This window comes from Ranitomeya variabilis, chromosome 2, assembly GCF_051348905.1.
Source record: "Ranitomeya variabilis isolate aRanVar5 chromosome 2, aRanVar5.hap1, whole genome shotgun sequence".
Lineage (NCBI taxonomy): Eukaryota > Metazoa > Chordata > Amphibia > Anura > Dendrobatidae > Ranitomeya > Ranitomeya variabilis.
Genome location: NC_135233.1, coordinates 568,934,337 through 569,006,425, shown reverse-complemented (window position 1 = coordinate 569,006,425; position 72,089 = coordinate 568,934,337). Strand labels below are relative to the sequence as shown.

Sequence of the window (72,089 nt, the reverse complement as noted above, 5' to 3'; positions counted from 1 at the left end):
CCAAACCTTACCTGAGCCCCAGGAGAGAGTGCTGACACCAATGGAGGTGAGTATAAGTGCTTTTATTTTAATGGGAGCAAGCACTCACATTGAGAAGAGGTTGTATGAGAAGTGGACAACCTCTTCAAGTTCACAATTTCTTGGGGCTTGGAGGGGAAATGAAAAACTTTCAGTCTTCCTATTTTACTTTTGTAAGTTCCTGACTAGTGATGAGCGAACGTACTCATATAACGTCTTATCCGAGCATCTGGGTGTGCTCGTATATTATGTTCTAGCCTTTGCGGCTGCATGATTTACGTCTGTTAGACAGCCTGAATACATGTGAGGATTGTGTAACAGCCGCAAATCATGCAGCCGTGGAGACTGGAACATAATATACGAGCATGCCCAAGATACTCGGATAACACCCAAGTATGCTCAGATAAGACGTTATCCCAGCACGTTCTCTCATCTATATACCAGACTAGTTGTAGCCTTGAAGGTTTTAGTTTCACAAATAATATTTCCACATCCTGTTACTTTATATATAAATTTTGAGGCGTATTAAATATGCAAGAGCTTATCTGGAGATACTTAAATACGAGTAATATACACTTGCAATTATCACAGGCACTTTAGTAAGTGCAAAAAATTCTATCGCTTTTTGTTGTTGCATTTTAAGCAGCCGCAATAAATTCTGTTGTTCTCTCAATGTCACCACATTGTTAGCTTATTCACGATACATAGGTAATATTGATGCGGCTAAGCCATTAGAGCACAAGGTAAAACACACCATGTTTCGAAAGAGGAATAATATCTTGTATTCATCTATCACACAGCGGGTGACAGAGCCTAATTTGTGCTCAGAGCTCACAGCTACGAACTATTAAGCAGAGAAGGATGCAGGTTCTAACACTTAAATTGCCTTTAAATCCAAAACTCTAATGTACATTAGCTGTAAACACAAGGTTAAATGAAAGCAAGCTAAACAGTCACACTTTTCTTAAGTCTATGGCTGTGAAGATGCCAACAACATCTCCTGCAAAAATTACAAAGTCATATTCTAAAAAGAGAAATACTTATAAAATGGTTAAAAAGAACCTTCCTACTGATTAAGTATGGCTATTTAACTCTTATTTTATTCTCACTGCTCCACTGAGTATTGTGTGTTTCTTTATTTGTTTTAATCCACCATAAGGTTTTGAAGTTATGTTTTTTTTTAATTCAGTGATAATTTGTATGGTCTGCACAAAGGGGGCGTTGCTGACATGGTAATGTAGAGCTGCCTAAAGACACGCCCCAGGAGGATCCTATGAGCCATGGATTATTGTAAGGACCATACAAATAAGCACTAAAGAAAAGCTAATATCTCTAGTGCATTAAAAAAAAAAAGTGGAGTTGTCAGGGGGGCAATAAGAATAAAGTAAGAACCAAAATGTATCCTTTTTGACCTGATGACAGGTCCTCTTTAATTTCTGCACCATGTTAAAAAAAAAAAAAAATAGAAGTGTACTGAAGGACTCCAAGATAAGAAAAGAAGAACTTTCTCTCATTAAAGGGGTTGTCTCCTTTCAGATAATGTTGGTCACTAGCAACAGTGTATTAAAACATGCCAACCACGCTGTACTCACATTCCCTGGGTCCATTGGTGAGTTTTCACATCTGATGCCGGTGTCTGGCATTGCCGGCCATGCTAACGTCATGTTGAACTTACGGCAGTAAGCTCAGCGACTCTAAAAGTGTCATTCCATGGAAAATCAGTTTATTTTCACTGAAGCAGCTAGACTGTCTGAGCTTATTTTATCATGGACTTGCAACAATGTATCAGTTAAATCAGATAAAACTAGGATGTAGCTAAAGTGCAAAAGTTTGACTTCCTAGTTTCACTATATTTCATGGATCTCCATAGACTTGAGTCGCCCTCCAGGTCAGTGAAGTACTCTGTACCGGGTCCGGTCCTAAAGGGGAATGTCACAGTGCCTACAACCCGGTCTGTGGCCCTTGGCGCCCAATTAAAGGGAAAGGTCGTTTAAAGAGGTTTTAGTATTGAGTCTTTCATGACGCCACCTGTGGTTCTCGGTCAGTAGGTACCAACGCCGCTTAAAGGGGTCCTCTGGGGTCATGGTATGGCGGCTGGATGGTGACGCTTCCCACAGGTGAAACAGGGTCCAAAGGTGTGTGGTAAGGATGCTGTATGCTGACGAATAAATGAAGGACACAAGTTGTAAAGTCCTGGTTTACTTGTGGTAGTAGTCCACAATCCAGGATACCAGGCACAGGTGGTGATGTGGCCGGCTGGCTTGGAGGCAAAGGTGACCCCTCTCCCAGGTGAAATCCATAAGCCTTTCTGACAAGATGGCGCGGCCTCTGCTTCTTGTAGCTTACTGGCAAGGTATCCTCTCTCCTGTCTTGGAACAGCTGCCTGCAAGGTAGGCAGTTTGAGCCTTTTTATAGGTCTCTACCATGGCCCGGGCTCCTCGAGTATTGCTGCACCTCAGGCTTGGTGTGGGCAGTTAACGTGTTGTTTGGTGACCTCCGGTTCTGCTATGTGTCTTAGAGTCCCACTAAAGCCTCGGGATCCTGGTGCCTGGTTTTTGCACTTCGGCTCTGAGGGTGCCTGGTCACAGCTCCCCTCTGAGCCCTTTTTCCACTCCTGTGCTCCTTTCCTCAATGCTCCACTGCATACAACAACCCTTCAGGTTTTCTTCTTTCCCAGGAGCCGCAGCTCAGTCATGGCTGCACGACTCCACTCTCTGCCTTCTGTCTCAGTGTCTCTCTCAGACTGCTCTCCTTGGTCTCCCTGGACCAACTAACCAACTCCTCCTCCAGACCAGGATACTTAAAGCTGGGGAAGCTCTCCTAAATCCAGGTCCTGAGCTCCCCCTCCTGGCCTGGATTCAGAATGTGTTGCATGTGTGTGCTTACCTGGTAAAGAGAATCCCCTTTGCCTCCACGCATGATATCACCCTCCCTAAAAGGAAGGTAACATCACATTAACAACTGGTTACCTGGGGTGTTACAGACTTTAACCCCAAACCAACATTCGAAATACATGTACTGCTCTGTGGGAGCTGCTTTCCAGCAAACAGCAATATATGTACAGTTGCGCGGCCTCACGCTCAGCCTCGTGGCTAGCACTGATTGAGGGCATTTAACCCCTCTGATGCTGATGTTAGTAGTGAGTGACAGAGGAGCATCGCACAGGGAATGAGTTCCCTGTTCGTTTCCATCAGGACAACGCGATGCAATAGTTTTGTCCTGATGGTCTCCATGGTGACCCCTGTCAGCAAGATGGCAGCAGGGTCCTGCAGAGAAGGTGGCTTGTGAGCACCTGCTGAAAGCAGGCACTGACATGCATCCTTCCCTGCCTATCAGATGTTGCTCCGATGCTTTGATGTGCAGAAGCATTGCAGAGTAGTAGAGCAGCCATCTGATGCTACACAGTGATGTTCCAGGATGGGACAAAGTAAAAAAAAAAAATATATAAAATAATTAAAAATCCCCAAATAAGAAATATTTTTCCAACAAAAACATGTAAATATTAAAAAAAACAAAAAAAACAATAAAAGTACAAATATTTGGTATCACTGCGTCCGTAACAACCCAACTTATAAAACTGTCCCACTAGTTAGACCCTACAGAGAACACTAAAAATAAAACAAACAAAAAAGCAATGCTTTAACATGCCAAAAAACAAACAAAAAAAAAGCAATAAAATGCGACAAGTGCAAATAAAAATAGTACTGCTAAAAATTTCATCTTGTCCCTAGTGTTGAGCATTCCGATACCGCAAGTATCGGCCGATATTTGCGGTATCAGAATTCCGATAACGAGTTCGATACTTTCAGTATATCGGATACCGGAATCGCAAGTTCCCATAATTCAAAGAGCCAGAATTCAGCCAATGAGGAATGATTAGAAGTGTGGGCACATCCTGCTCTGCATGGTGGGCATGTAACTACTGGCATGGCTGTGATTGGCTGCTGAAAAGATGTCATGATGCACTATAAAAGTCGCCGCCGCCATTTTGGGCTCACTCTGCTGTGAATTCAGTTAGGGACAGGACGCTGTGTTCTGACTGAGGGCCAGTTTAGAGATACCGATTTGCTTCATTGTGCTTTACCCAGGCTAATTTAGCAACTGCTGTGTGAGAACCTTGCTTTTGTCTTGCAGTGCCGTTTACGGCTGTCTGCACGGTCTCTGTGCGAGGCCAGTCTCACACGTCCAGATAATTCCGGTACTGGAAAAATCTGTACCGGAGTTATCCGTGTCCGTGTGCTCACGTGGCACATCAGTGCGGCAGCTGTGTGCTGACTGGGTACCACACGGACCGTGCAGGAGACAGCGCTACAGTAAGCGCTGTCCCCCCAGCTTGTGGTGCTGAAGCTGCCATTCATTTCTCCTCTCCAGCAGCTTTCGCTGGAGAGAAGGAATGAAAAATCATTGTTTTATTTTTTTTGCGGTTGAAATAAAGTTCCCGGTAACCAACCCCCTCCCATCCCCTCCCAACCCCTGTGCGCCCGGCCGCTGGAAATAAAATTCTCACCCAGCTCTCTTGATGCTTCCTCTCAGCGCCGCAGCTTGTCCTGTATGAGCAGTCACATGGTGCCGCTCATTACAGTGATGAATATGCGGCTCCACCACCCCTATGCGGCTGGGCGCACAGGGGTTGGGAGGGGGTTGGTTACCGGGAACTTTATTTCAACTGCAAAAAAAATAAAACAATGATTTTTCATTCCTTCTCTCCAGCGAAAGCTGCTGGAGAGGAGAAATGAGTGGCAGCTTCAGCACCACAAGCTGGGGGCACAGCGCTTACTGTAGTGCTGTCTCCTGCATGGCACACGGACTGCATACGGACAGCATCCTTGTGCGGTACGTGTTTTATACGGACCCATTGACTTTAATGGGTCCGTGTGATCCGTACACTATTATTCATATCTTCTATGCAGCAAACGCTGCTGCACAGAAGATATGAATGGCGGCTTCAGCACCATGTGGGGGGGACAGCGCTTACTGTAGCACTGTCTCCTGCACGGCACAGGGACTGCACACGGAGAACTTCCGTGTGCGATACGTGTTTTACACGGACCCATTGACTTTAATGGGTCCGTGTGATCTGTGCGCTCCCACGAACACTGACATGTCTCCGTGTTTTTCAAACGGACACACGGTCCGTGAAAACACGCTGACATGTGCAGAGACACATTGATTTTAATGTGTCTACGTGAGTCAGTGTCTCCAGTATGTGAGAAAACTGTCACCACACATACTGGAGCCACTGACGTGTGAAACAGGCCTGAGTGCAGCTCACTCTGTAGTCTGTCCGCAGTCACAGCCGGTTGTAGCCAGCTCAGGGTGCGTCACTGCCTCATAGTGTTCAATCCATTGTCCTTTTTTTTGCAATTAGTGCAGCCTGCTGCACATTTTTTAAAATGTAACCATTTAGTGGCATTCCATCCGTATCCAGCTAGATTGTCGAAAAACACTACATAGGATTACATAGAGGAGCTTTTTTGGGGCTTACAGTGCCGTTTACGGCTGTCTGCACGGTCTATGTGTGAGTGCAGATCAAAACAAAAAGTTTATAAAGTTCACCAAACACTCCACTTTAGAGTTGTGTAGGCCACAGTAGCTCATATTAAAGTCTAGTCCACACTTGATAAAATTAGTGTTCCTTATACCTGTTAGCAGCTGTTCAGGAATAAGCACACTAAGCCCTTAGTACTTTTCTGCCTATCTTTATCAGTCTACCAAGATGAAGAAGGCAGGGAGTAAGGCACATGGGCGTGGAGCAGGGAAAGGACGTGGGGATTCTGTGCCTGCTGCTGGCATGGTGACTCATCATCACCCAGTTTCAGCAGGGAACAGTCCTTCATGCACAGCTTTGTTGGAGCTCGCCGTACCCCCCTGCAGCGGGACGAACAAATTGAAGCCTTTGTTGGATGGATGGCAGCTAACGCATCGACTTAAATTAGTGTCACATCCTCTCAGGCACAGAGCACTGAAGAGCACCCATCTGTCTCTTCACGCATGCCAAATTGCCCAGGCAGTCAGAGAGCCCAGGACAAGAGCCATCTCAAATTCTTTTCTCTGAATCTCTTGGCTTGGAAAGAGGGGGCCAGCCAAGCAGCATTGGAGAAATGGAAGAAGAGGCAGTATGCAGTGATGCCCAACAGCTTTGTCTCTCTGACTCTGAAGAGACAGGTGGGCCAGTGCCTCCGGTCAGCACACCTCAGTATGCATCTGATGAGACTCAGGTGCCACTTCCTGGTGCGTACTGTGCTGCCAAGACTACACCGGAGAAGCAGTTGGTGGAAGAGGGTAGTGTAGATGATGAGGTCCTTGACCCATCATGGCGTGAGGTACAGGAAGGTGGTGGGAGCAGCTCTGAGGAAGAGATTCCCCGAACGGCCCAAAGAGGGAGAGGGAGGGGGAAGACTGCGGTGCCTGTAGCCTCCACTTCGTCACCCATTAGGAGCATGCCTCTTCCAAAAGCCAAAACGGGTACTCCCAAGACTTGCAGTGCCTGGTCCTTTTTTGACACGGTTGCAGATGACATTTGCTTTGTCAAATGCAAGGTGTGTCATCAGAAAGTCAAAAGAGGGAAAAGTGTCAGCAACCTCAACACCAGAAATATGTGGAAACATGTGCGGACCAAGCACACGGTGGAGTTACAAAAACACACTGAAGACCTAGGCCAACCTACAGCGGCACCTACCACCTCTTCAGCTTGTGTTGTTGCCTCTTCCTCCAGCTCACACACAGATGGTTCAGCTTCCTCACAGGATCGCCATGGAAGAACCTCTGGCACTGTTGTCCAGAGACCCAGTGTATTTCCACCCACAGCACCACATTCCCAGTCATCCTCACACTCCCAGCCCAGTCTACAGCCATCGGTAGCACAGGCATGGGAGAAAAGGTGGCCATTCTCGGCAAACCACCCCCGAGCACAGGCTCTGAATGCTGGCAATGCAAAACTACTGTCCCTTGAAATGCTGTCATTCAGGCTGGTGGAGAATGACAGCTTCCATAACTTGATGGCATTGGCAGTCCCACAATACAATGTGCCCAGCCGCTTTTATTTCAGCAGGCAACCCGTCCCTGCCCTGCACAAGCATGTGGAGGGACACATAAAACACGCGCTACTGAACGCCGTCAGTAGCAAGGTCCATCTCATCACCGATGCGTGGACCAGTCACTATGGACAGGGTTGATACCTTTCCCTCACTGCCCATTGGGTTAATGTTGTGGAGCTGGGTACAGATCGTGCGAGTGGCGCAGGACATGTTCTGCCAACTCCAAGGATTGCAGGAATCCAGTCTGTACACATTGACTCCTCCTCATACTCAAGTTCCTCAGAATTATCGCTGCTGGAGCCGTCACAGTCCACCTCCACATAGACCCGTGAACATTTACCTGTTACGACCGATATGAGCACAGCCATGGCCAAACGTCAACAGGCCGTATTGAAATTAATTTCTTTGGGGAATCGAAGCCACACAGCGCAGGAGCTCTGGAATGCCATCAAGCAGGAGAGCAACGTGTGGTTTGTGCCAGCGAATCTCCAGCCAGGCATGGTAGTGTGTGACAATGGCCGAAATCTGGTGGCAGCTCTGGGCCTAGGCAACCTCACTCACATCCTATGTCTGGCACATGTTCTCAACTTGGTCGTGCAGAGTTTTTTGAGGGACTATCCGGATCTTGATGCACTGCTGCACAAGGTCCGCCTAGAGTGTGCTCACTTGCGGCGTTCCAGCATGCCAAGATCGCGCATTGCAGCTCTGCAGCGCCGATTCCGCCTTCCGGAACATCGCATCATATGTGACCTACCCACCAGGTGGAATTTCACATTACATATGTTGGAGCAGTTGTGTGAGCAGCAGCAAGCAGTAATGGAGTACCAGCTGCGTCATTCAGACTTCACAACCACTGAGTGGGCCACTATGCAGGACGTCTGCCAGGTTTTGCATGCCTTCGATGATTCCACATGGGTGGCGAGTGCAGATGATGCACTAGCTAGCATGACTGTCCCCCTTATCTGCCTGCTTCAACAAACACTGCAAGCGCCAAGGGATGATGTGGAGGATGAGGAGTCACCAATTCCATCAGCTTCTGGACAGTCAACGCAACGTGGTTCCTCACAAAGGCCTAGGCAGGGGACACTTTGTGAGGAGGATGAGGAGGAGTCAATGGAGGAAGACATCGGTCCAGAGGAGGGAGCTACACAATTCTCCAGTAGTCGGTGTGTAGAGCAAGGGTGGGGTGATGTAGAGCAGGCAGAGATCACGCCTCAAACAGGGGACAGCGTTTCTTGGCCAGTTGGCAGTCTGCAGCACATGGTTGATTACATGCTGCAGTGCCTGAGAAATGACCGCCGCATCGCCCACATTCTCAACACGGCTGATTATTGCGTGTACACCCTCCTAGATCCTCGCTACTGGGACAACTTACAAAGCCTCATAACACCGTTGAACCGGGAGCGTAAAATGCAGGAGTACCAAGACACACTGGTGAATTCCATCATCTTCTCCAGTCCAACTGAGAGCAGTGCTGCTAGTGCTTTACAAAGCAGCTCAGTGTGTTGAGGCAGTGGAGGAAGCTCTGCACAAAGAGGGAGCAGAAGCAGTGCCTCAGCACAAGGCCCAACTGTGGCACAGTTTTGTGTGCCTGCCACAAATGTCTACACCATCAAAGGCGGCTCCAGTCAGCAGGAGGCAACGTTTCCATCAGATGGTGATAGACTACATTTCTTGCCCTCTTACTGTACTCCCAGATGGCTCTTCCCCCTTCAAAGTTTTGGGTCTCTTAGGCTGCTTTCACACTAGCGTCAGTACGGGGCCGTCGCGCTCCGTCGGCCCGACGTAGGCAGCAGAAGCTGTCTTACGACGCTTCCGCTGCCCCACTGCAAGGTCCGGGGAGGAGAGGGCGGAGTTTCGGTCACGCATGCGCGGTCAAAAATGGTGGACTCGATGCACAAAAAAAGTTACATGTAACTTTTTTGTGGTGGCGGTGCGCCAAAACACGGCGCAACCTTCGCACGACGGTTGCGATGTGTGGCACTGCGTCGCAATGCGTCGCTAATAAAAGTCTATGGAGAAAAAATGCATCCTGCGGGCAACTTTGCAGGATGCGTTTTTTATCCACAACGACGCATTGCGACATGCAGTGCACGACGCTAGTGTGAAAGTAGCCTAAGCTGGATACATGGCTAGAGCTTAGCCAGTATGCATTGGAGGTGCTGGATTGCCCTGCTGCTAGTGTATTATCGGAACGCGTCTTAAGTGCCACAGGTGGTGTACTAACAGACCGTCGCATGCGACTATCCTCCGATAACGTTGACGGGCTTACTTTTCTGAAAATGAACAAGGCCTGAATCTCGCAGGAATTTGCCACTCCTCTTCCAGATTAAATAATTGCTTGGCAACAGTATCCAGGTCTCTTGTTGCGTTCATGTTTCTACCACCTGAACTGCAATCCCTGGGCTCCAACACCGCCAGTTGCTGCTCAGAAGTGCCGTCTGCACAGTCAACACTTGCTGCCGTATTATTCGAGTTCAGTAACGTCAGCTGATCCCCTACTGTGTATCCGGCAATGTGTCCTGCTACCTCCATGCTGACATTACAACAGAAATTTAAGGGAACCTGTCCCCCCTCAGGCGTTTGTTACTGAAAGAGCCATCTTGTGCAGCAGTAATGCTGCACAAGGAAAAGGTGGCTCTTTTAGTTATGCTCCTTGCACACGCTGAAATTAACACTTATAAAATGTGTCCCCTCATACCGAGAAACCATGCTTGAGGTGGGACTTTCCTTCATAATGACACGCAACACAGCCGTCATTCCTACCCCCTTGGTGCCGTGCGCTTCCTCCTCAGCGTTGTTTGAATCTGTCCCAGAGCCTGTGCTGTTATGTTCAACCTTGGGCATGCGCAGTTAGCGCTGCCCATCTTCTGACATCATTTGGTGCCAGGATGACTGCGCCTGTGCGGCCGCGCTGCCAGAGATCCGGCCTCGCAGTGTCTTCTGATTTAATCACACTGTGGGCCTGGGATTCATAGCCTTGCACAGTGCATACCTTCGCCTCTCACTCATCTCCTTCCGCTTTCTTCAGACTGTGCGGCATCAGCTGATCCCTAATCACATGCCACGGCTGTGACGCCGCACAGTCTGAAGAAGGCGGAAGGAGATGAGTGAGAGGCGAAGATATGCACTGCGCATGGCCATGAATCCCAGGCCCGCAGTGTGATTAAATCAGAAGACAATGCGAGGCGGGATCTCGGGCAGTGCGACTGCACAGGCACAGTCAGCCTGACAACAAATGATGTCAGAAGACGGGCAGCGCTAACTGCGCATGGCCAAGGTTGAACATAACAGCGCAGGCTCCAGGACAGATTCAAACAACGCTGAGGAGGTGGCGCATGGTGCCAAGGGGGTACAAATAACGGCTGTGTTGCATCTCATTACAAAGGAAAGTCCCACCTCTGGGACAGTTTCACGGTATCAGGGGACACATTTTATAAGTGTTTAGTTCAGCTTTTCCAAGGAGCATAATTAAAAGAGCCACCTTTTCCTTGTGCAGCATTAGTGCTGCACAAGTTGGCTCTTTCAGTTACTAACGCCTGGGGGGATTAAAGGTTCCCTTTGAATTTGCTCCAATTAGGCCTCAGCCTACACTCTGCTATGCCTGCATTCCCTGGGCTCCAACACCACCAGTTGCTGCTTGGAAGTGCTGTCTGCACAGTCAACAGTTGCTCCTCTGTTATTGGGGTTCAGTAACGCCAGCTGCTCCCCTGGTGTGTGTGCGGCAATACCTCCAGTCTGCTCCTCCTGCATTCCCTTGGCTCCAACACCGCCAGTTGCTGCTTGGAAGTGCTGTTTGCACAGTCAACACTTGCTGCCATGTTATTGGGTTTCAGTAACGTCAGCTGATCCCCAGCTGTGTATCCGGCAATGTGTCCTGCGACCGCCACAACAACAGATATTAAACTGCCTCGAGTGCAGGCTTCGGCCTACACTCTGCTCCTCCTGCTGTCCCTGGGCTCCAACACCGCTAGTTGCTGCTCATAAGTGTCTTTGGCATGGGTAATCCCTCCTGCCCAGCCTGGTTACAGCACGCCAGCTGTTTACAGGTAGTGTCAAGGTCACTTGGCCTCCAATACGTTGTCCTGTCGGTTTGAGGTCGGGTTAGCTGACTATGGCGTTTGCAGTTTAGGTGCTTCCTATGTGGGCTGCGGAAACTGGCAATCAAGGCTGGTTCCATAATGCCAATAGGGCAAGCTCCCCCTGTAGGACTGTAGATTTTTGGTAATCATGGCCGGCTCGCGGCCTAGCAACTTTTGTTTTTCCTGTTGACCTTCTGCTGCCTATCTGAGTTCCAGCACCATTAGCTGGTTCTTAGGAAGACAATCTTGAATAGGTTCCCCTGGTTCCAGTACCATCAGCTGGTTCCGGGCAGAGCCTTTGGCTTAGGTGCCTCCTTCTGGGTATCCGAGTTCCATCAACGTCAGATGGTCCTTGGTAGTGCTTTCTGGCATGGGTACCTCCTGCTTAGTAACCGGGTTCCAGTAACGTCAGCTGGTCCTCGTTAGTTCCATTGGCTCTTTTACCTTCTGCTCCCCATCCGGGTTCCAGTACCGTCAGTTGGTTCTTTCTCGGCAGTGTCTTTGGCTCTTATACCTTCTGCTCCCCATCCTGATTCCAGTACCATCAGCTAGTTCCGGGCAGAGCCTTTGGCTTAGGTGCCTCCTACTGGGTATCCTAGTTCCACCAACGTCAGGTGGTCCTTGGTAGTGCTTTCTGGCACGGGTACCTCCTGCTTTGTAACCAGGTTCCAGTACCGTCAGCTGGTCCTCGGTAGTTCCATTGGCTCTTGGACCTTCGGGTAGCCATCCGGGTTCCAGTACCGTCAGCTGGTTCTCGGCATTTCCTCAGCCTTCTTGTACCTTCTGCTACATTTCCAAGTTCAAGACCCTAAAGACGACGACCCTGAAGACCACCCCTAAGATGACGACGACCCCAGAGACGACGACCCTGGAGACGGAGAAGCAGAAGAACAAGAAGCTGCAGAACAAAGAGCAGAAGAACATTAAGCATAAGACTAAACATCAGAGCAAAAGATATCTAAATTATAAGCAGAAGAAGTCTAAGCAGTGTATGGGGGTGAGTCCATTCCTCCTCGTGGTGCCCCTGGAAAAAGCCTGCTGCTGCAGGCCTAACTGAACACGGACAAATCCTGTTGTAACTTCTTTGTGACAGGCAGAACGGAAGGTGTAATCTTCAAACTTTTATAGATAACTACAGGAATGCCTGTCACAAATAAGAATATGATGAAGAAGTAGAATATGACGAAGATTAATAGTTGAATAAAAAGAATATGAAGAATGTAACAAAAAAGAATAATAGGTAGAAGATGAAGAAGAAGATGAAGAAGAAGATGAATAATTGAAGAAGTTGATGTAAAAGATGCTGATGCTGAGGATGATGAAGAAGAAAGTGTCGGAGAAGTAAAAAAGAAGGTGAAGAGCATGGAATTAGTGAAACATCAATATCTGACAAAATATAAAAAATCTTAACAGTCAATATCTTTATAACTCCGAACGTCTTTTAAAAAAATAAAATTAATTAATTCCTGCCATTTCATTTGATTGGGCTAAACCTCTATGCCTTTCATGTCTCCTCCACCTCCCCCAATACATCCTACATTATTCTTAGTTGTTTTCCTTCAAGTAGAATGAACCTACAAGGAAAGAAAGGGTTTATTTTAATTCCGATATTTTGGTCCCATTGACTTGCATTGGTATCAGGTACCGGTGATATCCGATATTTTTCGAATATCGGCCGATCCAATCCGATACCAATACTTTTCAATATAGGAAGGTATCGCTCAACACTACTTGGCCGCCATACAGCTCCATCGCAAGAAAATTGAAAGTTATAGCTCTCAGAATAAAGCGATGCAAGAATAATTATTTATTCTATAAAATAGTTTTTATTGTGTAAAAGCTCCAAAACATTAATATATATATATATATATATATATATATATATATATATATATATATATATATATAGTATCACTGTAGTCATACTGACCCGAAGAATAACGCTGCATTATCAATTTTAGCACACGCAGAATGATACAGATATATATATAAAAAAAAAAGCAATTCCTGAATTGCTGGGTTTATTTAATTCGGTCTTCCAAAAATCAGAATAGTAAGGGTATGTGCACACGTTGCAGATTTCCTGCAGATCTGCAGTGTTTTTTTCCATGCAGAAATGCTGCAGATCTGTAAATAGTACAATGTAAATCAATGGGAAAAACAAACAAGCAAAAAAAAAAAAAACACGGGTATTACATACCTGGTAATGTGTTTTTTCATGAGACATGATGGCACCACGAGAGAGGGGATCCGCCCATCAAGGACAGGAAACCTTCAAGATAAAAGGGGCGGCTCCTCTCTCCACATCAGTTGTTTTACAGAGTACGAGAGGAACTCCGCTGGTTAGTGTACACATAAATAATACATCCTATACGGATGAGAGTAGAATACAAATAATGCTAATAATGCACCCAACTAATGACGTGATCAAAAGGGTGGGAATATAAGGGTGCCGTCATGTCTCATGAAAAAACACAAAAACACATTACCAGGTATGTAATACCCGTGTTTTTCCATCATACATGACGTGAGAGTTACAGAGATTTGTATTCTCTTTTAGGGAGGGATCACTGCTTGTAACACTCTTCTCCCAAATGTGAGATCAGAGGTAGCAGATAGGTCTAGCCTATAATGTTTAAAAAATGTAGACGGGGAGGACCAAGTGGCCGCCTTACAGATTTGGTCGATGGTAGCATCTGCTCTCTCTGCCCACGACGTCGCCATGGCCCTCGTGGAATGGGCTTTCAGACCCTGTGGAATAACCATGCCTGCACTACTATACGCTAGAATAATGGCCTCTCTCACCCATCTAGCTATATTCTGTTTTGAGGCTTTAAGGCCCTTGCTTGACTCCTGGAATGAAACAAATAAAGCCCTCCGTTTCCTCCAGGATTTTGTACTCTCTAAATTCTGTAGGATACATCTCCTGACATCTAGGCAATGGAGTCTCTCCTCTTTCTTGTTTCTAGGATTGGGACAGAGAGGGTAGGGTTATATCCTGAGCCCTACGGAATCTCAATACCACTTTGGGGAGATATGCTGGATGTTTATTTTAATACAACCCTATAGTCCATAATTTGTGTGTAAGGGGTGTCAGCTGACAACACATATAAATCCCCAACCCTACGGGCTGATGTAAGAGCCACTAACAAAGCTGTTTTTAATGTTAGTACTTTATCTGAAGTTGTATTTAACGGCTCAAAGGGGCTTTCTGTCAGAGCTGTCAACACTAAATTCAGATCCCATGGTGGAGGAGTAGGGCATGGAACAGAGTCAGCTCTACTACAGGCTCGGATAAACCTCACCACCCACCTATTGCTTGCTAGGTCACAGTTGAATAAAGCTGCTAAGGCTGAAATGTGTACTTTGAAGGTACTAACAGCTAACCCCAGATCTAAGCCCTTTTGCAGGAACTCCAGTATTGCCACTAATCGGGACCTCCCCTTCCCGTACTGGCCCTGAGCTGGAGAGGAATTTCTTCCATATTCTCCCATAGATCTTGGTCATTACTGGTTTTCTGCTGCTGAGCAAGGTGGATATTAACCCAGCTGAGAACCCTTCTTTCTCTAGTAATGACCGCTCAAATGCCAGGCTGTCAAATGAAGCCCGGAGTTCTGCGAGTGGTTGAAGAGACCCTGCATTAGAAGGTCCTGGTCTTCCGGACGAACCCACGGGTCCATCACTGACATCACTCTCAGCCAGTAAAACCATGGTCTTTTCAGCCAGAAGGGAGCTATCACAATTACCCTGGCCTTGTTCCTCCCTGATCTTCCTCAGAACTGCTGGGATTAGACATATCGGTGGGAAGGCATACAGGAGTCCTGACGTCCATTCTATGCTGAAGGCATCTACTGCCAACAGCCTGTCTGCTGGGTTCAGGGAGCAGAACTTTTGAACCTTCTTGTTGGCCTTTGAGGCAAAGAGGTCTTCCCTGGATCTTCCCCACATGGGTACTATCTGTTGAAAAACTGACTTTTTTTTTTTAGGGACCATTCCCCTTGCCTCAAGTGGTTCCTGCTTAAAAAGTCTGCCTTTATATTGTCCACACCTCGAATATGCAGGGCCAATAATGAAAGGAAATGCCTTTCGGCTAGAGTCATGAGTCTTGTGGTTATGTGCATCAGTGACCGAGAACGGGTGCCCCCCTGGTGGTTCACGTATGCGACCACTGTTTGGTTGTCCGATAGGACTCTCACATGATGCCCTGCCAAGTGTGGAAGCGCCTTTTCTATTGCTAGGAGTTCCTGTCATGTCGGACGCTGTTCAGACCAGGTTGTCCGACAGACAGCGGTAATTCCGCTTTTGACCACTATTTACTCATTGGCGTCTGCTAGATTTTGTCTAGCTGTTCCGGGGTTAATTTACCTGATCCTCGGATTAGAAGCTGGACCATTTCCATGGCCTTTAAATAGTTCTCCTGATCATTGGGCGTTGCCGATTATAGCTTCTGTCTTGCGTTGTTATCTCGGTCTGGTGTGGAGAGCCGGTGGTTGGAGATTCGTTGCTGGTGGTGTATATTCCTTCGTCTTATTTACTCCTTCCTATATTTGCATTTATTTTGCCCTGCACATTTATAGTGTATTCCTGAGTGTCTGCGGTGTGGTGTATATTTTCCTTTACCCTTGTCTGTGCTAACTGTGGGTATTTAAGTATTACCTCTTCACTGGGTGGTGGGTGGAGGTTTCAGCCTAAGGCTGAGCTCAGGAGTTAGGGTGAGGTTCGAGGCCTGAACATGCACACCATCAGCGTAAACTTCAGGTAGAGGGTCAGTCAGGATTTCCCTAGTCTTAGGGAAATTGCAGGAGCCCGGGTTATTAGCTCTCGCTCACCAAGTCTCTCCCTGACATTATAATCGGCCCAACAACAACAAAAAAAAAAGGGGTTTCTTTTTTTTTTTTGTCATGGATCCCATGACTTCCATAACTTGCCAGTTGGAGGCGCTGTCCCTACAGGTCACTGAGTTGAGGGGGGCAGTGCAGCAACAAGGACTAGCAGTGTCCATTGTGCAAGCTGGAGCGACAGGAAGAGTTACGGAGCCTAAATTTCCGTTGCCTGAAAAATTTGCTGGGGAACGCAGTAAATTTGTTTTTTTTCGTGAAGCTTGCAAACTATATTTCCGTATGCTCCCGATATCTTCGGGTAATAAGGCTCAGCGTGTGGGCCTGGTGTTGTCATTGTTAAGTGGGGATCCCCAAGCATGGGCGTTTTCTTTGCCATCTGATTCTGCGGCATTTGACTCTGTGGAGAGTTTTTTTTCTTCTCTTGGGAAAATCTACGATGAACCTGACAGAATGGCTCTGGCAGAATCTAAGATACGCTCTATTCACTAGGGGGAGCGAGTTGCCGAGGATTACTGTTCTGAATTTCGTCGCTGGACGATCCATACCCAATGGAATGATGCAGCATTACGGAGTCAGTTTATACATGGGAATTCTGGAAGGGTTAAAAAAGCCATTCTGATGTACGAGACTCCTACTTCTCTAGATTCCGCTATGAGTCTGGTTGTCCACATTGATCGCCGTTTGCGTCAGGGGGAGCATGAGACACCGACTATGGGAGATGGTTTAGGTTCACGTGAGGTTGCTGCAGGTGAGCCCATGGAGCCTATGCAAATCGCAGGGGTGTCACATGTCAAGCATCGAGCCCCTGAGCTCAGGAAGAGGGAGCCTGTTTTTACTGTGGTAAAACTGGTCATTTTATTAACATCTGTCCTCTGCTGCCTAAGAAAAACGCAATGAGCTCAGAGGGTGTGGAGGAGACCAGTCTGAGCTTATGTATATCCTCCATGGTGGTTTCTCAGTGCATGCTCCCTGCTAAGGTTTTTGTTGCTGGCAGTGAGCTGCCAATTACTGTTTTTGTGGATAGTGGTTCAGCCACAAATCTCATTGATGAGGGGTTTGCGCGCACAGCAGATTTTAGGATTGAAAAACTGTCTCATCCTATCCGCGTGGTCACCATCAATGCTGCTCCTCTCTCTCAGGGGGAGATTACTGAATTTGTGGCTGAGGTGAAACTCAAAATTGGAGTTCTACATTCTGAGCGGGTTACATGTAAGGTGCTCAGGAATCTTCCTGCTCAGGTGGTTTTGGGTTTTCCTTGGTTGTCTATGCACAACCCGGTAATTGACTGGAAAACTCAGGACATAATTCGGTGGAGCGAGTTCTGCCAGGAGAATTGCCTGGCCACATGTGTGGCTGCGGTGACTTCAAGCGTTCCGGAGTCGCTTCAGGATTTTGTGGATGTGTTCTCTGAGAAGGGTTGTTCAGAGTTGCTGCCACATCGTCCTTATGACTGTTCTATCAGGTTTAAACCAGGGGCCAAATTACCTAAAGGAAGGATGTTTAACATCTCCGGTCCGGAGAGACAAGCGTTAAAATATTACATTGCGGAAAGCTTGAGCAAAGGGCACATCAGGCAGTCATCCTCGCCGGCGGCAGCAGGGTTCTTCTTTGTGAAGAAGAAAGATGGCGGATTACGCCCGTGTTTGGATTTCAGGGAGTTGAACCAGATTACGGTTCGTGATCCATACCCTATGCCTCTGATACCAGATATGTTCAACCAGGTGGCAGGTGTAAAGTGGTTTACCAAGCTTGACCTCAGGGGGGCGTACAACCTCATAAGAGTCCATCAAGGTGATGAGTGGAAGACGGCTTTTAATACCCCTGAGGGTCATTTTGAAAATTTGGCGATGCCATTTGGGTTGACTAACGCACCTGCAGTGTTCCAACATTTCATCAATGATGTGGTCTCGCATGTTTTGGGGAAATTCGTTATCGTGTACCTAGATGACATTCTCATATATTCTTGCGACCGTGAGGCTCATTTAGATCATGTCAGGCAGGTGTTACAGCTTCTCAGAGAGAAAAAGCTGTATGCTAAACCTGAGAAATGTGTATTTTCTGTTCAAGAGTTGCCTTTCTTGGGTTATATTGTGTCTGCTTCTGGTTTTAAAATGGACGCCGCTAAGGTGCAGGCGGTGCTGCATTGGGAACGTCCTGATAACCTGAAAGCACTTCAGCGGTTCCTTGGGTTTTCTAACTACTATAGGAAATTTATCAAGGATTTTTCCATCATTGCTAAACCGCTAACTGACATGACTAAAAAGGGTACCAATTTCTCTGTTTGGCCTGAGGCTGCTGTGCGCGCATTTGAAGAAACTGTCGTCTGCCGAACGTAACTACGATATCGGCAACAGGGAGTTGTTGGCAATTAAGTTGGCCTTTGAGGAATGGCGTCACTTCTTGGAGGGGTCGGTCCATCAGGTAACTGTTATTACCGATCATAAGAATCTGCTGTATTTGGAGTCAGCCAAGCGTCTGTCCCCCTGGCAGGCTCGCTGGGCATTGTTTTTCACGCTGTTCAATTTTGTGGTCACTTACAGACCGGGGTCTAAAAACACTAAGGCGGATGCTCTGTCCAGGTGTTTTCCGGGGGGAGAACCTCGGGAGGATCCAGTACCCATCCTCCAAAAGGGTGTTGTGGTTTCGGCTCTCACTACCGAGGCTGAGGCTGAGATTGCTGAGGCTCAGGAGGAGGTACCATCTGAGCTTCCCATCAACAAATCTTTTGTTCCGCTTCATCTCCGCCTAAAGGTTTTGGCGGAGCATCATGATGCCGTCCTGGCTGGTCACCCAGGGGTTAGAGGTACCTTGGAGTTGGTGTCACGTCGGTTTTGGTGGCTCAAGATCCGACAGGACGTGGTCTCATATGTGTCAGCTTGTACCACGTGCGCTAGGGCTAAGACGCCCCGCTCCCGTCCTGTTGGCACACTACATCCTCTTGAGGTACCTAGTAAGCCATGGACAGAAACCTCCATGGATTTCATCACTGATTTGCCCTCATCAGCTGGAAACACGGTCATCTTGGTGATTGTTGATCATTTTTCTAAAATGTTGCACTTTGTGTCTTTGCCTAACACTAAGACTCTGGCTCAGGTATTTGTGCAGGAGGTGGTCAGACTTCATGGGGTTCCGTCTGACATCGTGTCTGATAGGGGTCTCAGTTTGTGGCAAAATTTTGGAGAGCGTTTTGCTCACGGCTGGGAATCAAGTTGTCTCATTCTTCGGCGTTTCATCCTCAGTCAAATGGTCAGACTGAGCGTATGAACCAAAATTTGGAACAGTACTTATGCTGCTTTGTCTCTGATAACCAGGAGGAGTGGTCTACCTTTCTTCATTTGGCTGAGTTTGCCATCAATAATCACCACCAGGAGTCGTCTGGGGAGTCTCCGTTTTTTTGTGTTTACGGGCTACATCCTCAATTTTGTACCTTGAGTCAGAGGGGCTCTTCCGGCGTTCCAGAGGAGGACCAGTTAGGAACACAATTGTCATCAGTCTGGAGGAGAGTTAAACAGCGCCTGTTGAGTGTGGGTGCTAGGTACAAACGTGTGGCTGACAGTAGGCGTGTGCCAGGTCCGGACCTGAGTGTGGATGACTGGGTGTGGTTATCCACAAAAAACATAAGACTCGAGATACCGTCCCTTAAATTGCGTCCACGGTTTATTGGTCCATTTAGGGTCACCGCCGTCATTAACCCAGTTGCGTACCGATTGGTGCTCCCTACGGTGTATAAGATACACAACGTGTTCCACAGGTCTCTTCTAAAGAAGGTGGTGGGTTCTGTGGACACAGCGCCTATGCCACCTCCAGTCTTGGTGGATGGTAATTTGGAGTTTGAAGTCTCCAAGGTGGTTGACTCTCGTGTAGTGCGTCACACTTTACAGTACTTGGTACACTGGCGTGGTTATGGGCCTGAGGAGAGGTCCTGGGTACCAGCCTCGGACGTTCATGCTGACCGGCTGGTCAGGTTGTTTCACCGCCGTCATCCCGACAAGCTGGGTCCTATAAGCCGTGAGGGCCCTGGGGTCCCTCGTAGAAGGCGGGGTACTGTCATGTCGGACGCTGTTCAGACCAGGTCGTCCGACAGACAGCGGTAATTCCGCTTTTGACCACTATTTACTCATTGGCGTCTGCTAGATTTTGTCTAGCTGTTCCGGGGTTAATTTACCTGATCCTCGGATTGGAAGCTGGGCCATTTCCATGGCCTTTAAATGGTTCTCCTGATCATTGGGCGTCGCCGATTATAGCTTCTGTCTTGCGTTATCTCGGTCTGGTGTGGAGAGCTGGTGGTTGGAGATTCGTTGCTGGTGGTGTATATTCCTTTGTCTTATTTATTCCTTCATATATTTGTGTTTATTTTGCCCTGCACATTTATAGTGTATTCCTGAGTGACTGCGGCGTGATGTATATTTTCCTTTATCCTTGTCTGTGCTAACTGTGGGTATTGGTGTATTACATTCACTGGGTGGTGGGTGAAGGTTTCAGCCTAGGGCTGAGCTCAGGAGTTAGGGTGAGGTTCAAGGCCTGAACATGCACACCATCAGTGTAAACTTCAGGTAGAGGGTCAGTCAGGATTTCCCTAGTCTTAGGGAAATTGCAGGAGCCCGGGTTATTAGCTCTCGCTCACCAAGTCTCTCCCTGACAGTTCCCACTTGTTTGAGGATAGATTTTTATCCTCTTGAGCCCAGGGATCTTGGACCCACAGTGTGTCCGAGTGAGCTCCCCACCCCCATGGACTGGCGTCCGTTGTGATTACTTTGGAGGCTGTGTATGTCCAGGGAACTCCTCATCTGCTTCATTTTTTCCTCTTTTTCTTCTGGGAGGCGACATTCCTGCGCCACGGAGTCTACCATTATCCCCAGGAAATTCTGGACCATTGCTGGTTCTAGTTTGGATTTCTTGAGGTTTAGTTGCCATCCGAGTGTCTGTAGAGTGTCCATCACTATCCTGACCTGCTCCTGACAGTGAGAAAAGTTCTTCCCTACAATAAGGAAGTCATCCAGGTAGGGTATTATCATAGTGTCCTTTTCTCTGAGATGTGCTGTGACCTCTGCAATCAGCTTTGTAAATACCCATGGGGCTGTTGCTATCCCAAAGGGCAGAGCCCTGTACTGAAAGTGATGCAACTGGGACCCCATCTGAACTGCCACTCTGAGAAACTGACGATCTTGTTGTCCGATTGGGACGTGATAAGCGTCCTTGAGGTCGAGGACGGACATGTAACACTGGGGATATAGAAGCTTCACCGCTGATTTTATGGTTTCCATCTTGAATATTGGTATTACAAGAAATTTGTTGAGGCCTTTTAAATTTATTATTGTCCTCCAGGAATTGTCTGTTTTTTTTATGAGAAAAAGAGGGAAATAAAATCCTTCCCTCCTTTCCTCTATAGGAACCTCTTCCAAGACGTGCTTGTCTAGGAGTGATGTTACTTCCCCCTCCAGACTGTCTTGTTTCTCTTGGGAGGACTGTACCGGAGTCTGCATATATCTCTTTGGAGGCCAGTGGTGGAGTTTTAGTTTTAGGCCTGATCCTACGATCTGCCGGATCCATATGCTGGATGAGATCCTCTCCCAGGCTGGAAGAAAGTGAGAGAGCCTCCTTCCCACCTGAGCAGGACCGTCACTGGGAGGGTTTCTTGGTGTCTCTGGGGGACTTGCCAAAATAGAAGCCCTTTGCTCCCCTGGGTTGCTTGTCCAGGTTGCTCCTGTCTCGGTCTCTATACTGCTGTCTTTGGAATTTTTGGCCTTTCCGAAAGGAGCGACGAAAGGGCTGAAATGGCTGTTTCGGAAAGTTTTTCTTTTTGTCCCCGGCTTTCTCTAATACCTCGTCTAATGCCGGTCCGAACAGGAAGTTCGCCTCACAAGGCAAAGAGCAAAGCTTCATCTTCGCCTGAGTATCTCCTAGCCAGCATTTAAGCCATACGGCACGGCATCCTGTGTTGGTTAAAGCTGCTGATTTGGCTGCCAGTCTAGCTGAGTCTGCTGATGCTTCAGCTAGAAACACTGCTGCTGCTCTCATGGTTGGTATTGCCTGTAGGATAGTCTCTCTGGGAACTTTTGCTCTACCTGTTCATCCAGGTTGTCTATCCAGACTTTTAAAGGATCTGGCTACACAAGTGGCCGCGATAGCTGGCCTTAGTGCACCTGCCGAGGCTTCCCATGCCGTTTTTAGGGAACTATCCACCTTCCTGTCCAGAGGTTCTTTTAGAGAACCTAGGTCCTCGAATGGCAGGGAGGATTTCCTGGCAACTTTTTAGACTGCCACATCAATCTTTGGGGTTCTATCCCAAGATGAGGACGCCTCTTCCTCAAACGGATACCTTCTCTTTAGAGAGGTGGTTACTTGGGACCTCTCTTCCGGTTTTTGCCATTCCCTTTTAATCAGTTCTTGTAATTGTTCATTAATAGGGAATGACCTCCGTTTTCTCTTCTGTAGGCCACTGAACATAAGTTCCTGGGCTGTCTTTTTAGCCTTCTCATCTACCAGCCCCATGGTAGAGCGAACAGCTTTTATAAGCCTATCCGTAGCCTCTGCTGGAAATGTATCCTCCTCCTCTGAGCTACTATCTGAGTAGTGAGCTGTATCCAAGTCCCCCTCTGACTCCGAGGAATCCCTCTAGGATGCTACTGAGGGGCTGGATCTGTCCCTAGTAGTGTTGAGCATTCCGATAGCGCAAGTATCGGGTATCGGCCGATACTTGCGGTATCGGAATTCCGATACTGAGTTCCGATACTTTTGTGATATCGGGAATCGGTATCGGAACCATATTCATGTGTAAAATAAAGAATTAAAATAAAAAATATGGATATACTCACCTCTCCGGCGGCCCCTGGATCTTACCGCTGTAACCGGCAGCCTCCGTTCCTAAGAATGAGCGCGTGAAGGACCTGCGATGACGTTGCGGCTTGTGATTGGTCGCGTGAGCGGTCACATGAGCGCTCACGCGACCAATCAGAAGCCGCGACGTCATCGAAGGCCCTTCACGCGCTCATTCTTAGGAACGGAGACTCCCGGTTACATCGGTAAAGTCCAGGGGCCGCCGGAGAGGTGAGTATATCCATATTTTTTATTTTAATTCTTTATTTTACACATGAATATGGATCCCAGGGCCTGAAGGAGAGTTTCCTCTCCTTCAGACCCTGGGAACCATTCCGATACTTTGCGTCCCATTGAAATGCATTGGTATCGGTATCAGCGAGATCCGATATTTTGCCGGTATCGGCCGATACTATCCGATACCAATGCATATCGGAAGGTATCGCTCAACTCTAGTCCCTAGATCGGGCATCCGTGTCAGCTGTCTGTAATGCTTTTACGGACCTAGAGACTTCGGACTGGATCAGAGATCTTAGGCTGTCAGTAAAGGAGGGTGTTTCCTCCGCCACAGTCTTGTTGATACACTCCTGACACAGTCTTTTATCCCAAGATAACTTTAGAGGCTTTTTACATAAGGGACATTCCTTATTTTTAGTCTTTCCCTTATACTTTTTGGGGACCTCCTATACTCCACCCCGCAATGTATGTAAGAAAAGAGGGGAGAGACGGAGCTAAGAGAAGAGAAAAGAACAGACATTAGCGTGCTGGACTTTCTTGCAGTTCACTCACCACTCGGACGCTTTCAAAGTACGGGTACCGGATCCGGAGGTTGGCTGGTTTTCTCCGTGTCTCCCACTGAGACTAGGGACCCCTCCTTGGTATGGCGATCCATCCGTACGCTGTCCAAGCGGCTTCTGCTGCTGCCACGGCGGGACTGGCTCTTTTCACTTGAGTGAGACCGCCTTTCCTGCATCTCTTGCTGTGGCATCAAATGCTCTGGTGAAAAGCTCTCCATCTTACACACCACCACGTAAGAAGATTAGTCACCTTCAACCTGACCTGGTTTAGTGAAACAGGGCAGACCTTCTGGCTCTTTAAAAAAAAAAAAAAAAAGGTAGTGAATCTATTTAATGGATCACCTGGTTGATCCTGCCATTACTGGTTGCTTCAGAAGTCAGGTGCATGTGCGCACCTGTCATAATTCAATTACCTGGCTGATCGTGCCTGCACCACTTCCGGTTCTCCTATATGCAATCAATCACCTGGTTGATCCTGCCTCTGCCACCGCAACGCCTGCGCTGTGTAAATATGCCAGAGCGCGCACCCGGCAACCACTTCCGGTGCACGCTATTAGATCCACCATATACCTGGTTGATCCGGCCTTCGGGTCCTGAGCGCGCACCCGGTCCTTACTTCCGGTGCGCGCTCCTTAATCAACTACTCCACCTGGTTGATCCTGCTCCCAGCGCCAGCATCTGCGCATCCTCCTTGCGTGCACCCGGCCACTACTTCCGGTGCGTGCACGAATTCTTGGTCCCCCGGTCCCTTTGCACTGCATACAGGGTTTCGAGTGCCACCGCATCCCGGATGTCATGCGCGCGCGCACACACATACACACACACACACACACACACTCTTCCGGCTGCGCGATACACGTGCCGAGATCAGCGCTGGATCACAGTATGGACTGCACTTACCCCTCGCTTGTCCCATGCACCGCTCCCCTGCTGTGATCATCTTACAGGCACTCCATGCCAGGGAGGAAGGAGGGGAGGTGAGGGGGGGGGGAACCATCTGCAGTGCTCAACAGGGATGGCATAATACCACCGAGGAGCCTTACCTAGCCTGGGCACCGATGTGCCTCACAGGCTGCATGGCCACCATAGTCAACAGGGAGGGAGCACCATTGTGACCTCCGAGGACAATAGGCGGGTGGATTTTTTTTTTTTTTTTTTTCAACAGGGATGGCCTCCAAGGCTCCAATCTTCACCCGGGCATTCGCCTCATGGGCTGTGGCCATGCTTCGCTCAGGGGGGGCATGGTATACATTGACCCCTGAGGCGACTACCGGTACCTGGTGACGGGTGCAGCAGACCAGCGCCTGCCCAAATCCACCCGACCCAGGCCCTGGCATCCTCTTCTGTCTTCATCAGAAGTCTTCCATTTTGAGGGTTCCCCGTCAAGGACAGGAAACCAACTGATGTGGAGAGAGGAGCCGCCCCTTTTATCTTGAAGGTTTCCTGTCCTTGATAGGCAGATCCCCTCTCTCGTGGTGCCGTCATGTATGATGGAAAAAAAACGCTGTGCTAATGGTGCAGAAAAATCTGCACGGAAAATGCAGCAGATTCAAAAAAGTACCATGTCAATTTACAGATCTGCTGCGTTTCTGCACCCATTCCATAATAGACCTCTGCAGGGGTATTAAAAAAAAAAAAGGGAAGAAATCTGCACAAAAATCTGCAACGTGTGCACATACAAAAAAAGGAGCAGATTCTGACCTGCATTTTCTGCCAAGAAATGCAGAATCTGCACAGAAAATTCAAGTGTCAAATCTGCAACGTGTGCATACAGCCAAAACGATCAAAAAATGTAATATGCCCGAAAATGGTACCAATAAAAACCAACTCGTCCCGCAAATAAGCCATAAAATGACTGTTGCCAAAATATGGGAAAATGATAGCTCTCAAAATAAGGTGATGCAAAAACTAGTTTTCTATACTTATATACAGTAGCGCTAATCACCACAAGGGTCTTAGCAGCAGAAGACAATAGCCACCCACTTGTCATTAAAGATAAAAGATAATAAAAGTGTATATTTGTGCTTAGACCTCAAGTCCTAGTGGGATATGGTGTACCTTATGGGAACCCTATTAGCAGCAAAAAAAGTGTAAGGGCTCATATTCACCTGCGAGAAACTCGGATGAGTCTCGTACGTACACATCAGCACCTAATACCAGGTGCTGATGCCGGCAGTCAGGAGCGGAGATTGCGGCTGCATGTGTTCCTATGCGGCCGCACGCTCCGACCTGAGTGCCAGGTATTAACATGAGAGACTCATCCGAGTTTCTCGCTGGTGAGTATGAGCCCTTAGAGCAATAAAATAAAGCAGGATGAGAAACAGTATGGGCTGTAGTCTAGGGAAACCCACAAATAAATCACAATTAGCTCAATGGCCCTCGTTACACAGGTTAATAGTAGGGTTGAGCGACCTTGACTTTTTTAGGGTCGAGTCATGTTTCACGAAACCCGACTGTTGGAAAAGTCGAGTCGGGCGAAATCGGCCGATTACTGTGCAAAGTCGAGGATCGGCCGGAACACGAAACCCTATGCACGTCAATGGGGATATTTTTTACTTTTTTTTTCTTCTCTCTCCCCCTCCGTCCCAGCACAGAAAATTTCGTTTTACACATTACAAATCGCTGCTGCGCACAAGCGATAAAATGATGATAGGCGTGCACGCCCTAACCCCTATGTCATCACTCTGCCCACGCTCCTTCATTGGCTGTAAAAGTGGCGCTAAACGCGTCATACGAAACGCGACTTTGGCGCCAAGATCGCGTACCGCATGGCCGACCCCACACAGGGATCGGGTCGGGTTTCATGAGACGCCGACTTTACCAAAAGTCGGCGACTTATGAAAATGAACGATCCGTTTCGCTCAACCCTAGTTAATAGCAATCAGGCATTTGGGTTAAAACAAAAGTTAGTTCCAGTTGATGTCCATATAACATATGTAGACATAGAGAGACCGCCCGTAAGGCCAGTCTCACACGTCCAGATAATTCCGGTACCGGAGCAAATGGTCCCGGAGTTATCCGTGTCCGTGTGCTCGTGTATGCCGTCCGTGTGCGGGCCGTGTGTCCGTTTTTTACATCCGTGTGATCTCCGTGTGCTGTCTGTGTGCATACGTATCACACACAAAGGTTTTCATGTCCATATTAGGGGTTAAGGCCTAATTAAAGGCATTGAACTTGTAAAGGTGTGATCCATCAGTGCAGATGTTGGAACTTAGTTCCTATAAATGTAAGCACAATTACATATCAGCTTTGGGGTGTGTAGTAGGACTCCTTAGGTGTCACAAACATGTCTACTGACAATGAGGCGTTGGTATGTTTGGCATGGATTGTTTCACGTCGCTTTGGTGTTCGCAACCATATGCTTGAAGAGGATCCACAGCTCCAAAAGAGGCTATGGGTTCACCCTCTACTGTTGCTACGTGGGGCATATGGTCATTTTCATAAATTATATCATGAACTTCGCAGATACCCGGTGAAGTTTGTGGCTTTTAGTCGCCTTTCCATTCCCGGCTTTGACAACCTACTTCATGTTTTGCGGCCTTACCTTCTCAGACAAGACACCTGCATGAGACTCAGCATTTCTCCGAAGGAGCGTTTGTTAGTAACCTTGAGGTAATTTGTAAGCCCAAATAATGAATATTGGCCCCAATAACGTGCAAGGAATCCTAATGGGTTGTGTTGCTATCTCTAGTGAGCAATGTTCCAGGTCACTAGGTTAGACAATTAACATAATGGTTAATTTTAATCATGTCTTGTTTATCCATTGAAATACAAATGAAGCCAAAAACTGTTTGGTTATCATTTTAAACTAACAATAAAATAGTAGGGCCCACAAACAAAATCGAAACATGGTCACTTTTTGAAATGCTCTTTTGAAGTTACCCCTATGTGGTGCATTAATGGGTGTGTGTTTTATTTGCTAAAACATGTATTTGATGTTTCTATGTGCTTTTTAACATTTACTATGTGTACCTTTTATCAAAATATCTACATAATAAACAATTGATGGCGAGTATTTCACATCAAAAATATGGTTTTGTTAACAGATTCCTGGCTACTGGACACTCATATTCTTCACTTCATTTTGAGTTCCTTGTTGGCACATCAACCATATCTGGGATTGTGCGGTCAACCTCTGATGTGATTTGGGACAAGCTCAAGAGTCGCCTCAGCCAAACACACAAGACTGGCTGCAGATTTCCCAGGGTTTCATGGAAGCCACTGAGTTTCCAAACTGCATTGGTGCCCTGGATGGTAAACACATTCGTGTCAAAAAGCCGCCAAACTCTGGTTCCCATTTTTTTAATTATAAAAAATATTTTTCTGTTGTGCTCCTGGCTGTAGCTGACAGCAACTACTGTTTTGTTCTTGCTGACATTGGGGCATATGGGAGTGCCTCTGATGCTCGCATCTTTAGAGCTTCAAGATTAGCTCGGCGACTTGCTGAGACTAATCTAAATCTTCCACAACCATGTGTGCTTCCTGGTGCATCAGGCCCACTTGCACCATTTATCATGGTTGCTGATGAGGGTTTTGCAGTCTCAAGGCATGTTATGAGACCCTTTCCACATCGAGGTTTGGATAACCGGAGAAGAATTTTTAACACTCGACTGATGAAAGCCCGGCGATTGGTTGAGTGTGCTTTTGGAATCTTGACTTCAAGATGGCGTATATTTGAAACCCAAATCCAAATGCATCCCCAAAATGTACAGGCAGTCATAAAGGCAACTGTTTTGCATAATTTCTGCAGACAACAAGAACCAGCCTTGGATGATGTTGATGATGGGAGAGTGGTTAATGTGGCATTATCAGAGGATAGAGACCATGCTCCACGAGTATCTCAGTCTGCCCTTATAGTGAGGAATATTTTTGCAGATTATTTTTTAACACCAGAGGGTAGTGTGCAATGGCAAATGGAGGAGCACAACTAATGTTACTCTTTTTTTTGTTTTGTTTTACTAAACATTTTTTTTTTTTTATTTATGTCAAAATTTGTTAGGGTCTCGCAAGGCAATGAGGACCCTTGACGTGGGTTGCGAGCTTACATTTGATGTGGGTAACTGATACATGTGTGTGTCTAAAACCCATTGCTACCCATTACAAATAACTAATACCTCATTCTAATGTGTTTACTGTGGTTGTCCGAAATATCCCATGTCTGAAAGTATTGATTTGGTCACATAATTGTGTACTACAAACAAATAACTAAGACCCGCCATCATTGAGTGTGATTTTGAAGAAGAGTGTGTGACCATTAGATCATGTTATTCAGACATACTGTAATCTAAATGTACATTTACCAAGCTACTTTGCCATGGAAAATAGATCAACGCAGTTGAGTCTTTGAGAGGCCGCATCTTTAAAAACCTCACTGAGAGTCACTGTAGCTGCGTGCATCACCACCGTCTCATCCTTTACCATTATTTTGAAGCCATGATGGATTATTAATTACACCATCCTTTTTGGAAATTGTGTATTTGCAATATATGGATGAGTTAGTGTGACCTACTGCTTAACCTTCTTTTTGTGTTGAGAAAAATGTTTTACACATTATGATTATGCTCATATCAATAAAGTAGTGTGCAAATTACATATACATTCAAAACTAAACCAGACATATTAACACTTGAACAATGTGTTTTATTTTTCAGCAAACACATTTAGTCAGCCAATTGTGTCTGACAAATCAAGCTAACTTTAACAACAAAAATCAAACAAAACAGAGTTATGTTCCTTCTAAATCCACAAAGTCACCATGACTGGAGAAAGATTCATCCGTGGTATTTTCTGCGCTGACACGTTCAGGGCTGGTTGAGGGTGTGGGCATTTGTCCTGTAGTCACTGTGGGCAGGCATGTGGTTGTTTGAGGTGGTTCAGTGTGCAAAACTGATGCCGTTCCTGATGTAGATGGGGTATAAGGTTGCGTTTGGTCTGTCTCTTTCAAAAATGTGGCATCATCACTTTGTGGTTGAGGTAAAGTAGGTTGTGACTGACCAATCTGGCTCACATATGATTGGGAACTACTATAGGGATCACCTCTTGCCATACGGTTTGGCGGAACAAATTGTGTGACCATAGGTGTCTGGTGCCTTGATGGCATATTGTAGGGCTGTGGAATAGCAAAATGAGCACCACTAATATCACCCACAGACATGCTGGAGGACAGGGATTCGGAATGTTGGCTGTAGGTGTGGCTTGGAACAGACCTTTGCCAATATTGCTGAGTTGTGGCACGGGCATGAGGCACAGAGGTAGGAGCAGACATTTGCCAATATTGATGGCTACTGGCACGTGCATGAGGCACAGAAGTCTCATCAGACATTTGCCAATATTGCTGTCTACTGGTACAGGACAGAGGCACAGAGGTAGGATCGGACATTTGTCCATATTGCTGGCTACTGCCACATGAATGGGGCACAGAGGTAGGATCGGATATTTGTCCGTATTGCTGGCTACTGCCACGTGAATGGGGCACAGAGGTAGGATCGGGCATTTGTCCATATTGCTGGCTACTGCCACGTGAATGGGGCACAGAGGTAGGATCGGACATTTGTCCATAATCATGGGTGTAGCTATGGGCAGGAGGAAACCAAACTGGAGCAGACATTTGGGGATAACGAGGTCTTACAGCAGGAGGTGGAAGCATGGACGAGGGTGCAGGCCTTTCCTGTGTTTGTTGGGTACCTACATTTTGGTCATTTGTTATATTGGTAGCAGATGGCATCTGTATTTGATGTTGGGCAGCTCGCCATTGTTCAATGGGCCCTAGCACCTGGTTGGGTTCCTGCTCTCCTTGGCTTGCAGCAATGAGGGTCAAGATTGCAGCACGTACTCGTTCCTGCCGTCCATCAGGAACTTTGCCAAGGCAAGGAGACAGTGAGCGACAAAACCTATCTACAGCAGTTTCTGGTGTCATGGAATTGAGTATGGATAAAACTCTAGCATCAATGAGCTCGGGCAGCATATGTGGCTGTTCCTGTCGCCTAGTTCGCCTATCTCGGAGAGTGTGTGTTAGATACATAAGTAGATTTGCTGTTGATGATGCCTGTGGTGCTGGGGCTGCTGTTTGAGAAGTGCTTCCAGGACCAGCATCAGTGGAGGTTTCAGCAGCATCAGACACCTGCTCATCAGGCTGTGTTGTGGGTGTCGGGTCTGCGGTCTCCGATGCCGAGGTACATGACAGTGATGTGGCTGTTGGCGAGTCATCCGAGTCATCAAGGTTGTCATCAGTCCTATTAGCAAATAACATTAACAGTTTAGTTCACAATGCTAACCAAATTTTAAACAACATTTGTTAAATATATATTTTTGAAACACTTTAGGATTATTTTTGAACATGTTTGTATTTTGTAATGGAACATATAAATATGATGATTATTGTAAGCACAAATGTACTTGGGGAAAATAACTATGGGTAAAATCTGTCCCAGAATTTTGTAACATGGTGAAGCTTTGTAAATGTGTTAAAATACAGTGTAGTTATTTGAATATAAAGAGTTGATTAAATCCATTTCCATGAAAAAGGCAAGAATTTTATGTATTAAAATCCAATAACCTTTATTGAAACAAATCCATAATATAGTCGATACCAATAGTTGTTTAGGCCTAGTATCACATATCAGCCCTCGCTGTACGCGTTTCAAACACAAACGTGTTCTTAGTCTGCAGCTGAACACGTTTGTGTTTGAAACGCGTACAGCGAGGGCTGATATGTGATACTAGGCCTAAACAACTATTGGTATCGACTATTTTATGGATTTGTTTCAATAAAGGTTATTGGATTTTAATACATCAAAATTCTTGCCTTTTTCATGGAAATGGATTAATCAACTCGTTGGGCTTCTACCATGTCCTGGGCTGGACGTTTTCCCTGCTCGGATGTTTGTATCACTTGTGGATCCCTGTTGTGTGATCATACAAATTAAACCCCCCCCCCAAAAAAAAAGGTATTTTAATATGTTTGGTCAATCATACACAGTCACACTTACTGATTTATCTCCATGATTGGAGAAAGGCTAAGTTGCAGTAGTAAACATATTTCCTCTTTTTTGTTGCACCTGCTGTGGAGGGTAGGGGATTAAATTCCCACCTAAATTGGTCCCTGGCTGAGCGCCATTTAACCAAATCAACTGTAGGAAAAGTAGAGACACAACAAGTCACATTCCCACAAATAACAACATATTCCTTAAACAACAATGTGTTCATCTATGTTATAGTTTCAAAGTATTATGCTTGTGATCATCATGCCTGGCTGTAAACTAATTTTAGAAAAAATTAAAAACATTTCTGAGTAATAATTGTGTGACCATTTTGCACCATGTTGTAATATTTACAAGTAAGATATAAATAGCATGAGTACTGTTATAAACGCTTGCCCAAAACATAGGCTGCATGACTGTGTCTAACAACACAAACATTAACACAAGTTGCATTGGCCATTAGACATATGTAAGGGCTTGCCGTGTGTGAATAATTGTGGATGATGGCACTAGTTAAGTGGAAACATTTTCTTTCAATCAGACACACGCAAACTGTGGTGTGGCCAGCAAGACATGTTAAAATCAAACACTACATTTTTAACCCCTTAGTGACCGAGCCAATTTTTACAATTCTGACCAGTGTCACTTTATGAGGTTATAACTCTGGAACGCTTTATCGGATCCCGCTGATTCTGAGATTGTTTTTTCGTGACATGTTGTACTTCAAGTTAGTGGTAACATTTCTTCGATATTACTTGCCATTATTTATGAAAAAAATGAAAATATGGCAAAAATTTTTAAAATTTTGCAATTTTCAAACTTTGTATTTTTATGCCCTTAAATCAGAGAGATATGTCACAAAAAATAGTTAATAAATAACATTTCTCACATGTCTACTTTACATCAGCACAATTTTGGAAACAATTTTTTTTTTTGTTAGGGAGTTATAAGGGTTAAAAGTTGACCAGCAATTTCTCATTTTTACAACACCATGTTTTTTTTAGGGACCACATCACCTTTGAAGTGATTTTGAGGGGTCTATATGATAGAAAATAACCAAGTGTGACACCATTCTAAAAACTGCACCCCTCAAGCTGCTCAAAACCACATTCAAGAAGTTTATTAACCCTTTACGTACTTCACAGGAACTAAAACAATGTGGAAGAAAAAAATGAACATTTTACTTTTTTTTGCAAACATTTTACTTCAGAACCATTTTTTTTAATTTTCACAAGTGTAAAAACAGAAATTTAACCACAAATTTTGTTGTGCAATTTTTCCTGAGTACACCGATACCCCATATGTGGAGGTAAACCACTGTTTGGGCGCACCGCAGAGCTTGGAAGTGAAGGAGCACCGTTTGACTGTTTCAATGCAGAATTGGCTGGAATTGAGATCGGACGCCATGTCGCGTTTGGAGAGCCCCTAATGTGCCTAAACAGTGGAAACCCCCCACAAGTGACACCATTTTGGAAACTAGACCCCCCAAGGAACTTATCTAGATGTGTGGTGAGCACTTTGAACCCCCAAGTGCTTCACAGAAGTTTATAACGTAGAGCCGTGAAAATAAAAAATCGCATTTGTTTTCACAAAAATGATTTTTTCGCCCACAAATTCTTATTTTCACAAGGGTAACAGGAGAAATTAGACCACAAAAGTTGTTGTGCAATTTCTCCTAAGTACGTCGATACCCGATATGTGGAGGTAAACCACTGTTTGGGCGCACCGCAGAGCTTGGAAGAGAAGGAGTGTCGTTTTACTTTTTCAATGTAGAATTGGCTGGAATTGAGATCGGACGCCATGTCACGTTTGGAGAGCCGCTGATGTGCCTAAACAGTAGAGACCCCCCACATATGACACCATTTTGGAAACTAGACCCCTTAAGGAACTTATCTAGATGTGTGGTGAGCACTTTAAACCCCCAGGTGCTTCACAGAAGTTTATAACGTAGAGCCGTGAAAATAAAAAAAAAAAAAAATCGCATTTTTTTCTACAAAAATGATCTTTTTGCCTCCAAATTTTTATTTTACCAAGGGTAACAGGAGAAAATGGACCCCAGAAGCTGTTGTACAATTTGTCTTGAGTACGCCGACACCCCATATGTGGTGGTAAACCACTGTTTGGGCGCATGGCTGAGCTCGGAAGCAAAGGAGCGCCATTTGACTTTTCAATGCAAAATTGACTGGAATTGAGATCGGACGCCATGTCGCGTTTGGAGAGCCCCTGATGTGCCTAAACAGCAGAAACCCCCCAAAAGTGACCCCATTTTGGAAACTAGACCCCCCATGGAACTTATCTAGATGTGTAGTGAGAACTTTGAATGCCCAAGTGCATCACAGAAGTTTATAATGCAGAGTCGTGAAAATAAAATATATTTTTTAACAATAAAGATTTTTTAGCCCCCAAGTTTTTATTTTCACAAGGGTAACAAGAGAAATTGGACCCCAAAAGTTGTTGTCCAATTTGTCCTGAGTATGCTGGTACCCCATATGTGGGGGTAAACCACTGTTTGGGCGCACGGCAGAGCTCGGAAGGGAAGGAGTGCCATTTTGGAATGCAGACTTTGATAGAATTGTCTGCGGGCGTTATGTTGCGTTTGCAGACCCCTAATGTACCTAAACAGTAGAAACCCCCACAAGTGACCAAATTTTGGAAACTAGATCCCCTAAGGAACTTATCTAGATATGTGGTGAGAACTTTGAAAGCTCAAGTGCTTCACAGAAATTTATAATGCAGAGTAGTGAAAATAAAAAAATATATTTTTTTCCAACAAAAAAGATTTTTAGCCCCCAAGTTTTTATTTTCACAAGGGTAACAGGAGAAATTGGACCCCAAAAGTTGTTGTCCAATTTATCCCGAGTACGCTGATGCCCCATATGTGGGGGTAAACCACTGTTTGGGCGCACGGCAGAGCTCAGAAGGGAGGGAGTACCATTTGACTTTTTTAGCGCAAAATTGGCTGTCGTGTTTGGAGACCCCCTGATGTACCTAAACAGTGGAAACCCCCCAATTCTAACTCCAACCCTAACCCCAACACAGCCCTAACCCTAATCTCAACCCGATCCATAATCCTAATCACAACCCTAACGATAATCACAACCCTAACCCCAAAACAGCCCTAATCTCAACCCTAACCATAACCCTAATCAAAACCCTAAATCCAACACACCCCTAACCCTAATCCCAACCCTAACCCTAATCCCAACCCTTATCCCAAACGTAACACTAATCCCAACCCTAATCCAAACCCTAACCCTAATCCCAACTCTAACCCTAACTTTAGCCCCACCCCTAACTTTAGCCCCAACCCTAACCATAACTTTAGCCCCCGTCGTCACAAAAAAAGTTCAATGTAACCTTTTTTTTGTACGTCGCGTCCGCCATTTCCGCGGATGCGTGGCCGTAACTCTGCCCCCTCCTCCCCAGGACATAGACTGGGCAGCGGATGCGTTGAAAAACTGCATCCGCTGCCCACGTTGTGCACAATTTTCACAACGTGCGTCGGTACATCGGGCCGACGCATTGCGACCGCCCCGTACCGACGCAAGTGTGAAAGAAGCCTAAGGCTACTTTCACACTAGCGTCGTACTCGGCCCATCGCAGTGTGTCGGGCCAACGTACCGACGCTAGCGTTGTAAGCGCCGCACAACGGGTGCAGCGGATGCTGTTTTTTCAACGCATCCGCTGCCCCATTGTGAGGTGCGGGGAGGCGGGGGCGGAGTTCCGGCCACGCATGCACGGTCGGAAATGGCGGACACGTCGCACAAAAAAGTTACATGTAGTTTTTTTTGTGTCGACGGTCCGCCGAAGCACGACGCATCCGTCGCACGACGGATGCGACATGTGGCAATCCGTCGCAATGCGTCGCTAATGCAAGCCAATGGAGAAAAAACGCATCCTGCAAGCACTTTTGCAGGATGCGTTTTTTCTCCAACGACGCATTGCGACGGAAGCCAAAAAACGCTAGTGTGAAAGTAGCCTAACCCTAACCCTAACCCTAAATTTAGCCCCAACCCTAACTCTAACTCTAACTCTAACCCTAATTTTAGCCCCAACTTGTCTTCTCCTGCCGGCCGGCAGATGGCAGCAGATGGCGGGCGCACTGCGCATGCGCCCGCCATGATGAAAAAGCCGGCTGGCAGGAGAAGACAGAAGAGGACCCAGGGACCCCGGGTGAGTATGATAGGGTCCCCGAATCCCCCTATTTCTCTGTCCTCTGATGTGCGATCACATCAGAGGACAGAGAAATAACTGATCGCTTTTTTTTTTTTTTTTTTTTTGCGGTCGCCGGTAAACTGTTAATTACCGGCGATCGCAAAGCAGGGGTCGGTGCAAACCGACCCCGATCATGTTCTTTGGGGTCTCGGCTACCCCCGGCAGCCGAGACCCCAAAGAACATCCATGTGCCGGGCGGCGGGCGCACTGCGCATGCATTCCCGGAAAAAAGATGGCGGCGCCCATCGGGAGCCACGAGGAGCACCGGGGGAGATAGGTGAGTATTGGGGGGCTATTGGGGGCCATCGGGGACCACATTTCTCTGTCCTCCTATGTGCGATCACATCGGAGGACAGAGAAATTAAACGGCAAATCGCGTTTTTTTTTTTTTGTTGCGACTGCCGGTAAACGGTTAATTACCGGCGATCGCAACTCGGGGGTCGGTAAAAAACCCTCGAATCATGTTCTCTGGGGTCTCGGCTACCCTCGGCAACCGAGACCCCAGAGAAAATCCGACTCTGGGGGGCGCTATTCACTTTTTCCACAGCGCCGTTAATTAACGGCGCTGTGGATTAAGTACCCTTAGCGGCCGCCGTTAAAAGGCGTATCGGCGGTCGTTAAGGGGTTAAATAAATCCTGGTTTTGTTAGGACAAAAACAGTCAGCACATGTTGACCCTTGCATGTTTAACATTATATTTTCACATAAATTTAAACAACTGAAAAAGGAAAAGAGACTTTAAGGGCTTGACTTTTGGCATATAGTCCAACGGTCAATTTCAAAATCTGACCCCATAAAACATTGTAAAGCATAAGAGAAAATAATGTTAGACATCTATGGAGATATGCTTGAATACAGTTCACTTTGCCAAATCTCATGTACCAGGTTTTTGACCAGCAGGGAATTGTGTGCCAAAAATGCAGGTTGTGAACATGCCAGACAACTAGGCCTTCAGTTACCTAGGTATTCTTTAGTATTTTCAAACATGACAAAAACACTTTTAAAAAACAAAATATACACACAAAACCTAAAATGCTGACACAAACACACACTGCTTTTTTTAACAATTCTAAACAAGCATGCTTTATGCGAAAATAAAGAATCAAACACAGGGAACATACTGGAAAGTAGTAAGAATCTTGTAAAGTGTATATGATAAGGTCCATGTAAATAGAAATATTAAGAACACATAAGCCCAATGGTTATGATGTTAAGACATGGACCCTAACATATATATTGCACAATATGAATTTTGGTCATGTTTCTCTGAAATTTATGTTTAATACAACAAGGAACATCTATGGGGTAACTTACCAAACTTTGCCTGCTTTGCGGGTGAATATGTGGACCAACCACGTCTGGGGTACAGCTGCGCAGCTACAGCAAACCAAGCCCGTTCAAGCGCCAGCCTGTCATGGTATCCTTCGCATCGTGTGTCCCATAATTCCGGATGTTGCTCCACCAAAGTAATTAGCTTCTCTGTGTCCGCACGAGGGGGCATAATATTAGGCAGTCAGCAGAGTCTGAAGATGCCAGCACTCTGATAAGATGACAACTTCACCTCAGAGGCTAAAATGATGTCTAGACTTATGTTTAGCTTTGTCCCAATCAATGTCTAGACACCTGTCTGGTAATTGCTACATTTGCTTCAAATGTTAACCCTAAAATCTGGAAAATGCACACGGACAGCACACGGACATCATCCGTGTGCGGTACGTGTTTACACGCACCCATTGACTTTAATGGGTCCGTGTGATCCGTGCGCTCCCACGAACACTGACATGTCTCCATGTTTGGCACATGGACACACGGTCCGCAAAAAAATCAATGACATCTGCACAGAAGCATTGATTTTAATGTGTCTACCTGTGTCAGTGTCTCCGGTACGTGAGGAAACTGTCACCTCACGTACCGGAGCCACTGACGTGTGAAACCGGCCTAAGGTGCACTTGTGCCTGCTGAAATATAAACTGCTTTACTTGGCGGTAAAGTGGTGAACAATAGTTATATCCGGGGTAGTAAAGTCAATGAAGAGTGCATGAGGGTATTAATACCGGTCGTCCGGTGTGCGGATTTCCAGGCAAAAAATGTTCCCGTGATGATTTATGTAAAATCCTGGTCTGGGGCTTCTAGTAGGAACGTTGCAGTCTATTTAGACTGATAAAAAGGTAGCGCTCTCCTGGCCGGTGACAGCAGCTCTGGGCTCCCGCAGTACATGATACGCCGGTCACACTGTTCAGGTAGAATCTGCTTCTGGTCAATGCAGGACCTGTGTGATGTCAACGGCATGTGACTGAAGCTGCTACGGAGAGTGAGGAGGACCAAACTTCCTACACGTTTCAGAGACAGTGGTCTCCTTCACGGATGGTCCTCTGATTCTCATGGGGCTTTAAATAGCCAGCTTGATGAGATGATAATGGCAAACAGTTTAAATAAATAATTTAATATTTAATTTAATAAAATCCGAACAGTTCCACTCTACTATTAAGTCCCTTTGGAATTAAAGTGTCCAGAGTAAAAATCCATTGGCACTCAGAACATGACATTTGTTTGATAAAATTGCCCCTTCGACAGTGCGGATACACAATTTCCAAACCCACTACCGCCATATAGTGTACAGAGCTTTCATGATGTTCCACAAAGTGTTCGGATAGAGGGTGACCCAAAATTTGTTTCTTGATATTTCTAATAGGCTCATTAATCCTCACATTTAGTACACCCCACATCAATCTTATTGCACATTTAATTGTGTATATAACCCCCCCCCCAAAAAAAAAAAAGTGGCGCAAGTGATAAAATCCTCTCATTCCCTGTTTCCAGATGTCCATGTCCTTTGTTTTTTAGTGTGTGTTTGCAAACACTTGGTACATTTCCAAGCAGGGAATTTTTTTTTTTTTTTTTTTTTTTTTTTTTTAAAGGTCATTGTGTGTGAGGGGTCTTTTTGGAGGATTATGCACAGTGGGGGCAACAATACCTAGATTGCAGGCTTTTTTGTACATAAATCTAGGAACTACGGGAATCTGCTCACCTAAGACCTTATCCTCTTTAAAATATACCCCAATTTTTTTTTCACTATTTTGAATAGAACATGGGAATTGGAGTTACACTCCATAATAATAGGTATAAAGTCATTATTAGGTCATTCTCATTGACTTTACTACCGTGTATATAACTATTGTTCACCACTTTACCGCCAAGAAAAGCAGTTTATATTTCAGCAGGCACAAGTGCACCTTACAGGCGGTCTCTCTATGTTTACATATTGTTTCCCACAAAATGGCCATTTCTATGGGATACCGGATATATAGTGTGTTTTCATATAAATGCTGTGAATTTTTATGTGGACTGTGCATTTTAAATACATTGTGAGACCTGCTGACTGGCAGCACAAACTTTTCCTCACAGGCTTGATCAGGTCACCCAGCTCTGTTTAAGGGCAGTCTCACACGTCCAGATAATTCCGGTACTGGAAGCAATCGGTACCGGAATTATCCGTGTCCGTGTGCCCCTATGTTTCTGGTGTACATCAGTGTGGCACACCTGCGGCACACGTGTGCCGCCCGTGTGCCCACTGGGTACCACACGCACCGTGCTGGGTACCACGCGTACCAGCATCTGGTGCTGAATCCGCGATTCATATCTTCTATGCAGCAGCGTTTGCTGCATAGAAGATATGAATAATAGTGTTTAAAAGAAAGATCTATCTGTCCCCCATCCCCCCACCCCCTGTGCGCCCCCCCGCTGTTCTGAAAATACTCACCCGCCTCCCTCGTTGGCTGTCGCTGCTTCCTGTCCTGGCCACACCTTCTACTGTATGTGGTCACGTGGGGCCGCTCATTTACAGTCATGAATAGGCGGCTCCACCCCTATGGGAGGTGGAGCCGCATATTCATGACTCTAATTGGCGGCCCCACGTGACCGCATACAGTAGAAGGTGCGGCCAGGACAGGACACTGCGAGGGACGCGGGTGAGTATTTTCAGAACAGCGGGGGGGGGGGGGGGGGGCGCACAGGGGGTGGGGGGGACAGATAGATCTTTCTTTTAAACACTATTATTCATATCTTCTATGCAGCAAACGCTGCTGCACAGAAGATATGAATGGCGGCTTCAGCACCATGTGGGGGGGACAGCGCTTACTGTAGCGCTGTCTCCTGCACGGCACAGGGACTGCACATGGAGAACTTCCGTGTGTGGTACGTGTTTTACACGGACCCATTGACTTTAATGGGTCCGTGTAATACGTGCGCTCCCACGAACACTGACATGTCTCCGTGTTTGGCACACGGAGACACGGTCCACAAAAAATCAATGACATCTGCACAGATGCATTGATTTTAATGGGTCTACGTGTGTCAGTGTCTCCGGTACGTGAGGAAACTGTCACCTCACGTACCGGAGCAACTGACGTGTGAAACCGGCCTAACATGCAGAAGGTTCTGGAAAAACGCCTCAGGGCAGTCAGCCAATGACTGCAGCGCTACAGTCATATAGAAGGGGGAGGAGCCAAGTCCTATGAGAGAGTTTTAATTTGAAATGGCAGTTGGTGGTCGGACATTTTGAGAAGAGGAAGCCATTTGGTAGGTGAAGGAATTACCTACCTTCCTTCTCCCTGCCTTGCTTAAAAAGGGGGTTGACACAATAAGGGAAGTTAATAGTCTTCACAAGATCTGTCTGTAGCAACACAGCCGTAAGAATTTAAAACAGAAGTCTTTTTACTGAAGGTAATGGGGAATTATTACTTACAAACAGCAAGAAACTGAGGTACAGGATTACACTCACGGTTGATGATTGCTGTGTACCTGCAGACAGGCAAATCTTAGTAACCTCTGGCTTTATTAAGTCTGAATATTTCTTATTCAGCACAGTGCTCTGTTTCTGCCCTGAGGTAATTCTTCCTCATATGAAGACTTAACTCTCTTTATCGTGTCAGGCAGGGAGAAGGTAGGTAATTCCTTCAACTACAAAATGGCTTCCCAGGGTTTATGCCAGCAAATTTTACATTCAAAGAGTGAAATGGCGCTCCTTCCCTTCCGAGCTCTGCCATGTGCCCAAACAGTGGTTTTCCCCACATATGCAGTATTGGCATGCTTAGGAGAAATTGCACAACAAGTTGTATGGTCCATTTTTCCCTGTCACCCTTGCAAAAGTGATATATATTTACTAAAACACAATTTTTGAGAAAAAGTAAAAGTTTATTTTTTCCTTCCATATTGGAAAAAATCCTAAGTTAAAGGGAACCTGTCAACCCCAAATTCGATGGTGAGGTAAGCTCACCGTCATCAGGGGCTTATATACAGCATTCTGCAATGCTGTAGATAAGCCCCCGATGATACCTAAAAGAGGAGAAAAAGAGATTAGATAATACTCACCCAGGGGCAGTCCAGGTCCGATGGGTGTCGCAGGTCTGGTCGGGAGCCTCCCATCTTCTTACTATGATGTCCTCTTCTGGTCTTCACGCTGCGGCTGCGGCGCAGGTGTACTTTCTCTGCCCTGTTGTGGGCAGAGCAAAGAACTGTAGTGCGCAGGCGCCGGGCCTCTTTGACCTGTCCCGACGCCTGCGCACTGCAGTACTTTCTCAACAAGGCAGACAAAGTACGCCTGCGCCGCAGCCACGGCGTGAAGACCAGAAGAAGACGTCATGGAATGAAGATGGGAGGCTCCAGACCGGACCTGAGACACCCATCGGACCTGGACCACAGCAGGACTGCCCCTGGGTGAGTATAATATAACCTCTTTTTGGTAACATTAGTGGTTTATCTACAGCATTACAGAATGCTTACCTCACCATCAATTTTGGGGGTGACAGGTTCCCTTTAACCTGCTCTTACCCTAAGCACATTCTGCATTATACAAAGCCTTATCCTGCGCTGTGCTATACACTACTCACACTGAACATTGACACTTCACATTACTTAAACACAATATATGGCAATTCACATTGTATCACATGGCTAAGAAGAACAAGACAGAACTGCAGAACATAGTTCACACTTCACATGACAATAACTGAAAAACGCATGACACTTCACATTATATAATTGTGGTCTTCAAGGGAAGGAGCGCCTTTGCTCATGTGCACCGTCCACTTTGATATGGTAAAAGATATGTTCATTTTGGTGGTGTTTTTAGCATTTTTTCAGGCAACTTCCAGGATGAAGCACATAAAAAGACTATTTACCCTCAGAAATCTTCCATTTGGGTAACAAGGCTATCTTCACACATTGCTTTTTTGCTGCTATTTTCTGAAAGCAAAACCTGCTCTCATGGTGGTAAAGAAGCTGCTAACAAAAAGCGGGTTTTATTGCATTTTTGGTGCATTTTTTTGCATTTTCTCCTTGCTTTGTATGGTGAAAAAAAATGCTGAAAGAAATGAAATGCTGCCATTTTAAAAAAATGAAGTAGTTTTTCAATTCAGTCACACAAAAAAATAAAATCCATGTGCATGAGATTTCTAAAGTCTCATATCTTGCTGCAACTGTAAAAAGCAGCTTTATTTGCATAAAAAAAAAATGCAACAAAAAAGCAAAATGTGAACGTAGCCTAAAAGAGGTGGAACAAGGTTAGGAAAACATAGCTGCTTTCTTTATAAAACAGCACCACATTTTGTGCAAGTGAAAAGGACAAAGCTACAAAAAAAGTCCCAAAATGATTACCTACTGGAAAGACCCCTTTTATAACTATAATAGCATTGCCATAATGCAAACTCTCTGCACAACTAAGGCCTCTTTCACACAAGCGTCGTGCACTGCACGTCGCTATGCGTCGTTTGGTTGAAAAAACGCATCCTGCAAAAGTGCTTGCAGGATGCGTTTTTTCACCATTGGTGATTTGCATTAGCGTCGCATTGCGACGCTTTGCCACACGTCGCAACCGTCGTGCGACGGTTGCGCCGTGTTGTGGCGGACCGTCGGCTGCAAAAAACTTTACATGTACCGTTTTTTGCCGCCGATGGACCGCCATTTCCGACCGCGCATGCGCGGCCGGAACAACGCCCCCACCTCCCCGCACCTCATAATGGGGGCAAGGATGCGTGGAAAAACAGCATCCGCTGCCCCCGTTGTGCGGCGCATTCACTGCTAGCGTCGGTGCGTCGGGCCGAGTACGACGCTAGTGTGAAAGTAGCCTAAGGGTATTACCTTCGTATTGGAAAGGTTAAACCTTAAAATAACCAAATTTACAATATTAAGAAATAAATCATGACTAAAAAATAAACTCTGAAAACAGGATTAATGAAATCCATATATAATCTGCATAGTAGCAAGAAAAAAAGAAAAAAAAAAAAAAAAAACAGTAAAGAAATTTTCCGGTGTATAAGACGACTTTTTAACCCCTGAAAATCTTCTTAAAAGTCAGGGGTCGTCTTATACGCCGGGTGTCGTCTTGTACGCCGGGTGCAGACCAATGTGTATATGGTAAGTGGGGGGGTAGTGGTCCCGATGACGAAGAGAGGGGGCATCTCACAGGAAAGTGTGAGTGGAGTATCCCCCTATTACCTCATTGTGGCAGCGTGGGGTCTCTGTGCTGGTGAGCAGCTCCTCTTTGTGCAGCGTCAGGGCTCTGTGCTGTGGGGGGGCGGCGGATCTTAGTGCAGAGTCGGGCTCCTCCGGCATCTTTTCAAAGCCCGGAGGCACTGGCAGCTCCATTGCTGCGATGCGGTGGCCTCCGGGAAAATGGCCGCTGGGGGCGGCGCCTGCTCAGATTCAGATCTCGTCTTATACGCCGGAAAATACGATATATAAAATAGTCATTAAAGCTGACTGTGGTAACTACAGGTGTCTGAGGCAATATAAAATATCCACAATGCTACAATTATTTTTGAAGGATACTAAATAACAATTTGCAGAAGGCATATTCTAATGTAACATGTGCATAATTACCAAAAAGTACTGAAATAAGAAAAACAAAACCTACTGAAATAAGAAAAACAAAACCTGAGTAATACAAAGATTGTCTCTTCAATGTTCAGAAAATAAGTATTCTGGGAAATTATAGGCAGGCCTGATTTTAGATACCTTGTCGTACCATCTGCTCTATCCCACCCAAAAGTAGTGTACTGCCCTTCAGTGTGCATATAGTAATGCCATAAAGTGTAGTCATACAGTATACTGAACAAATATAGCACAAAAAGAGGATTCAGAGATCCTCCAAAAATAATAATAAAAAAAACACTAGCGAAAGGCAGAGATGCTTACCTGCCCAGGCCTCCAAACAAATGCACTATCAGGATGCAGTGGACCCATGTAGTTAAGATGGCGGCAACACAGGTGCAAGAATACCGATGAGACAACCACTCCCAGCCTGCCAATCCCAATGGGGGGATGGTTGCTTGGTATGTAATTGTACAAAGAAGACTTGTATGTGGCACTGTTCACACTATGGTAATGCACAGCATCCAGGTTAACAGTGGGCGGGCTGCCCAGCGCTATTACACTAGGACTACTGGTATAGTCATTTTGACTACTTGCACTTTTTATTTCTCTTCTGTGACTACACTTTTCGGAATTCCGACTCGGTGACTTTTCCTCAAATAGGATGTGAAAAAAGATTTTGTGACAATAAATAATTTTGGTGAAAAAATTGCGCGTTTTTTTCAAAATTTACCTTTAACTACTAAAGGTAGTCAAAATGACTACCTGCTATATTTTGCTGTCCTTTTGTCACTAAATGTTGCTGTAAAGTTTTGTGCATAATTTTTTCACTGTATCTTATTTACCCTGATGTTCATATAGATGTAGTTCAATTCAGATGTCAAATTTTCACATTTTCCTTGTGTTACCTGGTTCTACTACTGTGTAATGCTGAACTGAAAAGAGCTTGTTTGTAATACTGTAGGCTCTTATCTTATGCTAAAGAAGGGTGTTGTTTTTCTCTGGTCCTAGCAGTAGACAGTAGTCTGGATAGTAAAGGTACCTTCACATTAAGCGACGCTGCAGCGATAGCGACAACGATGCCGATCGCTGCAGCGTCGCTGTTTGATCGCTGGAGAGCTGTCACACAGACCGCTCTCCAGCGACCAACGATGCCAAGGTCCCCGGGTAACCAGGGTAAACATCGGGTTACTAAGCGCAGGGCCGCGCTTAGTAACCCAATGTTTACCCTGGGTACCAGCGTAAAATGTAAAAAAACAAACAGTACATACTTACATTCGCGTCCCCCGGCGTCCGCTTCCTGCACTGACTGAGCGCCGGCCCTAACAGCAGAGCGGTGACATCACCGCTGTGCTGTACTTTCACTTTCACTTTGCGGCGCTCAGTCAGTGGACGCCGGGGGACGCGAAGGTGAGTATGTAGTTTGTTTTTTTTACATTTTACACTGGTAACCAGGGTAAACATCGGGTTACTAAGCGCGGCCCTGCGCTTAGTAACCCGATGTTTACCCTGGTTACCAGTGTAAAACATCGCTGGTATCGTTGCTTTTGGTATCAAACACTACGATACACGCCGGTCTGACGACCAAATAAAGTTCTGAACTTTGTTCAACGACCAGCGATATCACAACAGGATCCTGATCGCTGCTGCGTGTCAAACTAAACGATATCGCTATCCAGGACGCTGCAACGTCACGGATCGCTATCGTTATCGTTTAGTGTGAAGGTACCTTTAGTTTACTTTCAGTTCAGCTGAAGAGACAAAGAGAACACATGCAGACATAAGAGCTCAAAAAACTCATACATGTATATAGCAGATACAACATTTTATTGTCATATTATTCAATTATTTTGTACTGTATAGTGTGAAGCAGCTATTTTTTGGGGGGGAAAACTATATTTGCATACAGCTTGATGTTATTAGTTATAGTTTACAGAAAGAATATTTTTTTATCTGCAAATGGGCAATATGCATGAATATAGCAATAATGCAATGTAATGGTTTATGATGCAAAAACGATAAAAATTACGTATTTTTTTACATTTTTATTTTGTTTATGATCAACCATGTTCACATACAGTATAATTCTGCGAAAAAAATGTATAAATTAGCTAAAACATCAAGACTTTTATAGGTCCAGTCAAAAATGAACAAACATTATATTTGTATAGTGGTAGCAAACAGAACAGCAGGGATATGCTACTGGTGATTCTCATTGTATGCTGTGTTATATTATTATTATTATTATTTATTGTTATAGCGCCATTTATTCCATGGCGCTTTACAAGTGAGGAGGGATATACATAATAAAAACAAGTACAATAATCTTGAACAATACAAGTCATAACTGGTACAGGAGGAGAGAGGACCCTGCCCGCGAAGGCTCACAATCTACAAGTATATATATATGAATATATACTGTATATATGTCCAGTACTGCTATTTTCTGTTTTAGTTTTACAATGATCCTAGCAATAAAAGTTGTAAAGGACCCCCTGCATCTACCTCAATGAATTGTTAGGAAAGAGTTTAGCTGTCTGTCAACTGATTCAGCCCACCTACGTTTGAAGGTGGCAGAACAGTTATTATTTTATAGCCTTTATAAATGAAGATAATTTTACACTTACCATGTATCAAGGTAAGCCAAAAAAAAGTGATAAGTTTGAGTTCCGTCCATCCCGATGTTCTTGTTGCTTCTGAATCTGCTAACCCCCCCCCCCAGAAAATGTAAAGTTTTATAATGAAACAAAATATGGAGTAGATGTAGCAGATCAGATGGCACGCAAATACACCACAAGAACATGTACTAGGAGACGGCCTGTTCACGCATTTGAAAATACCTTAGACTTAGCGGGTATAAATGCTTGGATAGTATACAAGGAGATGACCCCCGAAAAAATGTCACGCAAGGCAATTTTGCAAAAGCTTGTTACAGAGTTGAGTGGTCCTTATGTTATATCTAGGGGAAAGGGTGGCATGTCCCAAGTTGCTACATCTTCAGATGTGATGCTTCAAAAAATTTTTTGCCAGATCAAAGAAAAATGCAAAGATAATAGATCTGTTGGCTATTGTATGACTTGCCGTAAGTCTGTGTGGGCAATGTACCGCCGTAAATGAAAGACGATGCCTGAAATGCGAATCAACAAATGTTTAGAAGGTCAATTATGCTGTACTTTTTAGGAGAAGGAAAATGTAGAATTGGAGAAGAATCTCAATAAAGCGTTATTATGAAGTACAACGGGTATCGACCCAACGGCCTTCTTCAGGTACTGAGGAGAAGGAGCACTGACTGACCTAGTAGTTATTTTCTCTGCTTGTTGTTCTTAAGTTGTTGTTTATATGTGTGCACTTTAATAATAAATGATTGTAAAACGTCTATTATTATTAAATCAGATATGTAAACCACTTATATGTTAAAATAATGCGTCATGCACTCAAATTGACATAAATCATCCACAAAAAACAGTGCAAAAAAAGACTTAATATAAAATTATTATTTTATTAGAATTCATACATATAAAAAAACTAAATTTGATCAAATAAAGCTGATATACAGAAACACAAATGTAATGGTAAAATTAGACGCCACCCAAACAACATACATTAATAACATTAATAACCCTCCACAATGGTATAAAATAAACCAGCACTAATTTCCACAAAAATTAGGAAAATATATAATAATAAATTGAGCAAAAGATGAAATAAATATTTATTTAAAAAACAAAATACGTGTAAAAAAGTATATATATATATGATGTGTATATAATCAAAGTGCAATGTGCTATATAAAGTGCCAAAGTATTCACACCTGGGCCTATAATATACAGGCCCATGAAATTATATGCACTACCAACCAAGAGTAAGTGCAATGTGCTAAATAAAGTGCCCAAAATACTGCTCAAAATATTTATACTTAAACTAAGCCTATATTGCACAAGCCCATACAAAATAACTAATATAGATGGTGCAAATGTGATAAATAAAGTGGCTACACAGTATATATTGCACTACATATAATCACAAAAGCACAACACCACATAGGTCATAAGGTACTCAGTGCTAAAGTGCAAACAGTGCTGGACGGATAAAATCAATTACCATACAAACATACCAGGGAGGATAATGTTAAATAAATATAGTGGCTCATAATACCTACATGTGTATAGTCCCTACGCGCGTTTCGGCGCCTGCCTTCTTCCGGGGGGTCTATTATTATTGTTTTACTTAGTTTACTTTTGTTATTTCCTGTAGAAAAATATGAAAAATCTGAAAAAAAACATTCCAAAGCATTACTGTTGGATCTCACAATAATAATACATTAAAAAAATATATAATTATTAATAAATAACCACAAATGAAACTCTAAAAATAAACTAAAACAAGTCAGTATGGTTATTCATGGAGGGTGGTTATTAATGGAGCACACTCGGACTGGGTCGCGGTTATACCACAGGGGTCAGTATTGGGCCCTCTTCTTTTTAACATATTTATTAATGACCTTGTAGGGGGCATTCAGAGTAGAATTTCAATATTTGCTGATGACACTAAACTCTGCAGGGTAATCAATACAGGGGAGAACAATTTTATATTACAGGGAGATTTATGTAAACTAGAAGCTTGGGCTGATAAATGGCAAATGAGCTTTAAGGGGGATAAATGTAAGGTCATGCACTTGGGTAGAAGTAATAAGATGTATAACTATGTGCTTAATTCAAAAACTCTGGGCAAAACCGTCAATGAAAAAGACCTGGGAGTATGGGTGGATGACAAACTCATATTCAGTGGCCAGTGTCAGGCAGCTGCTACAAAGGCAAATAAAATAATGGGATGCATTAAAAGAGGCATAGATGCTCATGAGAAGAACATAATTTTACCTCTATACAAGTCACTAGTTCGACCACAATTAGAATACTGTGCACAGTTCTGGTCTCCGGTGTATAAGAAAGACATAGCTGAACTGGAGCGGGTGCAGAGAAGAGCGACCAAGGTTATTAGAGGACTGGGGGGGTCTGCAATACCAAGATAGGTTATTACACTTGGGGCTATTTAGTTTGGAAAAACGAAGACTAAGGGGTGATCTTATGTTAATGTATAAATATATGAGGGGACAGTACAAAGACCTTTCTGATGATCTTTTTAATCATAGACCTGAGACAGGGACAAGGGGGCATCCTCTACGTCTGGAGGAAAGAAGGTTTATGCATAACAACATACTCAGATTCTTTACTGTAAGAGCAGTGAGACTATGGAACTCTCTGCCGTATGATGTTGTAATGAGTGATTCGTTACTTAAATTTAAGAGGGAACTGGATGCCTTTCTTGAAAAGTATGATGTTACAGGGTATATACACTAGATTCCTTGATAAGGCGTTGATCCAGGGAATTAGTCTGATTGCCGTATGTGGAGTCGGGAAGGAATTTTTTTTCCCCAATGTGGAGCTTACTCTTTGCCACATGGGTTTTTTTTGCCTTCCTCTGGAACAACATGTTAGGGCATGTTAGGTTAGGCTATGGGTTGAACTAGATGGACATAAAGTCTTCCTTCAACCTTAATAACTAGGTAACTATGTAACAGTAGTCAGAATGACTACATTCAGTAGTTCTAGTGGGGGTCACGAGTCCAGTAGTCCTAGTTAAGATGCATCCCATGTGAACAGACACCACAGTTTACAAGACAAAATGGGCCCAACTGCATCTCAATAAAAAAGTGCAAAAAACACATCTAAAATATGTGAGGTATTAGTTAATATATTTTGGCCAAAATACGCAAGCTCACAACCCAACGTCAAGGGTCCCCACAATTGCGAGTCCTAACACTAAACAAATATAGCACAAAAAGAGGATTCAGAGATCCTCCAAAAATTAAAAAAAGCACTAGCAAAAGGCAGAGATGTTTACCTGCACGGGCCTCTAAACAAATGCAAAATCATAGCACGTACTTAATAAAGATGAGTTTTATGCACCAAAGAGGCATGGATACGTTTTCCGTAGCGCATTTTTGCATTTTCTCCTTGCTTTGTATGGTGAAAAAGCACAAAAATGCTGAAAAAATTGAAATGCTGCAGTTTTCAAAAATGAAGAAGTTTTTCAATTCAGTCACAAAAAAACAAGACTGGGCATGAGGTTTCTAAAATCTGATATCTTTTGTTAGTACTGTGAAAAACAGCTTTATTTGCTTCAAAAATTCTACAAAAAAAAGCAAAATGTGAACATAGCTTCAGTGGCGTATCCAGGGGGGGGGGCATCCGGGGCATGTGCCCCAGGCGCAGCCGACAGGGGGCGCCAGCGGGCCGCCTGATGATGCGGCGGTGGTCCAAGGAGGCTCCTCGTCAGCTGCATTCTGCCGCCCCCACACTGAGATAGTCCCGTTCTCTGAGCCGGCTGTCAAATTGACAGCCGGCTCAGAGAAAGTGCTGCGCGTGGAATCCCAGCGGTGTAATTACCCCACAGTAGAGCCCCTCCAGCCTTCACCGCAGAAAGCCGCACACCACAGCTGTTACTGCCGCTGCTCTAGTCTGTGTGTGCACAGGACCCGTGATGAGGTCACAGGAGGGGAGGAGTCAGGAGTCACATGATCAAGGGCCTTCGTGTAGTGCAGGACTCTGCTGGTTCTCAAGGTGCTGGACGAAGGTAAGGTTTTGTGTGGGGTCAGGAGTGGTTTGTGTGGATGTAGCAGAGCTGTGTGTGTACGAGGTGTACAGAGCGGAAGCCGTGTGTGCAAGGTGTATGGAGTGGAGCCGTGTGTGTACGAGGTGTATGGAGCGGAGCCGTGTGTGTATAGAGCGGAGCCGTGTGTGTATAGAGCGGAGCCGTGTGTGTATAGAGCGGAGCCGTGTGTGTATAGAGCGGAGCCGTGTGTGTATAGAGCGGAGCCGTGTGTGTATAGAGCGGAGCCGTGTGTGTATAGAGCGGAGCCGTGTGTGTATAGAGCGGAGCCGTGTGTGTATAGAGCGGAGCCGTGTGTATAAGGTGTACGGAGCAGAGCTGGGTGTGTACGGAGCGGAGCCGTGTGTGTACGAGGTGTATGGAGCGGAATTGGGTGTGTTCAAGGTGTATGGAGCGGAGCCGTGTGTGTATGAGGTGTATGGAGTAGAGCTGGGTGTGTACGGAGTGGAGCCGTGTGTGCAAGGTGTATGGAGCGGAGTCATTTGTGTCTATGAGGTGTATGGAGCAGAGCTGGGTTTGTGCAAGGTGCATGGAGTGGAGCCATGTGTGTACGAGGTGTACAGAGCGGCGGAGCCGTGTGTGTGCGAGGTGTACAGAGCGGAGCCGTGTGTGTACGAGGTGTACAGAGCGGAGCCGTGTGTGTACGAGGTGTACAGAGCGGAGCCGTGTGTGTACGAGGTGTACAGAGCGGAGCCGTGTGTGTACGAGGTGTACAGAGCGGAGCCGTGTGTGTACGAGGTGTACAGAGCGGAGCCGTGTGTGTACGAGGTGTACAGAGCGGAGCCGTGTGTGTACGAGGTGTACAGAGCGGAGCCGTGTGTGTACGAGGTGTACAGAGCGGAGCCGTGTGTGTACGAGGTGTACAGAGCGGAGCCGTGTGTGTACGAGGTGTACAGAGCGGAGCCGTGTGTGTACGAGGTGTACAGAGCGGAGCCGTGTGTGTACGAGGTGTACAGAGCGGAGCCGTGTGTGTACGAGGTGTACAGAGCGGAGCCGTGTGTGTACGAGGTGTACAGAGCGGAGCCGTGTGTGTACGAGGTGTACAGAGCGGAGCCGTGTGTGTACGAGGTGTACAGAGCGGAGCCGTGTGTGTACGAGGTGTACAGAGCGGAGCCGTGTGTGTACGAGGTGTACAGAGCGGAGCCGTGTGTGTACGAGGTGTACAGAGCGGAGCCGTGTGTGTACGAGGTGTACAGAGCGGAGCCGTGTGTGTACGAGGTGTACAGAGCGGAGCCGTGTGTGTACGAGGTGTACAGAGCGGAGCCGTGTGTGTACGAGGTGTACAGAGCGGAGCCGTGTGTGTACGAGGTGTACAGAGCGGAGCCGTGTGTGTACGAGGTGTACAGAGCGGAGCCGTGTGTGTACGAGGTGTACAGAGCGGAGCCGTGTGTGTACGAGGTGTACAGAGCGGAGCCGTGTGTGTACGAGGTGTACAGAGCGGAGCCGTGTGTGTACGAGGTGTACAGAGCGGAGCCGTGTGTGTACGAGGTGTACAGAGCGGAGCCGTGTGTGTACGAGGTGTACAGAGCGGAGCCGTGTGTGTACGAGGTGTACAGAGCGGAGCCGTGTGTGTACGAGGTGTACAGAGCGGAGCCGTGTGTGTACGAGGTGTACAGAGCGGAGCCGTGTGTGTACGAGGTGTACAGAGCGGAGCCGTGTGTGTACGAGGTGTACAGAGCGGAGCCGTGTGTGTACGAGGTGTACAGAGCGGAGCCGTGTGTGTACGAGGTGTACAGAGCGGAGCCGTGTGTGTACGAGGTGTACAGAGCGGAGCCGTGTGTGTACGAGGTGTACAGAGCGGAGCCGTGTGTGTACGAGGTGTACAGAGCGGAGCCGTGTGTGTACGAGGTGTACAGAGCGGAGCCGTGTGTGTACGAGGTGTACAGAGCGGAGCCGTGTGTGTACGAGGTGTACAGAGCGGAGCCGTGTGTGTACGAGGTGTACAGAGCGGAGCCGTGTGTGTACGAGGTGTACAGAGCGGAGCCGTGTGTGTACGAGGTGTACAGAGCGGAGCCGTGTGTGTACGAGGTGTACAGAGCGGAGCCGTGTGTGTACGAGGTGTACAGAGCGGAGCCGTGTGTGTACGAGGTGTACAGAGCGGAGCCGTGTGTGTACGAGGTGTACAGAGCGGAGCCGTGTGTGTACGAGGTGTACAGAGCGGAGCCGTGTGTGTACGAGGTGTACAGAGCGGAGCCGTGTGTGTACGAGGTGTACAGAGCGGAGCCGTGTGTGTACGAGGTGTACAGAGCGGAGCCGTGTGTGTACGAGGTGTACAGAGCGGAGCCGTGTGTGTACGAGGTGTACAGAGCGGAGCCGTGTGTGTACGAGGTGTACAGAGCGGAGCCGTGTGTGTACGAGGTGTACAGAGCGGAGCCGTGTGTGTACGAGGTGTACAGAGCGGAGCCGTGTGTGTACGAGGTGTACAGAGCGGAGCCGTGTGTGTACGAGGTGTACAGAGCGGAGCCGTGTGTGTACGAGGTGTACAGAGCGGAGCCGTGTGTGTACGAGGTGTACAGAGCGGAGCCGTGTGTGTACGAGGTGTACAGAGCGGAGCCGTGTGTGTACGAGGTGTACAGAGCGGAGCCGTGTGTGTACGAGGTGTACAGAGCGGAGCCGTGTGTGTACGAGGTGTACAGAGCGGAGCCGTGTGTGTACGAGGTGTACAGAGCGGAGCCGTGTGTGTACGAGGTGTACAGAGCGGAGCCGTGTGTGTACGAGGTGTACAGAGCGGAGCCGTGTGTGTACGAGGTGTACAGAGCGGAGCCGTGTGTGTACGAGGTGTACAGAGCGGAGCCGTGTGTGTACGAGGTGTACAGAGCGGAGCCGTGTGTGTACGAGGTGTACAGAGCGGAGCCGTGTGTGTACGAGGTGTACAGAGCGGAGCCGTGTGTGTACGAGGTGTACAGAGCGGAGCCGTGTGTGTACGAGGTGTACAGAGCGGAGCCGTGTGTGTACGAGGTGTACAGAGCGGAGCCGTGTGTGTACGAGGTGTACAGAGCGGAGCCGTGTGTGTACGAGGTGTACAGAGCGGAGCCGTGTGTGTACGAGGTGTACAGAGCGGAGCCGTGTGTGTACGAGGTGTACAGAGCGGAGCCGTGTGTGTACGAGGTGTACAGAGCGGAGCCGTGTGTGTACGAGGTGTACAGAGCGGAGCCGTGTGTGTACGAGGTGTACAGAGCGGAGCCGTGTGTGTACGAGGTGTACAGAGCGGAGCCGTGTGTGTACGAGGTGTACAGAGCGGAGCCGTGTGTGTACGAGGTGTACAGAGCGGAGCCGTGTGTGTACGAGGTGTACAGAGCGGAGCCGTGTGTGTACGAGGTGTACAGAGCGGAGCCGTGTGTGTACGAGGTGTACAGAGCGGAGCCGTGTGTGTACGAGGTGTACAGAGCGGAGCCGTGTGTGTACGAGGTGTACAGAGCGGAGCCGTGTGTGTACGAGGTGTACAGAGCGGAGCCGTGTGTGTACGAGGTGTACAGAGCGGAGCCGTGTGTGTACGAGGTGTACAGAGCGGAGCCGTGTGTGTACGAGGTGTACAGAGCGGAGCCGTGTGTGTACGAGGTGTACAGAGCGGAGCCGTGTGTGTACGAGGTGTACAGAGCGGAGCCGTGTGTGTACGAGGTGTACAGAGCGGAGCCGTGTGTGTACGAGGTGTACAGAGCGGAGCCGTGTGTGTACGAGGTGTACAGAGCGGAGCCGTGTGTGTACGAGGTGTACAGAGCGGAGCCGTGTGTGTACGAGGTGTACAGAGCGGAGCCGTGTGTGTACGAGGTGTACAGAGCGGAGCCGTGTGTGTACGAGGTGTACAGAGCGGAGCCGTGTGTGTACGAGGTGTACAGAGCGGAGCCGTGTGTGTACGAGGTGTACAGAGCGGAGCCGTGTGTGTACGAGGTGTACAGAGCGGAGCCGTGTGTGTACGAGGTGTACAGAGCGGAGCCGTGTGTGTACGAGGTGTACAGAGCGGAGCCGTGTGTGTACGAGGTGTACAGAGCGGAGCCGTGTGTGTACGAGGTGTACAGAGCGGAGCCGTGTGTGTACGAGGTGTACAGAGCGGAGCCGTGTGTGTACGAGGTGTACAGAGCGGAGCCGTGTGTGTACGAGGTGTACAGAGCGGAGCCGTGTGTGTACGAGGTGTACAGAGCGGAGCCGTGTGTGTACGAGGTGTACAGAGCGGAGCCGTGTGTGTACGAGGTGTACAGAGCGGAGCCGTGTGTGTACGAGGTGTACAGAGCGGAGCCGTGTGTGTACGAGGTGTACAGAGCGGAGCCGTGTGTGTACGAGGTGTACAGAGCGGAGCCGTGTGTGTACGAGGTGTACAGAGCGGAGCCGTGTGTGTACGAGGTGTACAGAGCGGAGCCGTGTGTGTACGAGGTGTACAGAGCGGAGCCGTGTGTGTACGAGGTGTACAGAGCGGAGCCGTGTGTGTACGAGGTGTACAGAGCGGAGCCGTGTGTGTACGAGGTGTACAGAGCGGAGCCGTGTGTGTACGAGGTGTACAGAGCGGAGCCGTGTGTGTACGAGGTGTACAGAGCGGAGCCGTGTGTGTACGAGGTGTACAGAGCGGAGCCGTGTGTGTACGAGGTGTACAGAGCGGAGCCGTGTGTGTACGAGGTGTACAGAGCGGAGCCGTGTGTGTACGAGGTGTACAGAGCGGAGCCGTGTGTGTACGAGGTGTACAGAGCGGAGCCGTGTGTGTACGAGGTGTACAGAGCGGAGCCGTGTGTGTACGAGGTGTACAGAGCGGAGCCGTGTGTGTACGAGGTGTACAGAGCGGAGCCGTGTGTGTACGAGGTGTACAGAGCGGAGCCGTGTGTGTACGAGGTGTACAGAGCGGAGCCGTGTGTGTACGAGGTGTACAGAGCGGAGCCGTGTGTGTACGAGGTGTACAGAGCGGAGCCGTGTGTGTACGAGGTGTACAGAGCGGAGCCGTGTGTGTACGAGGTGTACAGAGCGGAGCCGTGTGTGTACGAGGTGTACAGAGCGGAGCCGTGTGTGTACGAGGTGTACAGAGCGGAGCCGTGTGTGTACGAGGTGTACAGAGCGGAGCCGTGTGTGTACGAGGTGTACAGAGCGGAGCCGTGTGTGTACGAGGTGTACAGAGCGGAGCCGTGTGTGTACGAGGTGTACAGAGCGGAGCCGTGTGTGTACGAGGTGTACAGAGCGGAGCCGTGTGTGTACGAGGTGTACAGAGCGGAGCCGTGTGTGTACGAGGTGTACAGAGCGGAGCCGTGTGTGTACGAGGTGTACAGAGCGGAGCCGCGTGTGTACGAGGTGTACAGAGCGGAGCCGCGTGTGTCTATGAGGTGTACAGAGCGGAGCCGCGTGTGTCTATGAGGTGTACAGAGCGGAGCCGCGTGTGTCTATGAGGTGTACAGAGCGGAGCCGCGTGTGTCTATGAGGTGTACAGAGCGGAGCCGCGTGTGTCTATGAGGTGTACAGAGCGGAGCCGCGTGTGTCTATGAGGTGTACAGAGCGGAGCCGCGTGTGTCTATGAGGTGTACAGAGCGGAGCCGCGTGTGTCTATGAGGTGTACAGAGCGGAGCCGCGTGTGTCTATGAGGTGTACAGAGCGGAGCCGCGTGTGTCTATGAGGTGTACAGAGCGGAGCCGCGTGTGTCTATGAGGTGTACAGAGCGGAGCCGCGTGTGTCTATGAGGTGTACAGAGCGGAGCCGCGTGTGTCTATGAGGTGTACGGAGCAGAGTCGCGTGTGTCTATGAGGTGTACGGAGCAGAGTCGCGTGTGTCTATGAGGTGTACGGAGCAGAGCCGCGTGTGTCTATGAGGTGTACGGAGCAGAGCCGCGTGTGTACAAGCTGTACGGAGCAGAGCCGCGTGTGCAAGTGCAGCGCCCCCACTGCCGCAGGGCCGAGGGGTACCCGGTACCGGGCCTCTGAGTCTCTGCTCTGGGGTTGTCACGGTGGCTAGGCCCGGTCCGTGACCCTGCCGAGGGGTGTACAATGAATAATAGATATGGATGGTGGTAGTGGTGGTGGTGGTGCGGTGCAGTAAATAACGAGGACACCAGGTTGCAGTCTCTTTACCTCTTTACTGAAGATCTCTGGGTCCTCAGTCCGGAATCCAGATAACCAGGCTGCGTAAGTCCGGCCGGTCCAATGGCACCTCCAGAGTTCTCTTAACAGGTGGAAATCTGTGCCTTCCTTCTAGCGCTGTGTGTTGTGGTCCTTCCCTGCTGTGCTTACGGAAAGTCCCCACAACTGTTGTGTCTGTTTCTTAAGTTCCCTCACAACTCGATTAGATGATGTTCTGCTAATCCTCCGTCCCTCCCTGATGTTGCGGTTAGGACGGCACCCGTATGACGGGTAGGCTCGGAGCTCTTCCGGGACCCTAGAGTCGCCCCTCTCCACAAGTTGCCCCCCAAGACTGCATAGGTGATTTGGGTGAGACAGCCCGCCTTAGACTGACTGTCCTGCCGTTGGTTTAGAGTATTGCCTGAAGCTGAATATTGTAATACTCCCTCGGCGTTCCGGCCGCCGGTTGTGCGCCTCAGTAGGATGTTGCCTCGGTCTCACAGCACGACCCCTACTGGTATTCTCCTTCTTGCTTTGATCTCGTTTCTCACTCAGCACAATCTATCTCGCTTCTAATCCTTCCTTGGGCACCGCCGCTATGCTGAGCAGGCACGGTCCCGTTACATTCCTTCTTGTATCCAGGCCTCTGTCAGGATCCCACCCCTGACAGGGACCCTACCGAATCTTCTCCCACAACACCCTCTGCCACAAGGTGTTGCCTGGTTCCAACCCAGTCAGCTTTCTGCCTAACTTCCTGCCTGACCCCCAGTTTACCCACAATGGTGGGGAGTGGCCTAATAAATAGCACCCTTAGCTCCCCCTGGAGGCCCGGCTGTGAAATGTATTGGTGTCTGTGATACCTGGTCAGATGAACTCCTTCAGTGCCATCAGACGTACCATAGCTCCCCTTAGTGGCGGAGCCACAGTACTGCAACGACCAGGACTCTGGGGCGCTGCACAAGGTGTACGGAGCTCAGCTGCGTGTGTAGGAGTAACTAGGTGTGGCCATTATACTGTACGCAATATGTGTGTGTGTGTGTGTGTGTGTGCGTGCATGTGTAGCGCTGCAGGTGAATGTGCAGAGACGTAAATGGTTTTGTGTGTGTACGGGGAGGAGAGGCGAGGGCAATGATGGGGCTGACAGGGAGAGTGCAATAATTGGGATGGAGGGGGATGAGGAAATGATGGATGAGGTGGAATGGAGTGAGGAGACAGTATGGGGGAGAAAAGTGAGTGGGCACAGAATAGAAACTGAGTAGTGGGGTCGTAGCATGGAGGGACAGTGTAAGGGCACAGCCAGGAGGGGACAGTATACCAAGGAGGGGGAGTGTGATGAGAGAGTACAGTATAAATACTGGGCCCTATAGAGGGGGACACATGTGAGAGGACAGTGTGAAGAGGGGGCCGTTATGGAAAGGAGAGGTAAGTGTGAAGAGCATGTACCATAAGAGGGACAATGTGGGGGTCATATTTTGTGCAGACAATATAGTGAGGGGCAATTTTTTATTCAGGAGCATTATAATGACACTTGTATCTTTAAGGGGATCATGTGGAGATTTTCTGCAGAAGAGCGGAGAAGATGGAAGTCTGCAGAGACGGCTGTGGATGAGAAAACTCATCATGGGGTCTGGACAAAATGAAGAAAAGAAGAACGACTCCAGAGACGACGTCATCTATAAAGTACCTGGATGTAAATGTTATTTGTGATACTGACTAACTCTCATGTTTTTATTTATGTTAGGAGCATTAAAGGGGATGTCCAGGTTTGTGATGAGTCTGCAGTAGTGTTGAGCGATACCGTCCGATACTTGAAAGTATCGGTATCGGAAAGTATCGGCCGATACCGTCACAGTATCGGAATCCAATCCGATACCGATACCCGATACCAATACAAGTCAATGGGACTCATGTATCGGACGGTATTCCTGATGGTTCCCAGGGTCTGAAGGAGAGGAAACTCTCCTTCAGGCCCTGGGAACCATATAAATGTGTAAAAGAAAGAATTAAAATAAAAAATATCGCTATACTCACCTGTCCGACGCAGCCGGGACTTCAGCGAGGGAACCGGCAGCGTTGTTTGTTTAAAAATCGCGCTATTACTTGGTTACGTGAATTCCCGGCTTGTGATTGGTCAGGTCGGCCATGTTGCCGGGACGCGGACCAATCACAGCAAGCCGTGACGAAATTACGTCACGGCTTGCTGTGATTGGTCCGCGTCCCGGCAATATGGCCGCCCTGACCAATCACAAGCCGGGACGTCACGGGAGGCTGGACGCGCTCATTTTGAAATGGGCGCGTGTCCAGCCTCCCGTGACGTCACGGCTTGTGATTGGTTGCGCCGCGATCAACCAATCACAAGCCGGGAGGCTGGATGCGCTCATTTTGAAATGGGCGCGTGTCCAGCCTCCCGGCTTGTGATTGGTTGACCGCGACGCAACCAATCACAAGCCGTGACGTCACGGGAGGCTGGACACGCGCCCTTTTTAAAATGAGCGCGTTTCCAGCCTCCCGTGACGTCACGGCTTGTGATTGGTTAATGGCGGCCATGTTGCCGGGACGCGGACCAATCACAGCAAGCCGTGACGTATTTTCGTCACGGCTTGCTGTGATTGGTCCGCGGCCCGGCAACATGGCCGCCCTGACCAATCACAAGCCGGGACTTCGCGTAACCATGTAAAAGCGGGAATTTTAAACAAACAACGCTGCCGGTTCCTGCGCTGAGGTCCCGGCTGCGTCGGACAGGTGAGTATAGCGATATTTTTTATTTTAATTCTCTATTTTACACATTTTAACATTAATGTTGTTCCGATACCCGATACCCGATACCACAAGAGTATCGGAATCCCGGTATCGGAATTCCGATACAGCAAGTATCGGCCGATACCCGATACTTGCAGCATCGGAATGCTCAACACTAGTCTGCAGTCATTCTTTGTGACTGCAGACTTCTGAATTCTCACAGTGCGCACTGCATGCTGTCAGGATTCTCTTGTGTCGGCGATTTACATACATGCGGTCACATGCTGACTAGACATGTGTGGCCTCCATCAATGAAAATGAACTGAGTGAGGCCGGGCACATCTAGACGGAATGTGGTCAGAGGTATACAAATCGCATGCTTGTGCTGACATGACCGTCCACCGGCAAGGGAGAATCCTAAACGTGTGCAGTGCATTAGTTGTGAGAATTCAGAAGCTGCGATGTCAGGATTCAGCTCTGCAGGTTCCTGTAGTCGTCGCATGGACACTTCACTCATATGCGACTTTCATACTTATGGTCCTGTGACAACGAGCTTCTCTTCTGCTTCTCTCTTCTTTTTCACTGAACATTGAGATCATTAGGGAGAGGAGCTCGTGGGTACATGACTGAGTGTGAAAATCACATATGTCCTGGGGGGGGGGGGGGGCGCCAAAATGTAATCTTGCCCCGGGTGCCAGAAACCCTAGATACGCCTCTGCATAGCCTTAAAGGGCCACTGTCACCCCCCTCCAGCCGTTATAAACTAAAAGAGCCACCTTGTGCAGCAGTAATGCTTCATTCTAACAAGGTGGCTCTTTTAGTTTTAGGTTCAAGTATACCCCAAATAAAGCGTTTTTATACTTAGCCACAATTCCTGTCTCTAGCCAGGTAGGCGGGTCCTCACTCCCCAGCTTGGCCAGCTCCTCTGCCGTCACTCACATCTTCCTGCGCTTTCGGCACCGCCCCCTCAGCGCTGTTATCGTTTCAAAACCGGCGCCTGCGCTGTGTACTGGTGTCCTGCGCAGACGCAGTAATCTCTGGCCGTCTGATGTCCCAGCCAGGCTTGCACACTGCGCCTGCGCGGGCATTGCGGCCAGCCACCTTTGGAATCCCCGCACTGTGTTATGCATTATGCACAGTGCGGGGCGGGGATTCCAAAGGTTCCACCTATACAGAATATTCCATGTAATGGCTGATACCAGAGAACAAAAGACATCCACAGAACACCAGGATGGATCGCTGCACAGCAAATAGCTGTAGGACCTGCGATGACGTCACTGCCATGTGATTGCCCTAATGTGCATAATGCATAACACAGTGCGGGGCGGGGATTCCAAAGGTGGCTGGCCGGCGGCCGCAATGCCCGCGCAGGCGCAGTGTGCAAGCCTGGCTGGGACATCAGACGGCCAGAGCTTACTGCGTCTGCGCAGGACACCAGTACACAGCGCAGGCGCCGGTTTTGAAACTATAACAGCGCTGAGGGGGCGGCGCCGAAAGCGCAGGAAGATTGGAGTGACGGCAGAAGAGCTGGCCAAGCTGGGGAGTGAGGACCCGCCTACCTGGCTAGAGACAGGAATTGTGGCTAAGTATAAAAACGCTTTATTTGGGGTATACTTGAACCTAAAACTAAAAGAGCCACCTTGTTAGAATGCAGCATTACTGCTGCACAAGGTGGCTCTTTTAGTTTATAACGGCTGGAGGGGGGTGACAGTGGCCCTTTAAAGAGGTGGAGCAAGCGCTACATTTGTCTAAGTGGAGGGACTAAGCTACAAAAAGGACCCAAAATCATGACAAACTACTGCAAAGACCCTTTTATAACTACAAAGTAACTATAATAGCATTGACATAATGCAAACTCTCTGCATATCTGCACAACTAGAGGTATTACCTCCTTATTGGAAAGTTTAAACCTTATAGTAACCAATTTACAATATTAAGAAATAAATCCTGACTGAAACATAGCAAACTCTGAAAACAGGATCAATAAAATCTGTATATAATCTGCATAGTAAAAAGAAAAACACAATAAAGAAATATATAAAATAGTAATTGAAATGGACTGTGGTAGTTACAGGTGACAGAGGTAATATAAAATAGCCACAATGTTAATAACTTGCAGAAGGCATATGCTAATGCAACATGTGACTAATTACCAAAAAGGACTAAAATAAGAAAAACAAAACCTGAATAACACAAGATTTTCTCTTCTATGTTCTGTAAAGAAGTATTCTGGGAAAATATAGGCAGGGCTGATCTCAGGTACCTTGTCATACCATCCTCTCTATCCCACCCAAAAGTGGTGTACTGCCCTTCAGTGTGCATATAGCAATGCCATAAAGTGTAGTCATACAGTATACTGCCTACATGCAGTGCCATATATTGCCTAAACAACTATAATTTTATAATGTGTCTGGAACACCACAAAAATAATATAATATCATACTCTAACCATACTCATACATAAAGAAATCGAATAACCATGCATTTCATGGTCTTAATATTATGGTCATATATGTCATATTAATCTATGCAATGACCATATGTCCTGATCTGGACATGACAGTGTATTAATCTTTCTTCGAGAGCTACTTTTAATCCCTCTATCAAACATCCTTAAAGGGGATCTGTCACCAGTTTTTTCCACCTAATCTGAAAGCAGCATAATGTAGAGGCCAAGACTCTGATTCCAGGGATGTGTTACTTACTGGGCTGCTTGTTGTAGTTTTGATAAAATCACAGTTTATCAGCAGGAAATTATCACTAGAGGATTAGTAATCTGATGCCAGATAGTCCTCCATATTCATGAGCTCTGTATAAACCCGCCTCCACCACTGCTTGGCAGCTTTTTGCCAATCAGTGGTGTGGGAGGGGTTAGACAGAGCTCAGCATTCAAAGAACTAGAAGAGCTCCAGCAGAGAAAACAGGGACTTTATCAAAACTGCAGCAAGCAGCCCAGTAAGTAATTCATTGCTGGAACTAGGTTCTCCTACATCAGCTACTCTCAGCTAAGAAAGCAATAACCTGGTGTCAGATTCCCTTTCAGTCCTGTACTAGTCATATCACATTGTATAAATTCTATATGGTGCCATAGACATTCTATCTGGTGCCGTGTGATGCCTCCATGTGATGTAATTTGATAAACCATTGCTTTTACAGAGGAGAATACTTTCATAAATTTCTATTAAAGCATGCTATGATTTATTTCCATTTTACTCAAACAGAGAAAAACTCCTAGTAACAGGAGAGAAGCCGCGCAGTCTTAGGATACATCCAAACAACCGTGAAACGTGTTGTGCTGTCCATTTTTAACAGCTCGATTAGATGACCACATCTCTCTCTCTCTCTCTCTCTCTCTCTCTCTCTCTCTCTCTCGTGAGTGCCTGCTGAGAGCAGGCGTTAACATGCCTACTTCCCTACCTGTCAGCTGCTGATGTGATGCTCTACAGTGCAGAGTATCAGATCAGCGATCTGACACCATACAGTAATGTCCCAGGATGAGAGAATGTAAAAAAGTAAAAAAAAATATTAAAAAGTGTAAATATTTTTTTTAAAAATCCCCAAATAAAGAAAAAAAATCAAATATTTTTCCAATAAATACATTTATTTATGTTTTAAATAAATAAATAAAAGTACACATATTTGGTATCGCCACGTCTGTAACGACCCGCTCTATAAAACTGTCCCACTAGTTAACCCCTTCAGAGAACACCATAAAAAAAAATGAGGCAAAAAACAATGCTTTATCATCATATCGCTGAACAAAAAGTGCAATAAAACGCAAGCAAAAAGACCAATGTAAATAAAAATGGTACCGCTGAAAATGTCATCTTATCCCGCAAAAAACAAGCCATTACACAACTCAATCAGCAGAAAAAAAAGTTATAGTTCTCAAAATAAAGCGATGCAAAAATAATTTTCTCTATAAAATAGTTTTTATTGTGTAAAAGCACCAAAACATTAAAAAAAATATAAATTGGGAGTCGCTCTGAACAGAGTAGATGCCAAGCCTTGGCAGTCTCCCATTCGGGCTTCAGCTGCGGCAGATACTGTTCAGCATAGACGTCGGTCCCCATGTCTAGCTCAGGCTTGTAGTATTCAGTTGGTTATTGCAGGTTAGCTCTCCAGCAAAGGCCTTCGTAACCAGTGTTATACACGAGCAACCTGTCACTCTGGAGTCTAAGTACAGAAATCACCATACTGAGCATGTCCGTGAGGTGGCGTCTTCTCATTTGTGGATGGACGTCAGCTGCTCTGGTGATGTAGCAGCTCCAGATTGGTCCACAGGCATGGTCCTGTCCGACTGGACATGAGTCTAGTGTATAAAAGTCTTCCAATGGTGCATGCCTGTGCGCTAGTATAATTTATGTGTGGCTATTGCCAGTGGATACTCTACCACTCTCTCTGCATGTGTTGTGTGTCTGTTTTGCCTTGGGACTGTACACCTAGGCAGGCAGCTAGTGTCAGTGGGGGCAATTAACCATTTGCTTAGCATCTTGCTCATTCATGTGTGCGGTTAGATCAGTAGAGTTCCAGAGCAAGCACAACCCTAGTATCTGAGCATCTGTTTCGTTTCTGTGTGCAAGTGACTGCTCAGTTGCATAGCATCTCTTTCATTTTTGTGTGCGAGTTACACAGCTCAGTTGTAGAGCAGCTCTTTAGTTTCTGTGTGCGAGTGACACAGCTCAGTTGCAGAGCATCTCTTTCCTTTCTGTGTGTGAGTGACACAGCTCAGTTTCAGAGCAGCTATTCAACCCAGTGTGTACGGTTAATCGCTCGCCATGTATTCTGTCATTATTCACTAGCAGCGGTTTTCCATCTCTGCACAGTGAACCCCGGGTTGCGATTGCGCTTTATTATTTATTTTTATTTAGAGCAATCCGCCAACCCTAACAGCTGCCTTACCAATTTTACCACACACGGAATAGTATAAAAAAAAAAAACCTGAATTGCTGGTTTTTGTTCATTCTGTCTCCCAAAAATCGGAATAGAAATTGATCAAAAAATGTCATGTGCCCAAAAATGGTACCAATAAAAACATCAACCATAACATGACCATCTGCTGAAATACGTAAAAAATTATAGTTCTCAAAATATGGGGATGCAAAAACTAGTTTTTGCAAAAACAAGCATCTTTTAGTGTGTGACAAAAGCTAAACATAAAAACCCGGTATCAATCTGGTATCGCTGTAATTGCACCGACTGAAAGAATAAAGTTGCCTAATCACTTATACTGCACGAGGAACGGCATAAAAAATTAACAAAACCAATTTTTCACATGCTGTTGATTTTTTCATTCTGTCTCCTGAAGATCGCAGTAAGTCTCGGTGCATGTTTATTCTATACTGAGCGCTTGTACCGGGGTTTCTGTGTAAATCTCTGAATATATGATTCAAACGGAACCACTGGTGGAAGATTCCCTATAATGAGGCAGATGGAGGCACTGTGGACGCCATAGGACCTGTAATCTGGCGGTGTCCATTTTTTTAGGATTGCATAAAAGTGTCAGTGGCCATAGTTTTGTGCAAAGAAGGGCACCGCTGAACAGAGGCCAAATGGAGTCCAAAGTAACTCTGCTGCCTCATTATAGGGAATGGATCCCTCAGGGGTTTTATCTGTCATGTCACTCAGAGAATTGGGTGGAAACCTTGATGTAAGTGCTCAGCGTAGAGCGCCGGATAAATGTGATCTTAAATATTATGTAAAATGTTCCCAATAAAAGCTTCAAGTCAATCCACAAAAAAGCAAGTCCCCAATCAGGTCTGTCATCTGTTAACGGAAATATAGGGGATTCCACGTTACTGGTAGCACAAAGGCTCTGGAAAAGTGAAATGGCTCCTCACCCGCCAAAAGAAATTCAGCAAATTCTCCGCTCCCAAATCCAAATGCCCCTCCCTTCTGAGCGCCAATGTGCCTAAATCACATTCAGCGCCAACGTGTTTGGCATTTCTGTAGTGATGAGAGCCATCCTACTTTACAGGTGCATGTCTTCAGAAGCACGAGCTGGGCATAATGTACTGTTCACTAAAACAGCAGTTTGCAATTTTCACTCAGCAACATCCACTGCAACTTGTTTCTGGAAAACACTCATAGAGTTAAAATCATCACTACACCTGTTTATAAATCCCAAAGGGGTATAATTTCCAAAATGGGGTCACTTGATGGAGTATTCTGCTTTTCTAGCACTTAGGGCCTCTGTATATGGAGTCCGCAAACTATTCTAGGAAAATCTGTCCAAAAATTATCCCCTTTGTGAGCAAGTGCATCCCTTGCTCATGTTTTTACACAGGCGATGTAATTGGAACAATATGTGGCTTTATTCTTTGTGAAATGAAAAAGCAATAGCATTTTCACAAGCCGTTCAAAAGTTCTCCCTCAAAATAGTATGTAAAAGAGAAATGGCGCTGATACATGTCTGACTAATTTTGAGAAATGGAAGGTTTTCCATGATTATGGAGGATTACCTGGTCCACTTGAATGTGTGAGTCTCGTAGATTGGGATCATGTCCTGGTAACTGGACATACCAAAAAAAAATGGGACATGTGTAAGGATATACTACTAGAATCCTGTAGAACCTTTATACGCTCTGGAAATAGAAAGCCCTGTAATAAAAGGAAACCATTTTAGATAAATAAGATGGTGCAAAGTATAATAGGACAAAAACAAAGGGCATTCAAAACCTTGAAGCCGAGAAGTCAGAAATACTGTAGCATTACTGTAGTTTAAAAATCTCAATAGAAAATGTAAAAAAGAAATCAAGCTAGCACAGTTAGCTACACAGAAACAAATCTCCAGCAACATTAAAATAAATCCAAATTTTTTAATAAATATATTAGTGCAAAACAAAAAAAATCTGATGGCATAGGCCCCTTAAAAGATCATCATAGCAATATAATTATGAGAACAAAGAAAATGTTGAGATATTAAGCAGGCACTCTTCATATACTTCACCAATGAAATGGCAGTTCCAGGGATCATTCAACATGACAAAAATCAAATTATAACACCCAGTATAGCTGATTTAACACTGGAAGAAGTATGGCTGCATCTGAGAAAATGAAATATTAACAAATCCCCTGGCCAGATGCAATCATCCATGGATATTGAGGGAGTTGAGCTTAGTCATTGACAAACACTGTTTATCATTTTCTTAGACTCTCTCTTAAGAGTCAGACCCACGGTATTGGAGGATGGATGATGTGGTACCAATATTTAAGAAAGATAACAAGGTGGATTAAGGTAAAAGGAAGTCAAAAGGTCAGTTGCACTTCCTAAATTTAAACAAGATAAATCTTTATTACATAACAAACACCATCAGCTAGGAAAAAAAAATAAAAATGCTTTTATTATGCTAGAACCTGTTTGTAAGGCTAAAATCTGACACTCAAAGAAAACCTATATCACCGGTATGATAACAATAGACCCAGTTAAATGTGCTGCATATCTGAAATACTTATTAATATACACTACCCCTTAAGACACGGAAAGCCTTTCAATATAATGCATGTGCCCTATATATATAAATATATATATATGAGGCATCGTGATTACTCGCTAAACCCGGCCCCTTGCACAGTAGCTCCACCCCCCACCACATCACCACACATAATCCTGCCCCCACCCCATTACCACACACAATTCTGCCCCCACCACATCACCACGCACAATCCCGCCCCCCAACACATCACCACACATAATCCCGACCCCACCCCATTACCACACACAATCCCGCCCCCACATTACCACACAAAATCCGCACCACATCACCACACACAATCCCGCCCCCCACCACATTACCACACAAAATCCCACCCCCCACCACATCACCACATGTAATCCCGCCCCCACCACATCAACACATAATCCCACCCCTTCAACACATTACCACACAATCCAGCCCCCCAACACATCCCCACCCCATTACCACACATAATCCCGCCCCCCCACCCCATTACCACACAATCCCGCCCCCCCACCCCATTACCACACAATCCCGCCCCCCCACCCCATTACCACACAATTCCGCCCCCCCACCCCATTACCACACAATCCCGCCCCCCCACCCCATTACCACACAATCCCGCCCCCCCACCCCATTACCACACAATCCCGCCCCCCCACCCCATTACCACACAATCCCGCCCCCCCACCCCATTACCACACAATCCCGCCCCCCCACCCCATTACCACACAATCCCGCCCCCCCACCCCATTACCACACAATCCCGCCCCCCCCACCCCATTACCACACAATCCCGCCCCCCCACCCCATTACCACACAATCCCGCCCCCCCACCCCATTACCACACAATCCCGCCCCCCCACCTCATTACCACACAATCCCGCCCCCCCACCACATTACCACACAAAATCCCGCCCCCCCACCACATCACCACACATAATCCCGCCCCCCACCACATTACCACACATAATCCCGCCACCCTACCACATTACTACACATAATCCCACCCCATCACCACACATAATCCCACCCCATCACCACACATAATCCCTCCCCCCACCCCATCACCACACATAATCCCGCACCCCCACCACATCACCACACATAATCCCGCCTCCCACCACATTACTACACATAATCCCGCCCCCCACCACATTACCACACATAATCCCGCCCCCACCACATCACCACACATAATCCCGCCCCCTATTACATCACCACACATAATCCCGCCCCCTATTACATCACCACACACAATCCCGCCCTCCCAACACATCACCACATATAATCCCGCCCCCCCACAACATCACCACACATAATCCCGCCCCCCAACACATCACCACACATAATACCGCCCCCCCACCCCATTACCACACATAATACCGCCACCCCATTACCACACATAATCCCGCCCCCTCCCCATTACCACACATAATCCCGCCCCCCCACCACATCACCACACATAATCCCGCCCCCAACACATCATCACACTATTGTTATTAACTTCATTTTAAGTTAATTTACCACCTGCGTAAGCGCTATTGAATGTTGTCATTATTTACTTTAGTTTAATCACCAGCAGTATTAATTAGATAGCAATGAGCGTGCCGAGCGTTAGCTGGCTGGAAACATCTAGTGTGTATATATATTAGTTGTTCTCTGAAAACAAATAATCCAATAATCTGGATTAATTATTGCTATTACATTACTGGATTTCCCGATTTTTGAAAACTCTTCTTAGTTTAGCAGTCTCTTAATATGCTGAAGTTGACCTTTAGAAATATTTTTCAACCAAGTTCTGTAATTGCGCTCTGCATTGCTGTTCCAGTCTATCTTCTTAAAGTTTTTCCTCATCTTATGATCCTCTATTCTAAAAACGTCCAATTCAGAAAAATAAATGACTTTCCTTCCTAAATAACACGTTCATACTTATATATTCACGTACGCAGTTGATGAAACCAATGTTATCCAGCCTTCTTTGCACATTCGGTTAATTTGCAAACTTTGTAACCTTTCTGCAATTTGCAATAAACCCTTGAAACAAGAACAACTTAATTAGCTCAACACAACTAATAAAATAAGTGGTTTTATAAAATTCTTTACAAAATGCCACTTTTCACAACTACTGCAGTCTCATAGTTATTTGACTCTTTCATTACAAGTGTCTTTAGTACAAGTAGAGCACATTTGAGTGTCATGACCTACTGCAGAATGTGATGCATAGCCAGACACCAGCTTCTGGCATCGTTCCTGAGGGATATTAGCCCACTTCTCATGGGCAATGATCTCCAGTTTACTAATATTCTTGGGTCTGTATGTGTAGAATCTGCTGAGCTTTGGGGTGCCAGTTAATACTAATTAACAAGAACTACTGGATCTTTAAAAGGGGGTTTATTACAAACAAGGTACAGTATTTACAATGACATACATAAGGCAAGTCTAACTAAGGGACAAGGGTAAATTAAAGGGAAAAGGTAATGGGAGAGGGTAGAGGAAACTGGGATGTGGGAAAGAGAAGATGCATAACTGATCCTTACATATATATTAAAGCAATACACATCCACACCCACATACAAGCCATGACTCCACCCTCGCTTCCGGTATCTTCTGTGGCAAATGTCCAATCGTCTTCTGGCAATGTGAACACTGTCATTGGCTGCAGTAGTCATCACCTTCCTGCAGATGGCATCCTCATACTAGGGAAGAAAGTTCTTGTGTAGGACAGTTCAACCCCATTTGGGATGGCTCCAAGATGTCTATTCAAAGAACAATGGCTTGTCACCCAAACGCCACAGGCATTGTGTATCAATATACATATCCATAGGCCGAAGAGAGGATGTCTATCTCAGGACCACTGGCTTATAATGGAAACCCACAGGAGTTGTGTACATATGTAGATAATGATAGGTCTCAAACAGGATAGAGGCTATTCAATCAAGATTTCCACAGTGTATACCTGTGTCTTCCATTAGGCTTTAGGGCCAATATTCATTTCGTATGTAGATGCACCTCTGTCTTATCACTACAACAAAGGACATCACACAAAAGAACACAAGCCTGACCACCTAATAGATTTTCAGTCTTGTAACTTGTTTATCTCATCAACAGAGTCCTGGACATATTCAGCACTCATAAATTCAATATATCTCAGTGATTTCTATGATACGTGCATTGTCCATGTTGTCTCCAACAGTATGCTAAAACTGTTTTCTTATAATAGATAAATGTGGATAAAATCCGCGCTGCTGTGACAAATAATGGATCCAGATATAGTTATAAGGTGTTCGGGTGGTTTATTCAACGCGTTTCGAAGCTCATGGCTTCTTCTTCAGGAAGTTTCCACACAGAGATATCTCTGTGTGGAAACTTCCTGAAGAAGAAGCCATGAGCACGGATTTTATCCACATTTATCTATTATAACGTCTCTAAGAGGTCGCAGCGCCGACCTGTGGATCTGCAGCAGCTGACAAACTACACGCCTTTACTTTGTACCACCAGGTGAGCAGTTCTCTCATAATTGATTAGAAGCAATCCTGAGGATAAGACCCTATTTGCGCTTTTTTTGTCTCCTACTTTTCTATACTAAAAACTGTTTTCTTCAAATTCCACCAAAGATTTTCCATTGGGTTTAACTAAGGCAACTGAGACTGCCAAGCCCGCTTATTCCAGGATTTAGTCTGACACCAAACCCTGGCGACTCTGAGTTTTGTTTGGGATCATTTTCCTGTTGAAAGTTATCCAATGACAACCAAGCTTCAGCTTTCTCAAAAAAGGCATGACATTTTTTCATAGCAACACCTGATTGAATTCAACTCCACACACTGTAGGTTTCCAGTGCTAGAGGATGCAAAGCAGCCTCAGAGCATCACTGAGCCACCGTCATTCTTCATTCTTTCTAGCCATCTTATAAAAGCTCTATTACAGTTATTTAGGGGTTTTGACCACCCATCTCTTCAGGAATCTGGTAGCAGCCGATGACAGATTTCTCTTTCTGCCATGTCCAGTTAGTTTAACCAGTGTATTTTAATGTTGATATTGCAGACTAAGCATTCATATGTCTCTAGAAAAATTCAATGCCTTTGTATCTATTTGGATCATTTTCCTAAGGCTTCTTTCACACTAGCGTTTTTCTGCGGACGTCTAAAAGGGTCGGCACGACGCATCGACGGATGCGTTGCAAATAGTGAAAAACGCACGCAACGCATACAGTATTACGACGGATCCGTCGTAGATCCGCTAGACGGTTCTGTCAAAAAACTGGATCCGTTTCATCCATTGTGTCCGTTTTTACTATCCGTTTCATCCGTTTTTATGACGGATCCGTTTTCCCTGCCTAAAAAAATGGGAGTCACCTTATGTGATTGGCTACTGGAAAATATGGAAAACTATATATTGAATGTTTTTACAGCCCATCTTTGAAAGGGTTTAGAGAAAGTGGCAGAGATGGAAGGAGTACTTGTGAGGATTGCAAATGTTGTAACCGATGTGATTTTCGAGACAAATCGCCTGGATATTATGGTTCGGGACAAGGAGGCGGCAGCAGAAAGACGGAGGATGCTTCAACCTCGACGCCGCAGACTATGGATTCATCCCATTAATGCACTGCGGATGACCCGGGGTGTATACTCTAATTTGCACATGGAGTTGCACCAGAACCCGCAAACATTTTTTAATTACCTTTGGATGAGGATGGAGCATTTTGATTTGTTGCTGGAACAAGTTGGGGATTCTATCAAAAGGCAGGACACCAGCATGAGGCTTTCCATTTCACCAGCAGAGCGGCTGATGGTGACCCTACGGTAAGCTCTTTTTTTTTCTTTATCATTGTTCATATTTAAACCTTCACATCAGCATTGAACATGCTCCACAAAATACTGCGCTGAAACACTGCGTTTCATTTTCAAGAGCATGTTAATTTTTTTATTGTTTGTGGCCATTACTAATATTTTAACACCTGCTGCATAAAAGAAGGCACAGATGTAAAAATTTTGATTTTAATGTGCACTACAACAGACAAAAAAAATTTGCAGTGCAATTTTTTTAAACTTTAAAAAAAAAAAATTACCTTTGTGTAAATTTAAAAATGTTATATGGGTCTTTCCAATTTTTAATAACTTTTTTTTTTTCACAGCTTCTTGGCTACAGGTGAATCTCTGATGTCACTACACTTCCAGTTCCGCCTAGGTGTTTCAACTATATCCGGAATTGTTAAAGGCACCTGCTGCGCTATTTGGGAAAACTTGCACACGGAGTACATGCCACAACCGACAAGGGACATCTGGCTGCAGAGTGCAGAACTGTTTGAGAAACTGTGCCATTTCCCAAACTGCGTGGGTGCAGTAGATGGGAAACATATACGTATATCCAAACCTGCAGCAACAGGATCAGAGTTTTTTAATTACAAGAAGTACTTTTCCATCATACTAATGGCCATTGCAGATGCAAACTGCAAATTTCTCGCTGTGGATATTGGAGCTTATGGGCGGTCCAACGACTCCCAAGTTTTCAAAAATTCACCAATGGGCCGTTGTTTGTATGCAGA

At 46.3% G+C, this 72,089-nt stretch overlaps 1 protein-coding gene across 1 annotated transcript; it reads right to left on the bottom strand.

Moving 5' to 3' along the window:
* Positions 1-29,213: 29,213 nt before the first annotated feature.
* On the bottom strand, positions 29,214-44,001 carry LOC143809728 (uncharacterized). The gene is made up of 2 exons (XM_077292764.1): positions 43,978-44,001; positions 29,214-30,823 (listed from the first exon to the last, which is right to left on the bottom strand). The coding sequence occupies exon 2, from the start codon at positions 30,610-30,612 to the stop codon at positions 29,317-29,319; it is 1,296 nt and encodes a 431-aa protein (XP_077148879.1). The 5' UTR covers positions 30,613-30,823; positions 43,978-44,001; the 3' UTR covers positions 29,214-29,316.
* Positions 44,002-72,089: the final 28,088 nt, after the last annotated feature.

Bases quoted from the DNA above. Each gene is read 5' to 3' on its own strand.
- LOC143809728 (XM_077292764.1), bottom strand. From the start codon at position 30,612: ATGTATCTAACACACACTCTCCGAGATAGGCGAACTAGGCGACAGGAA.